The sequence below is a fragment of the Mytilus trossulus genome, chromosome 10, assembly GCF_036588685.1.
Source record: "Mytilus trossulus isolate FHL-02 chromosome 10, PNRI_Mtr1.1.1.hap1, whole genome shotgun sequence".
Classification (NCBI taxonomy): domain Eukaryota; kingdom Metazoa; phylum Mollusca; class Bivalvia; order Mytilida; family Mytilidae; genus Mytilus; species Mytilus trossulus.
The window spans coordinates 31553430-31614377 of NC_086382.1; the positions used below are offsets into that span (position 1 = coordinate 31553430).

The following is a 60948-nucleotide window of genomic DNA, read 5'->3' on the forward strand; positions in this document are numbered from 1 at the left end:
TGTACATATCATGAGCAGAAGATTATATAATTTAGTCAAATATAAACTTATAACCCCATCAAAGTATTATACTTTACATAAATTTCAAGAAAACCAACCCAAAAACTGTCAAAAAAGACTCATTTTTGCAAGAGTCATCTCTCCTTCCAATATTAATTTCCATAAGAAATTAAAAATGCTGATTTTGAGTTTTCCTCAAGTTAGATTTTATTGGACTTTTTTCTGTGTATATAAAGGGCATAATGCTATAGATTAGATCCAACACATTTTCTGTTGCAATTAGTTTGAGGTTAAATCTTAGTTTGACTGGACTTTAGCACTAGTCTATAAAGCAGCTGTAAGTAAGTGAGTAAGTAAATCTTTTATTTAAGAAGACTATTAACATACCTTCAAACATAATCTTTGATGAGTTATTCAAGAAAATAGAACATAGGTGAGAATAAATACAGCAAGGCAAGTGCAGTTCCCCAAAGGTATCATCACTTCAAAAGTTCAGGTTTATGTACTGACATTATTTATAAAATATTCTTATAACTATTTAACGTTGCAAAGACTTTACGTATCCCCAAACTTCAGAATTTAGCTTTGTGGGTTAAAGGCATACCCAGACGACAATTGGTTATTTATGTATACAATCCGAAAATCAATAAGAAAGATACACAACATGGTGACAATCAGAAACTGAAGGAGTCGCATGAACTCCAAAAATGAACAAGATATGTGCGTTGATAGGACAAGCGCGTCCGACGTATACAAATTATAAAGTCAGCTTTTATTTCACATACTGTAATAATAAATTGTGCATTCAAGTTTTTATCTACATTTCTAATACAGAATACAAAAGTGCTTGTATCAACGAAACAGAAGGCAGAGTCCAACAAGAACTAGATAAGGCTATGATTTGTAGATACAATGAAACAACGGACAGTCCGGCTTGTTCTTCGGCATCCTGCCCTGGTATGTTAGTATGACTGACACAAATGATAAGCGTTTGCAGAGTTCCTTTGATAATTTGTTGAAATATTTCGTCCGTTTTGTACGTAGCATATACTTCGACATAGATGAATATCGAAGACACAGCGACTATACTATATCTAGGTGCTATGATATTTAGCGGAGTACTAATGATCGTTGGAAGTTAAAATAATTCAATCGCACCATTTCCAACTGTCGGTCGCAATCCTTTTTTTTTTTATACATAGTGTATTTACCCCATCTCTCGTTGTATAGATCTTTCTCATTTACAATTAAGTGTTTCAAAAGTTTAAGTTAAGAAACATGTTGTCTTAGTTAAGATTGAGTTTTAGAATAGTTGTGCCATTACCACACTTACTTAGTAAATGTATATTCGTTAATATTCGATTCAATGGCGAAGGAACTTTTTTGTTCTTTTTCTTTAATTTATGAATACACTCATCACAATTACCAGGATGGAAATTTTGTGATTGCACCATACGTGTGTTCCGTCATAAAAGACTCGTCAGTGTGACTAAATTAAAAAATGTGAAAAGGCCAAAAAAAGTACCAAGTCAAAGAACATTCAGTTTAAAAGACTTCATTCTTTATCATTTCCACATGACCCCTTACGGGGTTGACATTACATTTTATGCAAGGAAAAAAAGATATAATCATTTTGGATAACGAAAACGATTGGATTTTTTTCAAACTTTGATTGAAAAGATCATATTTTGGCATTCCTTCACGATATTTTGATAATAGCCATTGTCAAAAGAGAAATTAAACTAAACTGGAAATTTATAATGAATCTTTTGTCTTCGATATGTACAAATAACCAAATGTGTCATTTGATCTACATGACATTGTAGTCTTCATATTATGTTAACTAGAACACACCCGCCGAATCGCGGGGAAATAGAGCGCATGTAAACCGTAAAAACAATTATAACTGGAGAATTCCAGGAGAGGTATCAAAAGTCAAAGGGACTTGGGGACTGGGCATAATTTTATTTTGCCCTCCCCTTTTTTCCAAATACCAATTTTTATTCCTTCCGTTTTTCTGTATACTATGAACATACATATATATACTATAATTACTATTTAAAACGGTATAATACAAAATTGCGGGTATCCAGAGTGTGGTTGAAAGTGTTAAAGTGCTGTACAGTAGGAATAATTTTTGTAAATTATGTCTGGAGAATTTCAAGAAAGGTAATTAAAGTTATAGGTACTTGGGGACACGACAATTGTTATTCAACCCCTCTTCTTTTTTTCCAAAATTTCCATTTGTTTTTGTTTTCTATTTATTTCAATATGAACATATATTACTATAAATAAAGTGTGTTTGCTTTTTACTATCAGTTCTCAGTTAATTTATAAATCCACGGCGGTCATTGATATACTATATAGACCCTTTCTATTTTATATACGTAGTGACCCGATGAATTTTTTTAAAAGATTTTATGACTGAAGAATTTCAGAAAAGGTATCAAAAGTTATAGGCACTTTGGGACATGACGATTGTTTTTCTAGCCCGGCTCCTATTTTTTTCCTCCAAAACTTATTTTGTCTTTCTTTTGATTTCAATAATGTTAGTTTATCTGTATTATTAGGTATATATATACATTACTATAAACGAAGTGTTTCAGTGCTTTTTAATATCAACTCTCAATTTACTATATAATCGATCCACGGCGGTCATTGACATATTATATAGACGCTCTATATTTAATAAACTCAGTGACTGCCGTGGCTAGTAAACTGGAAAATAATAGAAGATAGCAAATACACGTTATTCATAGTCTTTGGTATGTACAAAGTACAGAAAACACGCAAACCGGATGTTTAGCTTGACTTAAAATTTCGTACAATGACGGAAAAATATCCAGACGCAGTTTTTTCGTTTTTCTCCCAAAATAACACAAACTAAATAATCATAAGAATGGATGACAAATGCGACAATAAAATTAAGAAGGGAAATGGGGAATCTGTCAAAGAGACAACAACCCGACCATATAAAAAACATTAATATCAGCAGAAGGTCACCAACAGGTCTTCAATGTAGCGAGAAATTCCCGCAACCGGAGGCGTCCTTCAGCTGACCCCTAAACAAATATATACTAGTTCGGTGATAATGAACGTCATACTAATTTCCAAATTGTACACAAGAAACTAAAACTAAAAAAATACAAGACTAGCAAAGGCCAGAGGCCCCTGACTTGGAACAGGCGCAAAAATGCGGCGGGGTTAAACATGTAATACATGGTACCAATAGGGCACAAAGGCATGATGATTAATTGATTGTGGAAGGAAGAGAAGCGACATACAAAATGAGGTCTTCTCGTTAAATAGTATAGATGTCAGTAACATTTGGATAAGGGACAACATGCAAACGATTACAATGAAGTAATCATTTTCATATGCGACAATGGTAGGATTTTTAGATAATGCATTTTCATAACAAAAATCCGTTGAAACATACAGAATTGTTAACGCTTCTGAGTGATAAAATGCAAAAAAAATATAGTGCCGTAACGTCTGTAAGGGTACTTTGTGGTGTTCGAACAGGGGCGGTGAGCAAAGTTTTAAAGAGGGAATTCCTTACCAAGGTGAAAGAAGGGGTTCTAACTATATGTCGCCATTGAATGCATTAGTCGTCCAAAATCGAGGGGGTTGCAACCCCTTGAACCCTTCCCTTGATCCGTCACTATGGACGTTATATAGTTATATAGATATAGTTTGAATAAAGTACACCCTTGATAAATTTTGCAAAGAAAATTGCTATAAAAAACAGTTTCCTCCAACTTTCTTTCAATTTTTGCCATTATAGCAGACATTTACATTCTCGGACTATTTCTCTTTTTCTATAAAACGAGGCTACTGAAAACATCTAAGTTTTATCTTGGATGTAAACACTAGGTGCCGCCGCTTTCTTTTTTTTAAATGAGACTTAGTTCCCTATTTTTTTCTTCAATATCAGCTTCGGAAACGTATTTTTGTATGCGACCATTAAGCAACGATGTTTATCTATGTCAGAAGGTACATCGTGTTAAAAAGGTTAATGTCACAAGTTTGTGAGTTTATTGCCTAGGCAGAGCATGTTTAGTTTTTGTTTAGTTTCCATGGATATCAACATTAAGCGCGTGTTTAAATTTGAATTTTCATTTCTGTGACACTATGGGGTTATCCTGTCCTTTTGTGTTAGTCTCCGCCTATTCTGTTCAGCCTATTAGAATCTCGCAAATAACTAAGGGACTCCAACAAATTTTAGGACCAAAAAACCCTTATTGGAAAACATAGGGTGATTATTTGCGTTTTCATTTTAATTTTAAAACAAGATTATTTAAATATTTGAAAAAATAATGTATCATTTAAGGGCAATAATTACGAGAACTAAATGTTAAATAAAAAGTATCATTCAAAAGGCAATAACTACGAGATATACAAAAAGGGGTTGACTGACTCATTCGATCCTCAAAAAATCATGCTTATACAGGTATAAACAATGATTAACAAATCTTTTTTTTATCTCTAATATGGAATTGAACAGACCTAAATAAAAAAATCGAATTGCACGAGTTTTACATTCTATTTATATCTATATAAATGTTTATATCGCTTATATGACCATTGGCAGTGTCCGGATGTCAACTCGAAGTCGGTTTCAAGATTGAAATACACACACAACGAAGCTACCCATTATCGAGTGTATGTCATGTAAATTGTGTATTTCAGACTTTTATAATTTGGATAAATATTTTTCATGGTTAAGGATTTAATATGAGAATTAAGTCAAATCGGGGAATTCGAATTTGACAGCTAGTACCTCCTTTAAACCAACTGAATTGGCTTTTTTAATGTTAAAAACAACAAAAGTTACGTGGTCTTTTGATCTTCACAGATTTTGCAATGAAATAACATCACTTATATATGTTAAACGAATTTTGTGTTTTAGGGAGGCCTCTAACTGCAATTTTGATATATTATATAAAGATAGGCTTGAGAAATGTTTATGAGATCTAAACCTTCACCTATACCTCTAGCCAATGTAGAAAAGTAAACGCATAACAATAGGCACATTAAAATTATGTTCAAGAGAAGTCCGAGTCCGATGTCAGAAGATGTAACAAAAGAAAATAAATAAAATGACAGTAAAACATAAATAACAACAGACTACTAGCAATCAACTGACATGCCAACTCTTTATCGCTTTTGAAAAGTTGTTTTACTGTTCGGTTAGCTTTTGACGTGAACGCCGACTTTTTGTGCTTTGTATTGAATATTTTCAAAAAAGGATTGCATGTGAAATACCTGAACGTTCTTATATAATTATAAGATGTCTGCATGTTGATAGATATTTACAAATGATGTCATTGTACTGATGATAATAAAGTAAATGTTTTAACCTGTTTCTAATATCAAGAACCCTACTCTACAATATTTTCTATTTTTCTAAATCACGGGTAGTGAGGTCGTCATATCGAGGAGCGGTTAGTACAGTGATTTTGTCATAATTTGGATAAGTTTGGCATGGTTAATTTATGTTGCTTCCCCAAACTATTGCCTCAGTTCTATTCACACGAGTAGATAAAAAGCAAATAAGATGCTCGAATCTATATTGGAGGTCAAACGCTCTATATTGGAATTGTTGTTTCACAAAATTTACGCAGAATAAGCAAGATATCGGAATTGCTATGGTTTGGTTAAGAGAATGACATGGTTCAGTTAAGAGTCTGGAAATTTGTCATGGTTTTGGTCAAGATTGTCATGGTTTAGATCGAAATAAATACATATGTGTTTCACTTTAATACTGAAAATTTGATTGATAGCGCCTGCTCTTGAACGAAGATACACTATATATTAACTGCATGAGAGGAAAAAATGTCTGTTTATCCAAATTTAGTGGGTGAGATCGTCAAAGCGTAAATTTAACATGTCATGTTACTTTTCGTAAGTTTTCTACAATATAAATTTACAAGTCACTTCTCTTTTAAACTAGCTTTCGATATAATTTTACCAAAACAAAAGACAAAGCGTTGCTTCTGTTTCACATATAATCTTTTCTTCATATGTCCATGCTTGACTCTGCCGGAGATATCATTAGCGGCATCACTAGTCAAATACTAAAATAGCTAAAGACTTCTACTCAAAAGTGGCAGCCAGTCAAAAAGTGATTCTTAATTTTCATTTTCTTTTCTAGAAATATTTGTTTTTTTATTTCAAATATTAAACAAGTTTATATTGAATAAAAGGAGATGTGGGGTTATAGGTCCATGATACAGTAACCCAACTACAAAACTAACCAAAATATATTAAGAGGACATCATAAGTCTTCAACCATTTACGAAACCGAATAGTTACGAGTGACATGGACAACAGTTTTAAAACTTATTAGTTTTAAAACTATGATAGGTGAAATGACATTAAAAAGTACTTTCAAAGTTCGAATTTAAAACATGAAAGATCAAGACAAGAAATCATTGTTTGTAATAGGACAAAACGCATTATAAGATGGATAAAGATGAAAAAGATGGAAAATTTAATTTGTTGATACATGTATATATCACAAATACACTTCATTTGAACTTCTCAGAACATTCAATATATATTTATGGTATCTACATTTGCCGTTTATGATATTTGCTTTTTTGATTTTCAATTTACTACTAGGTAATATCAAATGTACGATGACGCAGGAAATACACAAATGAGACAGCAAATCAATAACACAAACATGAATTCTTCAACAATAGGATAAATTAAATAGGTCAAACTCTGTATCTGCCTGATTTTATAAAATGGGTAAATAAATTGGACAGAGACTACCAGAGATCTGAAACCATCAAACTATTCTCAGTGTAGCGTAAAACAGTAATATGACATAGGACAACTTGTCGCGTCACTAGGTTCTGGATATTTTTGGTGAGTCGCAACTTCGGAATTCAGTAAATATTGTTTTTGAAATTAAATGTGTAAAACCCTTCCTTTACAATAGTTAGCACTTATGAATGCCTGTTTGATGTCTGTGTTGAATACTTATATTTTCATGATTTTGTAGTTTATAACTTTTTTTCAATTTGTGTAATTAAATATGTTTAGCATGAAAACAACGCAGTCAAATTCATATTTTTTTGTTATTTAATTACATGATAAGGCTCCAAATTTTACACAAATGCTTTGAATTGGACTCATACAATTTTTCAGAGACAATTGCATCTATCGCTCCTTTAGACGGGTCATTTGAAGCTGTTGGTGATACTGATTCTCTTCTAAAATTGAGAAAGGAATAGCATTCATAAAGTTTAAATGATATATTGTCTCATTTTCAAGATAATGACATTTTTAGATATCATAACATGCTCTTTAATGGTACTGACGAATTCCTTGAGCACCATGTGCAAATCCTTCATATGGGTTCACGATTGCACTTTTACGTTAAGCAGTAGATTTTCTGGGTTGGTTCAATATTGCATGGCTGCTGAAATAAATAAACGTAGTAGTGTTTGATTAGTTCTTTTGGATTTAAGTTCATAATATGACTGCGGCAATAAAAGATTAAAAAATTACGATACGAAACGAATATTGAAAAATAGGATCCTCTCAATATTGTTTCATATAATGCTATTCAATGAAACTACAGTGTTAAATATATATCGTTATTTATTGCTAGACATAATCCGAAGATGCTCGCAATATTGGCAGCAGAATTACATCCTGAAATTTAAAGGAAGCTATCTTAGAATCATGACTTTTTATCATTTGTTATTTATTTGAAACTAGGTCCCACTAAGTATCAGTGCTTTATTTGTGATTTAAGTGTTTCTGTTACTTGATTTTCTTGTTTTAACATGATACTGAGTTTTACATGTGTGGCATGGTTAAGGCGAAGAAGAGGTTGGGGAGCCCGCAAACATGTTTTACTCTGCAATATTTTGTTTATACTGTTTCAAGTAAATTGTCTGTAATGCCGTGAATATCGTATGTAACTGTGAATCATATTTTGTTATTTATTTTGGACAGAAATTAGGCTGATGCTTTTTTGATTGGAATTCCTATACATTGAATTTTGTCACAGCCTTTTATATCTTGCTAAGAAATATTGTTTTGCTCATTGTTAAATGTTGAAGGCCTCTTGAAGACAAAAAGTTGCTCAAATCTACATAATTCGATCTCAGGTGGATAGTTATATCATTCAATTTTGCAATCATAATGCATCTACTTATAACATGTTACTACATTGTATGTGCGTTTTTATGTCCTTTCATGTTTCAAATGGAACGATTTTTGTTAATTTTGATAGTAATTCTTCATTATACACGACAAGAATTACATAACTGAACCATGTCAAACATGAAATTAACCATGACACGAATGAACCAAACCATGACACAGATATTTCAGTAATTTTGAATTGATTGCAAAAGTAGGTATTTTTCAGAATAATTGACCGCAGTGTTATATAACGAAGATATATGTGATGTAACAGACTGTAAGAAAATAACTTTTTTTATGCACGATAAACCAATTAGCAAGTTTTAAATTTTGACATACGCAAGCTTTGTTCTGTGTTAAATCATTAACTATATTATACAACTTGTGATGTACTAACATATTTACTTTATACAAAGGTACTTACCAGCTTGAATTAATTATCAGAAGTTCCGTTTACAAAATATCCCAATGTTTACATTTTTGCATTGATCAGGTCGATCAGTTTTATCCATACAGAGGTAAGATAATACCAGATCGAAATATTAAACCTTTGATAACACTTCATTCGAAAACATTCGCATTAAGTTTTGTTAATTTTTGCAAGGCGTTATAAAAACCGAGCATTTTGAAAATATAGATAGTTTACTAAAAAAAACCATTTATTTTGAGGTGTGATACATGTGCCCCCGAAATATATTACGTCACATCTGGTTGTTACGTAATAGGTGGAACAAATTTCCCTTGAAATTGACAGTAATAGGTAACTAATCCTACATCTCACAGCAGTAAAACATTTGTTGGTCAAAAACATATATCGTTTGTATTTAAAAGCACCATATATGCATTATTTTATGTGTGGCGTTTCTAGAAAATATTTTGGAAGTTTGAGGTGAAATGGTTACTAAAGCTTGAACAATGGTTAATAAAGGGGATTAAATGAAATGTTAAGTGAATTGTTTTCTAAAGTACTTGAACAGAAACACGTAACTCATGCTGAATATTTCTTTATTTGAAACAAGGATGAATTCTGCACATTTTTTCGAAAAGTGCACGTTTTACTTATAAGGGGAAAATCAATGGTTGTTTAACACCTTGACAAAACTGCTGGACTTGCATTATACTTACTATTGGTATTCATATGTATTAAACCAAACCCAGAGCTTTAGGATTAAATAAACAACTGTAGTATTTATAATGAAATAAACTCTTTTAAAACCCTTGCAAAAGTATAAATAGTTATCAAAAGTACCAGGATTATAATTTTATACGCCAGACGCGCGTTTCGTCTACATAAGACTCATCAGTGACGCTCAGATCAAAATAGTTAAAAAATCCAAATAAATACAAAGTTGAAGAGCATTGAGGACCCAAAATTCCAAAAAGTTGTGCCAAATACGGCTAAGGTAATCTACTCCTGGGGTAAGAACATCCTTAGTTTTTCGAAAAATTCTAAATTTTATAAACAGAAAATTTATAAAAATGACCATATAGTTGATATTCATGTCAACACCGAAGTGCTGACTACTGATCTGGTGATACCCTCGGGGACGAAACGTCCACCAGCAGTGGCATATAAAAATATTCTTGAAAAAAGAATAAATAGTTATGATAAAAATGGGTAAACTGTTACTTTATAAAACAAAATAAAACAATGACCATAGCCCATACTGCAAAGTAAGCTTAAAAAGATCACATAATGACAAAAGAGGGACGAAAGATACCAAAGGGACAGTCAAACTCATAATTCCAAAACAAACTGACAACGCCATGGCTAAAAATGAAAAAGACAAACATAAAAACAATAGTACACATGACACAACATAGAAAACTAAAGAATAAACAACACGAACCCCACCAAAAACTAGGGGTGATCTCAGGTGTTCCGGAAGGGTCAAATGTGGAACGTTTCAAACTAGAATATTTATCTACAAGAAAAATAACGAAACACAATATGTTACACAGCAACAAACGACAACCACTGAATTACAGGCTTCTAACTAGTAACAGTAACAAACAGACAGATTATGACGGGGTTAAACATGTTACAAAGATCCCAACCTCCCCTAAACTTTGACAGTACAACATAATGTTCTTTTGTCTTTGTTTTATATGACAATAAAGATGTATAATTAATTATTTAAGCAATACAAAAATAATTAAATGCAGTTATATATTTAACATTGATTCAATTTCAGGTAATGGTGATTATTTAAGACTGCGCTTCAGTCGAAAAGAATTGTACTATTCATACTACATGTCAGATGATGAAACAACCTTAAGTAATTTTAAAACAGTTGAAACCTCAAAGAGTGTCTCAGCACGATTATCGACTTACAGGGGGACGATTTCTGACACATGTTTAGGTGACGATGATTTGATTTATTATGAAGTAAACTATACATATTCCATTCGCTCTAAATCTACCTATTTTTTAACAAAGAATATATTGGAAGTTGGCATTGCTGAACGCTCAAATGTTGATAAATATAGCGATGCTGGTGCTTCAGCAAGTGGATGGTCATTCAACATGTTTTATAGAGGAGAATGGTTTTCTAATACCAGAAAATTTGTCTACATAAATGCAAGGCATAACGGAAGTAGTACAACAAGTCAAAGACTGTTAACAACTTATGTAGGTGAACAATTACACGGGCAATTAAAAATTTTCATTAATACCCGTAGACATGAGTTTACTGTAATGCATGATGATTTGAAAGTTTATGTTTTTGAAGATGTAAAATCAAACGAAATGCTTTGTCCTGTTTTTGGAGTATACAATCCTGACCATGTTAAAGTTCAACTAAAGATACTAAATTCTTTTAATTTTTCTATGTATCCCTGGTGATCATGGGTATCATCTTTCAAATTTTGTGATCTTTTGTTCGCGTCGAAACTGACAGTTTCATAGAATAGATCAATAACAACAAACAAAGTAACACTTGATTTGTTTGTAAGTGTGTTTTTGTTTAATGTGTAATAATTTAAATTTGCTTGGAAGTTTCCAAACTGCTTTATGCAATGTTTGGGCTATTCAATCTTTATCTAATCACCATGGTTAAGATTCATAAGGAAAGCAGTATTTATTCTTGGGGTTCATATTTATTTCTCACCCACTGTGACATTTTCAGGCTGATGGTGGAAAACGTCATTGTTAAGTCACGTAACGTAATCTGTGCACATGTTAAGGAATGGCCTGTCATACTATGCGGTAAATTGAAGTTCATTTTTTTCAGGATCTTGAGGAAATTTAAATTTTATATTATGATACAAAAAAAAACAAATAAATCTTCTACATTAAATTATTTATTAAGATGAACATCCTGTTAAAAATCGTGTTGTAAATTCAGTTTCTCCTGAATCGTTAATATTGTTTTGATTATACAAAATAGTAATATTTATACCACCATTTAAAAAACATTATTTAAAAAATCGAAGTACCGAAAAATCATATCTTTCCCGAAAAGATTGCACCATAAACACCATGCTTATAAACAAAGTAGTCGTTGATTAAGATATCAATAAACTGTTGTAGATTTTTTCATATTTTATCATTTTATCTTTATAATGAACCAAATAAGGAGTAGAACAGAAAGACAATCTGAGTTCTAACTTATCTATAATTTTAATAAATGATATTCCTGTTTATTTTGTATGATCCAGTAGTTGTTAACTCTCGACCAGTTCAATGTTTATTATGTGATGATAATATTGACATTGATGTCTACCGCAGCTAAACGACGAGTAAATTTGATTGATTGAGTACTTACTAGTATTTTTAATATTGTCTTTTGACAATTAATCACATTAAATCAAACATTCGTCTATGTAACAAGACAGGCAAGTATATCAAAAATAATTTTTAGCTGAACGACATTCTTATTTATTTCGATTTTTCTGTTTTGATCTGAGCATTACTGATGAGTTTTATGTAGACGACACGCGCGTCTGGCGATTTAAATCATAATCCTGGTACCTTTGATAATGATTGCTAAAAATTGTTAATATTTAGGAATCACTTCAAGTGCATTTGATTCTATTTTTGTTTTTCTTTCAAAGATAATTGTATAGCAAGGCAATTACACCCCAAAACATGGTCTCGTGCTTCCAAATTTAAAAAAACATCAATCATGTAATACTATTTGATTAATTATTATATTAAACCTATTAATTTTTATATATCATAAATTTGTGAATATTGAAAACCCTTTTGAAGAAAGAAAATCTTAGACTTCAACTGTAGATCAGGCAAATCCTTAATAAAGGGAACAGTAGTATATAGATATTTAAAAATCATAAATCATTTGAGAAAAAGTACTGAACTCAATCCAAAACGGAAAGTCCAAAAAAAAACCAATTGGCAAAATTAATAGCTCAAACACACCAATAGAATAGATAACAAATGTTATACTCCTTGGTACGAGCATTTTCTTATGTAGAAAGAAAAGTGGATTGAACCTAGTTTATAGCTAGCTAAACCTCTCACTTGTATGCCAGTCGCATCAAATTCTAGTTCAGTCGAAAGCTTTAGTTTATTTACTTTATCTTTCAATTTAAAGTAGCGAGTAGCAGTTTTATATTACTTTGGTACATAAGCTATCCACAGATGACACTACTTAGAAAAACATCAATGTCTACACGCTAGCCATTTTGAGTTTTATTTTTCACGGTTAAAGACAGATTTTTGAGTGTCACATGATAACCACATGCTAATTTGAGAATGTTATTTTTGTAAACGAAAGTTCATATTGTGAACATACTAGCAACACCACGCAATATAGCAAATTAAAATATAAAAGAGTAAAAAAGGTCTGTTTATGAAAAGTTGAAATTTGAGTATCATTTTTTCATTATTTTGAAAAAACAGCATTAACCTACACGGGTATATTAAAAAGAAACTATTGTGTTCTGTCATGGTAATTTCATGGTAAGATATAATTCATTCGCCATTTTTAATTGGTTGTAATGACCCAACCTATTTCTTCCAAGGTTCACGGGTAGTGAGGTCGTCATATCGAGGAGCGGTTAGTACAGTGATTTTGTCATAATTTGGATAAGTTTGGCATGGTTAATTTATGTTGCTTCCCCAAACTATTGCCTCAGTTCTATTCACACGAGTAGATAAAAAGCAAATAAGATGCTCGAATCTATATTGGAGGTCAAACGCTCTATATTGGAATTGTTGTTTCACAAAATTTACGCAGAATAAGCAAGATATCGGAATTGCTATGGTTTGGTTAAGAGAATGACATGGTTCAGTTAAGAGTCTGGAAATTTGTCATGGTTTTGGTCAAGATTGTCATGGTTTAGATCGAAATAAATACATATGTGTTTCACTTTAATACTGAAAATTTGATTGATAGCGCCTGCTCTTGAACGAAGATACACTATATATTAACTGCATGAGAGGAAAAAATGTCTGTTTATCCAAATTTAGTGGGTGAGATCGTCAAAGCGTAAATTTAACATGTCATGTTACTTTTCGTAAGTTTTCTACAATATAAATTTACAAGTCACTTCTCTTTTAAACTAGCTTTCGATATAATTTTACCAAAACAAAAGACAAAGCGTTGCTTCTGTTTCACATATAATCTTTTCTTCATATGTCCATGCTTGACTCTGCCGGAGATATCATTAGCGGCATCACTAGTCAAATACTAAAATAGCTAAAGACTTCTACTCAAAAGTGGCAGCCAGTCAAAAAGTGATTCTTAATTTTCATTTTCTTTTCTAGAAATATTTGTTTTTTTATTTCAAATATTAAACAAGTTTATATTGAATAAAAGGAGATGTGGGGTTATAGGTCCATGATACAGTAACCCAACTACAAAACTAACCAAAATATATTAAGAGGACATCATAAGTCTTCAACCATTTACGAAACCGAATAGTTACGAGTGACATGGACAACAGTTTTAAAACTTATTAGTTTTAAAACTATGATAGGTGAAATTACATTAAAAAATCCTTTCAAAGTTCGAATTTAAAACATGAAAGATCAAGACAAGAAATCATTGTTTGTAATAGGACAAAACGCATTATAAGATGGATAAAGATGAAAAAGATGGAAAATTTAATTTGTTGATACATGTATATATCACAAATACACTTCATTTGAACTTCTCAGAACATTCAATATATATTTATGGTATCTACATTTGCCGTTTATGATATTTGCTTTTTTGATTTTCAATTTACTACTAGGTAATATCAAATGTAAGATGACGCAGGAAATACACAAATGAGACAGCAAATCAATAACACAAACATGAATTCTTCAACAATAGGATAAATTAAATAGGTCAAACTCTGTATCTGCCTGATTTTATAAAATGGGTAAATAAATTGGACAGAGACTACCAGAGATCTGAAACCATCAAACTATTCTCAGTGTAGCGTAAAACAGTAATATGACATAGGACAACTTGTCGCGTCACTAGGTTCTGGATATTTTTGGTGAGTCGCAACTTCGGAATTCAGTAAATATTTTTTTGAAATTAAATGTGTAAAACCCTTCCTTTACAATAGTTAGCACTTATGAATGCCTGTTTGATGTCTGTGTTGAATACTTATATTTTCATGATTTTGTAGTTTATAACTTCTTTTCAATTTGTGTAACTAAATATGTTTAGCATGAAAACAACGCAGTCAAATTCATATTTTTTTGTTATTTAATTACATGATAAGGCTCCAAATTTTACACAAATGCATTGAATTGGACTCATACAATTTTTCAGAGACAATTGCATCTATCGCTCCTTTAGACGGGTCATTTGAAGCTGTTGGTGATACTGATTCTCTTCTAAAATTGAGAAAGGAATAGCATTCATAAAGTTTAAATGATATATTGTCTCATTTTCAAGATAATGACATTTTTAGATATCATAACATGCTCTTTAATGGTACTGACGAATTCCTTGAGCACCATGTGCAAATCCTTCATATGGGTTCACGATTGCACTTTTACGTTAAGCAGTAGATTTTCTGGGTTGGTTCAATATTGCATGGCTGCTGAAATAAATAAACGTAGTAGTGTTTGATTAGTTCTTTTGGATTTAAGTTCATAATATGACTGCGGCAATAAAAGATTAAAAAATTACGATACGAAACGAATATTGAAAAATAGGATCCTCTCAATATTGTTTCATATAATGCTATTCAATGAAACTACAGTGTTAAATATATATCGTTATTTATTGCTAGACATAATCCGAAGATGCTCGCAATATTGGCAGCAGAATTACATCCTGAAATTTAAAGGAAGCTATCTTAGAATCATGACTTTTTATCATTTGTTATTTATTTGAAACTAGGTCCCACTAAGTATCAGTGCTTTATTTGTGATTTAAGTGTTTCTGTTACTTGATTTTCTTGTTTTAACATGATACTGAGTTTTACATGTGTGGCATGGTTAAGGCGAAGAAGAGGTTGGGGAGCCCGCAAACATGTTTTACTCTGCAATATTTTGTTTATACTGTTTCAAGTAAAGTGTCTGTAATGCCGTGAATATCGTATGTAACTGTGAATCATATTTTGTTATTTATTTTGGACAGAAATTAGGCTGATGCTTTTTTAATTGGAATTCCTATACATTGAATTTTGTCACAGCCTTTTATATCTTGCTAAGAAATATTGTTTTGCTCATTGTTAAATGTTGAAGGCCTCTTGAAGACAAAAAGTTGCTCAAATCTACATAATTCGATCTCAGGTGGATAGTTATATCATTCAATTTTGCAATCATAATGCATCTACTTATAACATGTTACTACATTGTATGTGCGTTTTTATGTCCTTTCATGTTTCAAATGGAACGATTTTTGTTAATTTTGATAGTAATTCTTCATTATACACGACAAGAATTACATAACTGAACCATGTCAAACATGAAATTAACCATGACACGAATGAACCAAACCATGACACAGATATTTCAGTAATTTTGAATTGATTGCAAAAGTAGGTATTTTTCAGAATAATTGACCGCAGTGTTATATCACGAAGATATATGTGATGTAACAGACTGTAAGAAAATAACTTTTTTTATGCACGATAAACCAATTAGCAAGTTTTAAATTTTGACATACGCAAGCTTTGTTCTGTGTTAAATCATTAACTATATTATACAACTTGTGATGTACTAACATATTTACTTTATACAAAGGTACTTACCAGCTTGAATTAATTATCAGAAGTTCCGTTTACAAAATATCCCAATGTTTACATTTTTGCATTGATTGTCATCAAAAAGACTTAACACTGTCATGTCAAACTTATCCAAACTATGACAAAATCACTGTACTAAACGCTCTTCGATATGACTACCTTACTACCCGTGAGGTTAGTCTTTTGACGTTGAAGAAAATGTCAACAGAAATACCGGCAAAACAGAACAACTACATGCCTAAATACTGACCAAAAAAGTTAATTGACTACGTTTCCTTCTGGATGTGTTTTTATTTTTGTTTTTGTACGGGTCAAATGAAAGCTTGCGTAATACACAGTTTATCACAAATACATTTGTACATTTGTTTATTAGTATAAAGTAAATCCTTTACCGATTGTTAGGTGAGAATGTTTCATTGTTCTATGCATATACTCCGTGTTTCAGACTGTACCTTGACCTATATTAGTTTACTTTTATAAAATTATGACTTGGATGGATAGTTGTCTCATTGTCACAAATACCACATTTTTCTATATCTAACATCAATATTGATGACTTCAATTTACGATCGCACATTAAAAAAAATGTTATTGTTATAGAATAAGCATTAGCTGATAACTCTTCAAAATGTTCTCCCATAATAAAGGAAATTACGAATTGAATAAAAAAAGAAAACAAAACTTGTACCTTAGCCTAGCATTGATATTTTCATCACGAGAAACAGTTAATAATCATAGTTCATAATTTAATTCAAATAAAATGTCTATTAGCAAGGACATATCAAAGGAATGGTAATACATGTACGTATACAATTTTTGTTAAATTTCATAGATTTTCATTTAATCATTTTGTTTACATGAAACAATATATGAAATACGTTTTACTTATATTTATAATTATACAAACAGCAGAGCGAGCATGCATTGTTATTAATAAAACGAACACCTTTTATTTCGTTGAGGAATCTTTGTACATATATCATTGATAGCAAATGTACTGAACCATTGTAAACACTTTTACTGAACGATTGAAATATTTCTGCTTGAATTTCATTAGAGAAATAAATTACATTATAAAAAAAAGTCTCTTGTTACATTTTCCTAAGCAATTTAACACTCTTGAACTGAGACTGACATTATCAAGATGCTCGATTTCATGATTCACAACATATTTGTTATCAAAAGGTCAGGGTCGTATCAATACACTTTTAAACATTGCAAATGACATGGTCTATATTAAAGTACTCTTTTATAAGATATGTAAATTTATTTGAAATAACATCAATTGAAACAACTACTATATATGGGAGTAAAAATGGTTAAAATATATGCAGCACATTTATCATTTACTCACCGAAAACCAAAAATATGTTTTACAAATGCTGCACCCATATCATTTAATTACTCACCGAAAACCAGAAAATGTTTTATATATGCTGCGTCCATATCATTTACTGACCGAAAACCAAAAAAATGTTTTATATATGCTGCACCAATATCATTTATTCACCGAAAACCAGAAAATATTTTATATATGCTGCACCCATATCATTTACTCACCAAAAAACAAAAAATGTTTTATATATGCTGTACCCATATCATTTACTCACCGAAAACCAAAAGATGTTTTATATATGCTGTACCCATATCATTTACTCACCATAGACCAAAAATGTTTTATATATGATGTACCCATATCATTTACTCACCATAAACCAAAAAATGTTTTATATATGCTACACCTATATCATTTACTCACCGAAAAAAAAAAATGTTTTATATATGCTGCACCAATATCATTTACTCACCGAAAACTATAATTATGGAATATCTGTTTTATAGATGACACCGAATATGTTACAATTGACGTTACTATAATCCCGTCATCTTTTTTCCCGAATATGATCTTTCAAATGAATTAGTCAGCAGGTTTGTACTGTAATGAACACCACGACGGTTTCTAAATGTTGGGCCGTAAATGTTCATCCTTTTAGGCAACCCCTCATTTTTGTTGATGTTCTTGTTGCGTAGTTTTTAAACCTCTATGAATCGTCTTGTATACTGTTGTATTTTTGTTTATTCACCTTTTTTTGCCATGGTGTTGTTGATTAATTTTTGTCTTAAAAGTACAAGAACAACTGTTCTCGACATCTAATACAGGGTGGGTATTGTTTTCTCTTCGTGACGTGTGAAAACATTGGGCCACTAACAGATACTAACAATCAGTATTGATTTACATTTATTAAGATGGATATAATCTGTTAATATTGAAAGCTGTATATAAAATGTGCATATGGACTCTTCGTCCGAAAAATGTATGTGAACTTTAACCCGTAAAGATATTCTGTTAAAAAGTGTATTTTCACAAACGGAGAGTTTATTTGTATCTTAAAAGATAAACATAGTTTATACATTTTAAAAGATATATAGTCAGGTTATACGCATTTCAACAGATCTGTAGTACTTAATTTGGATTTGTAACAATGAGTAAAGAGCCATATGGAATGCAGTAAATAATCATCTGTTCTGTGCACCTGGGATAACCTCCCATTTGTGTCTGTGTTCACGTTGCATAGATTTTAATCCTCTATGTTGCGTCTTGTATACTGTTTGCCTTTTTTTGGTCTTTTTTGCCATAGTGTTATTGATTCATTTCTGAGTTATGAGTTTGAATATCCCTTTGGAATCTTTCGCCTCTCTTTTCAGTAAAATAATAACTGGTCTCGATAATTGATACAGTTGGGGATAATTTCCTCGTAACGTGTAAAAACATTGGGCTACTGATACTTTTTTTCTGACAGCATTTTATACTATCGTATATAGCTATAGACAGCTACTAACAATCAATGTTGATTTACATTTATTAAGATGTATATAATTTGTAAATTTTGAAAGCTGTATATAACAATATGCATATAGAGTCTTCATTTGAAAAATGTATGCGAACTTTATAACCGTAAAGATGTTTATATTCAGTAAAAAATGTATATCTTTATTTGTATCTTAAAACATATACCTAATAAACTCATCGTAGATACCTGGATTGAAATGTCATATTAACGCAAAACGTCGAATAAACAAAAGTTAAAAAGATCCCAAAAAGTACAAAGTTGAAGAGCATTGAGGACCAAAAATACCTTTTGACAACTACAGCTACGGTAATATGTTTCCTATTACAGATGCATAGTCAGTTTATACGCATTTCAACTGATCTTCAGTACAAACTTTTGATTACAACATTGTTGTGACGTCATTCTATTGTGATACTGTTGTTTATTTCAGTGATTGGACTATCATTTACCTGTGATAAACCATTATGTTACCTTTAGCTGTCCAATATTTTTAAAAATAGCCCTCTTCCTTCTTAAAAATATTGGACAGCTAAAGATAGCATAACTGATTATTACAGGTTAATGATAGTCCAATCACTGAAATAAAAAAAAGTATTAATTACTCCAATTGTTTTCATCATGTTAACTTTTTTAAATACATCTAAAGAACAAATGACATTTAAAAAAAAAACATTTTTTATTAAAGTCACCTTCCAATACACCAATTTTGTCACTCATCAAAACGGTTTCTTGAGAAAAAAATCACTTTCAAATTGATTTATAATACCACCAATACTTGTTTAGTTGCCTTTATGAATTTTGTTTTGCAAAAGATTTATCCTCGTCTGTTTTCAGGTAATCAAACTTGACCTCTGATCTTGCTTTCATTCTTCCTAACATAATGTTTAACTAAAATTTAAATTTACAATTCATTGTTTTTCAAGTTATTGCTTAAATATGAATATGATGGAACACTTCGCTAATATACGACGATGAATATGGGAAACAGATTAAAAGAAGACATTACCGCATTTTGTCTGTCTAACAAACCAATCGTATATCCGATTCGCACTTTGTTTGCAGTGATAGTTTTATAAAAAAAAGGGCTATACACAAATTAACAAAAAAAGAGCGACACGACCTTGCAGAAATAAAATAAACAGAAACAGGGGGTTTGTAGGTGATACCGTTTGGGAAAACAATAGCAGTCTCTTGAAAGTTTCAACAAAAAAATATAACTGATTGCATGTTGGTATCTCTTCGTTTTTTCATATAAATTATACATTTGAAATAAAACCGACTGTGGTGCACTCTACATGGTTAAAAAAAAACGTCTTCATATGCTATTAGTTTTTCTCTAATTCACGTAGTAAAAAATATAACCCGAGAAGAAACTAGAAAAAAAAGAGGGACGAAAGATACCAAAGGGACAGTCAAACTCGTAAATCCAAAACAAACTGACAACGCCATGGCTAAAAATGAAAAAGACAAACAGAAAACAATAGTACACATGACACAACATAGAAAACTAAAGAATAAACAACACGAACCCCACCAAAAACTAGGGGTGATCTCAGGTGCTCCGGAAGGGTAAGCAGATCTTGCTCCACATGCGGCACCTGTCGTGTTGCTTATGTGATTACAAATCCGGTAAATAGTCTAATTCGGTAGGTCAAATTCATGAAAGGGAAGGGGATTGTAGTTACGACGTACGGAACATATCCGATATCATTTGTGAAACGGTTATTCCATAACGGTCAACCAACTCGTGATGGCGTCCGTAAAATTTACGAAGGGATGATTTCAACTTCACCATTTGGAACTCTTGGTTTAATAGCTTCCTTGTGAGCAGTAACCCTCTATCAAGAAAATCACGATAGGAAATGCAAGCACGGGAATATCGTATCAATTGGGAGCTATATACCCCGTATGCAGGTGCTGCTGGAATGTTGCTACTTAGAAATGGAAAGTTCACAATTAAAAAGCTGAAATTATCTCTTTTGTCGTAAAGTTTTGTCTTCAACCGACCCTCATTGTCAATTTCTAGATGTAAATAAAGATATGAAGCCGACTTAACTGTATCTGTTGTATCCTTTATCTCCAATTCGATGGGAAAGATGCGATCCACATAGTCACCAAATTTTGAATTGTTTAGTGAAAGAACGTCATCTATATAGGGGAAAGTAGAGTTAAAGGACATTGTTAACTTCTTATCTTTCTTCCTAAGAAGTTCATGCATGAAGTCAGCCTCATAATAATAAAGAAACAAGTCAGCAAGTAGAGGGGCACCGTTTGTTCCCATTGGGATGCCGACAGTCTGTTGAAAAACACGTCCTCCGAACGTAACAAATATGTTGTCAATCAAGAAATCAAGCATCTTGATAATATCGGTTTCAGAGAATTTTTTGTTTGAATCAGAATGATTCTTTACAAAGTATGATTTATCCCTCCCTAAGACAAGATACTTGTATCTACGTTGGCCATTCTTTTTAATGAAGCAAAGTAATACCAACTCTTTTAATTTGTCTTTTAGTTTGGAATGTGGAATACTTGTGTAAAGAGTAGAAAAGTCAAATGTTTTAATACTGTTACAAGATGAAAAAGAGTTAGATTGTATGTACTCTAAAAGATCTTTGGAATTTTTAAGTATCCAATCTGATTCACGCCACCTCTAGAATAGGCAGTTTCACAATAACTTTGAAGCCCGTCTTTGATTGCTGATAAAATATATGTTAATAATTTAGAAAGGGGTTTCGTGGAGCACTTGGAAGACCCAGCAATATACCGTTGTTTGTAAGGACACTTATGAGGTTTAGGTATCCAATACAGTGATGGAAGATCCCGTTCTTCATCTTTGGTTGAAATACCAAAGGAACAAAGAACAGACCTATGATTATCCAGGATTTCCTCTTTGGTAAGTGTCGTGAGGGTATATGTTGGGTTTCCAAGTGAATTGTCTATACATAATTTGTTTATCAAGCAATTAATGTAATGACTTTTACAGACAAAACCGATGTTATTTGGGGCTTTGTCTGCGGGAACAACAACATATTTATCATGGAGGTCAGATAGGTGTTTAGCAACATTTGGATCTTTGAAGATTGACGTAGCATGGGCATTGATGGACCCATTCAGTTTCTTAATTCTGATTTGTATTAACGACCTCACTGCCTTAATCCATTCGGATAGAGTGTCTACGTCTTCCTTCTCGCGCTTAGCCCATTGCATGGCATAATCCTCGACTGAATCCATCAAAATTTTAAAGTTGTATTTCCAATTGATGGATTTAGGCTCACGATATTTCGGACCTTTCGATAACACGTTTCGTAGAGAAGTGTTATTAACAATGTTAAGGTCACCGGTAATAACGTGGCCAGCAGGATTATATGTGAATTAGGAACTAGCACAAGTGCAATCAGGAGGTTTAGACTTGAAGTCGTCAATATCGAGATCCTGCAAAACGCGTTTGTAATTGAAAATTTTAGTTGCAATAGGTTTGGTATAGGTATAAGAAATTATTGGTACAGACTGGTCTTTGAAATAAGGAGGTATTTTCGATTGAACTAATTTATGATGAAGAATATTGCCTAAGTTGACGCCATCGAGACCTTTGTTGGCAAAGGAAAGATTTAGAAAAGATCTTTTCTCTTTTTCATCTCTTCCAATGCGAACTGGCTTGTAAAGTCTGTGACTAGCAATATCCGAAATTATAGCTTGTAGTTTGTATTGGTTTGAATGAGGGTTTGTAACAGTGGATTCCAAACATAAATTGAACAGAGAATGAAGTTTTGAAAGGGGTAATGAATAAAGTTTCGTGCGAATGTGATGAATACCTAACGGTTTTTGTATGCATGGCAGCAAGTCATTTATAGAGACATCATGCAGAGAGGGTGATGTATAATGACGATGTCCATGACTACGTCTACGTCGAGGAGTCGAGTTGAAAATATTCATCACATTCACTGAGTTACACGAAGGACTAGAAACTTAGAGGCGAGGACTACATTTTGAAATATAATACATATATATAAAACTTGCCATTATGAGCTGCTTTGACTACATCATAATTGTAATATTAATCCTCACTGAAATCATGTATCTGAATAGATGTTGAATACACATTTGATTGTAATTCAAAATTTGAACCAACACAATCATGGATAACGACATCTCTTGCTTCGTTTTTGCATTAAGAATATACGTTAATCATTTATCCATTTTGAAACACAAAAAGCATGTTAAGGTATTCACGGAAACTATGACCGGAAACTATGAGTTGTCATTGCGCACGCATACACTGGGTCTTAGTTTTCATGTAGCAAATTCATGTTGTTTACCTTAAGTTGTACGTTCAGTTTGTCTTTTTACTTTAAGTTGAGCTACAGTTTAAAGGGCCACTATTTAGAATATGTTTTAATGTAAAGAAAGTTTATTCACAAAACAATTTTCAATCTTGATGAAAATAAATCTTTGCTTGCTTTTCTTTAATTTTACCCTTTTCGACGTGTTAAACAATGTTTTAAGTAGATATAAGCCTCTAACAGTTCATTCTGTTATCGACTTATATCATTTACCTAGTAAGTATCATTTTCTATTTCTTGATGTAACATACTTTTGGTTTTTATGTGTAATAGGGCTATTGTTCGTTAAATGATTTTTAGTTGTATTTCTATATTTCTATGATTGAGCATGTTAAAATGTGGATTTGGGGTGGATATAACAGTCGTTATGGCTTATGCTAAATAGTTACCAATTCAACGCTGTAATTAAATCTTTTAGTATTGTTTTATTGAAGTGATAATTGATTTTTTTATCAGTAAATTAAAACCAATAAATATTTCTCATCTGTACTCTTACGATACTACAATCTGCCGATACCTATATTTTGGCATTGCATAAGGCAATCTTTTCCCAGACTGTTTATAACGTCTTAACATAAAGTCAATCAGATTTTGTGTTTGTACTTAACTATATTTAAGTCTAAGATACAAGCATTTTTTGTTTATTGTTATTGGCATTACAACTAGATGCCAGTAACGTCGAGTACTTTCTGGTCTGTACTGAGTGTATGTTTTGTTGAAAGGGATGAGGGATAGGTATATACAATGTGTACCAACTCGGTTTGAAATTAATAACCAAACACTTGTTATGTTTCTACAGTTCTCGCTCCAAAAAAGAAAATGAATAGTACGCATTTAGCGCATTGTCGGCCGATGCTTAATTGACGTCAAACCCTCCGCATCATAACCTTTTGTTACACAATTAGTCTTTGGCATAATCAACCATAAGTAATCGCTCAATCACTTCATGTTTTAACTTAGTAAACAATAATTTAATCAACCATTAAATGAACATCTTTAGATAATTAGCAATGATAACTTGCAGCTTACTCGATTGATGAACCCAGACCCGCTCATGAGGATGATAGAGTTGTAACTAATTTTCCTTAATCATGCTTTTGAAGTCTTTGTCGTACATCTCAGTAGATTGAAAGTGTGATACAGACCTTAAGACATGTTAGATGCAATGATGAAAAATTTCCATGAAATTTTCAATGTAGATTGGAGGACAAGTTGATGAATGATAATTTCTGGTAAGGGTGTGATATATCTAATTAAAAAAATTATTTCCGAACCCTTGACATTCGTCCGTGATGATTCTATGGACAATTTCAAATATATTTTATATTTTCTCCTTGTAAGAAGTATATATTTATCCTTCCCTTTCAAGTGTCTTGCTAAGGCATGTTTGTCAGTGGAATTTGTCTGCCATGTCCTTGTTGTCATACCTTTTGATTCAGTCTGGAACAGTTTACTGAGACTTGGAAAGTCATCTTGTGACTCATACCCAGTCTCATACTTCACTTGGTCGGATACTCGGTGTAAAATGCCCTTCTGAAATCATATACAGATTTTTTTTCAACCTTTTTCACCTGGACCAAATCACTACTTTCCTTTAAAATTCTGGACCCAAATTTTTTTACAGTGTAATTACACCCCCCCCCCTCCCAATTGTAATTTCACGCCCCTACTTGCTTGAAATTTGAGGCATTAAACATAGAGAAATGAATTTGGAAGGAGTATAAATATATATGGCAAGTAACCCACTGTTAACACTAGGGACTATATTTGTGAACATCGAAAATCAAGGGACGACCATATATTCAGGTTAAAAGTATTCGTTTCATCGAAGTAAAATCGTAACTGACATTTGTATTTTGATCAAGTGTCGAAAAAACATCATCCTTTTGAAATTATTTTCTACGAGACTAATAACTATGTGTTAGAAACTTTGCAAACTCAGACATTTACTGCAGTGTTGGGTTTATATGATATGCCTGTTTGTTATTGATTGAAAAATACTTCAAACCGTCATATCAAGAGAAAATGATTTTGTACTTTTTAAACGTTATAACAATCCGAAAATTGATTTATTTGCGTTATTTTGTTATCAAGATGATTTTAATTCGCCGTTTCAGAATCTAATGCATCCTGGGTAATATTTTCAAAAGTGTACACCAAAACGTCCTGATTGGATGAAACAATCATAGATTATGGACATGTAACTAATGACGTGACGTTAGTTTCATTCTCGGTTACGAACAATAAAATTACCCATGATGCTTTAGATTCTAAAACGGCCAATTATCTTTAACCAAGGCATTACACTTCAGTTCATTAATAATGGTTTGATTTTATTCATTATTTAGAAGGAAAAAAATAATATAAAAGGCATATGATGTTTATAAACGAATACTTTCTTTAAAAAGTAGTGTAGAGAATGCATTTACTTGGAAGCTTTATGATTTCTTTTATATTTTGCGGTTGGTATTTATAGTGATAGTCATTTTCACTGTAATGTTGAAATACATTCGGCATTTTTAAGGAGGCGTCGAAATACATTTATCTTTGTCTATTACATGATTATAATATGATTATATATATTGTAACTGTGCATTTCAAACTGTTGTTTTTTTTTATTGTTCATATGATTATCATCTATTCAAATGAGAATAAATTTGGAAATACTTCTAATTTTAGTAATGAATTGTTATGTCTTTGTTAAATTTCACTCAACTATTTATCAAGTTAAATATTTCACATTATTGTTAGTTCATATTTATTTTTTTGTTATCTCCAATATGTATAACTTAAATATGTTCAGCAATTTGTCAAAACTAAAAATGTGTAGTAGTAACAATCTTCTTGAATGATTATTTTACAGGTCTATATGGTGCATTTCGGAATAGTAAGTACTAAGGACCACTGCTCAAATAAGTATCATATGTTACAAATAATCAAATAAAATTGAATATGATTCTAATTATAGCAATGAGTTTTTATGTCTTTGTTTATATTTATTTAACTATTTATCAAGTTAATCGTGTATCATATTATTGTTAGTTCAATACTAAAAACAAAATCATGAATATGAAAAGCTACATTATGTTCAACACTCAACACTCAGGACAGTTACATTGGAGTGAGGAGAAAGGTGATACCGCGTTTTTACAAATAAACTTATGATATGTTAACACTTAAAGAGGCGCGAAAAATACCAGAGGGACAGTCAAACTCATAACTCGAACATAAACTGACAACGCCTTGGCTAAAAATGAAAAAGACAAACAGACAAACAAAAGTACACATGACACAACATATCAGACTAAAGAATAAGCAACACGTACCCCAACAACTAGGGTTATATCATTATAACTAATTCTATCTTAAATTAACAGTCTTCTAATATTTATTTTACAGCTCTATATGGTGGACGATATAATAATATATGTTACCGTGTGAGAGCCACTTTTCATCAGTGTCAAACTAATGCAGTGGGCTATGAGGATAAATGTAGTTCATTTATAGTGAATAACGTACTAAGAAGTATTTGTTTTAGCGAATGGTGTGAAATAAGGTAGGGTTTTTCCTTTCTGTATAGGATAACCTTTGAATATCAGTTATTTTGAGCATTCGAAATTAAATCTTTTCCTTGTAACCATCAAAAATGTTTGTAATGTACTCGAGGATTCAATATAGTTCTAATTTAATATTTGTTGACAACTTTCTTTTTCTCAGAGAAATGACCGAACTTTTAGAATGTTACAGGAATGTCACAGACAATTGTCCAGATTGGCGGGATCAAATAAGCAAACCTTGGAGCATAGATAATTATTACAAATTTATAATTGGCACGTGTGTAAACAGAAATGGTAAGCTGAAGACCTTACTTACTATTTTTGAATGCTGATACATAAGCATTCTTTTTTTTAATATTTGTTTTTATAGATTTTACAATTTCTGAGTCAATGAATCAATCACATATTTCACAAATATAGATGCATTAACATCATTTTGCTGTCAATAGCTTCTTCGTTTGTTTTACTTTTTTGTGTGCCCTTTAACATTGTATTGATCAAAATTGTTTGGGAACATCTCATAATTATTTGTAACATTAATACATATGTCTTTCCAAGTTTTCGATAAGGTATATCAGGATACATGTCGAAATATTTATGATTTTTTGTTAGATCTACGTTAAAGATTGATTATCCTTACTGTGCATATGTGTTCTTCAATGTAACAAGATCGACATTAAAGAATTTCTCTAAAGGGGGGTTAAAGGGCTGTTAAATTCATGTTCACCGATTTTAATCAAATTCTCATATTTGATTTATAACAATGTTCAACATTTATTCAAGTTAATGAAAATCCACAACAAACATGAAATACGTAGCTTCGCTTCGCGTGTATTTTAGTATGGAAGCCATCTAACTAACTATCGAGTTGATCTCTAAAGTCATTTGATGACCATATAAGCGAAGTAAACATAAATATAGATATAAATAGAATTTTCAAACTCGTGCTGTTAGATTTGTCTATGTATATCTAATTTCCTATTATAAATGGAAAAATACATGTTTATCATCGATTTTAACTGTATCAGAATCATTTTTGTGGATCGAATCAGCTACTCAAATGATTTACTTTACCTCAGTTTCAATGTTGACATTTTTTCCTTTAAATACATTAACACATACAATTCATCTCAAGATAAGGGGTAAAGTTGAAGATCACATAAATACGGATTCGATGAGGTCGAATTATTCACTTGAAAGTTAATAATTCATAGTTAATGTTTTTCAGCATAATTTGACAAAACTGAACCATACTGACTTCTTTAAGCGAATTGTTATTTCACTTTTTGCATATTATAAATGATAGACCAAAAATATAAATATACTAATTTTTTTATATATCTCGTAGCTAGTGTCCTAGTAAAAAAAATGCAAGTGACCGCCTTAAACTTGTTTAAAAAAAATCGTTTATTACAAGATAAAGACCGTCTTGTGACTATTTAATGAAGGACATTAATTCAAATCTGTTCCTTTTCTTCAATTTATTTTTTCAAAAGTGGGAAGTATTTATTACTCATTAATAAATACACCAGATCATTCTTTTAATATTTTGTACTAATGAATTAATAAATATTCTATAGTTTTCGACTTCGATATAGACTAAAAAAAAGCGACCGTCATTTTTAGTATTGTGTTTGCATTTGTCATTGTTAACTACAGGAATATTTAAGATATAAAAAAATTCTATATTTCAGTGTTAGATGATGGATTAAAGTGTCTTGGTTCAAATTTGCAGTATGTAAATGATTATTTTGAAATGAACTGCATAAATATTGTAGAATGGACAAACACTACAACGCATAGAATGACAATTCAACAGTATTGCATGTATGTACTTTTTACCGCTTATAATCAAAGTAAAATTTTCAAAACCAATTAAAATATCAAAAAAACAAAAGGTAAATGAAAAATGAAAAATAAAACCTAGTTATGTTTACCTTTCTAGAACATAAATTAATTGAATTTCAAATCGCATCATGGCATTTATAGTTAAAAAATATGTATATTTTCATATCATGCAAAACCGATGCTATTTATGATTTTGTTTTCTTCAGTCGTATGATTAATGGAATCCAATGTGCTGTCAACAAAACACAAGAGTTTCGATGTTCCGATGACTTTTATGATTTCTTGTTGCATTCTACCTACGTCCGATTGCCAGTAGAGTGTTTTGAACCTAATTCGACTGAGATGAAATGGCATTATATGTATACAGAAATACCAACAGAGCTCCCAGAAAGACAGAACAGAGAAGATACAGAGGATCCGAAAACTGTCAGTTCTGCAGCTTGTAATTACGTGTCACATGTTCCAATACTAACACTGAATTTGATTGTTCACTTTTTACAGGCAGTTAACAGTTACCATTGGAAGATAACTTTCTGATGTAAAGATCGCGAAAACCAAAAGTGTTGTATTTTTTTTATATGCAGTGTTTGATTTTATTGCTATAACAAGGACTCATTTCGGCCAAATAACTTTTTAGTTTGTTTACCATGGGTTCCTGTTTAGTTTAATTTACTTCAATAATGAGCAAAGAATACTGGTAAGTCTGTCAACGATTGATTTCCCTGGTTTAAATCTCTTTTCAATAGGAAATTCAAAAGAGCTTTTGTTTATGTGTTGTTGTTTTGTTGTATTGCAATTTTATATTTGTTGTAAAATAAAATCAATGAAGGTTGTTTGTTGTTTGTATTTTTTTATTTAAATAACTAGAAGCTCTAAAGAGCCTGTGTCGCTCACCTTGGATTATGTGAATATAAAACAAAGGACGCAGATGGATTCATGACAAAATTGTGTTTTGGTGATGGTGATGTGTTTGTTCATCTTAATTTACTGAACATTCTATCTGCTTACAATTATCTCTATCTATAATTAACTTGGCACAGTAGTTTCAGAAGAGAAGATTTTTTCTAAAAGATTACTAAGATTTACGAAAAAATGGTTAAAACTTGACTATAAATGGCAATAACTCCTACAGGGGTCAACTGACAATTTCGGTCATGTTGACTTATTTGTAGATCTTACTTTGCCAACATTTATTGTTTTTTACAGTTTATCTCTTATCTATATAATATTCTAGATAATAACCAAAAACAGCAAAATTTCCTTAAAATTGCCAATTCAGGGGCAGCAATCCAACAACGGGTTGTATGATTCATCTGAAAATTTCAGGGCAGATAGATTTTGACCTGATGAACAAACTTACACATTGTTAGATTTCCCCTAAATGCTTTGGTTTTGGAGTTGGTTGGACGGGTCACGCCACACATTTTTTAAATTATATAACCCAATGATAGTTGTGGCCAAGTTTGGTTTAATTTGGCCCAGTTGTTTCAGAGGAGAAGATTTTTGTAAAAGATAACTAAGATTTACGAAAAATTGTTAAAAAATGACTTCAAAGGGCAATATCTCCTTAAGGGGTCAACTGACCATTTCGGTCATGTTGACTTATTTGTAAATCTTTATTTTCGAATAATGTGTTTGACTGTACCTCTAGTATCTTTTGTCCCTCTTTCAGATAAATTATGTCCAAAATATTACCTTGCCACCATTCTATATAAATACTATTTAGAAATAACACAAGGCTTTATTCATTAAAATAAGGAAAACTTTATATTTAACAAATCATGATTTTCCTTAGTTCACGGGTTCACGATGTTTTCAGTTTCATGCTGTTACTGGATAACCTCAAAAACATATACTATTTTGAACGGAACATTTTCAAAATGAATAAATCAAATTGTTTCTAGTTAAACATCAACAATTAATCTATACATAAAAAGTCTTGCAAGAATTGTATACGTGAGAGGGCTAACACGAACGAGCGGAAAAACGGACGGATGGAAGGACAGCTTTTTATATTATGGCATTCTTCTCAGTTCTATTTATACATGTGAATTTAACAAAAACATGTCACGTAAATTTTTTCATTACACGCGAAATGTTTTCTTTTAAAATTGAACCACGATGATGACTGCTCTACCCATATTTTGACTATTTTATTTATTATGTCTGTTTTATGCATCATTGTAAATTTAACGGAATGTGATGAGACTGTCGTACAAAGTGAGAAGTTTAGCCCTATAAACCAGGTTTAATCCACCATTTCGCGTCTGGCGTATATACAAATTTAAGTCCTGGTATTTATGATGAGTTTATTAACAACCATTGGGTCGATGCCACTACTGGTGATGATTTATTTCCCTGATGGTATCACAAGCCCAGTAGTCAGCACTTTTTGTGCTGACATGAATCGTCATCGATATGGTTTATAGTTATAAATTTACTGTTTACAAAATTTAGAATTTTTTGAAATACTAAGGCTTTTCTACCTCAGGCATAGACTACCTTAGCTGTATTTGGCAACACTTTCAGGAATTTTGGTCCTCAAAGCTCTTCAATTTCGTAATTTTTTGGCCTTTTTAACTTTTTTGGATTCGAGCGTCGCTGATGAGTCTTTTGTAGACAAAACGCGCGTCTGGCGTATATACAAATTTTAGTCCTGGTATCTATGACTTTATTTTTTCTACATTTGAAAATGCCTGTACCAAGTCAGGAATATGACAGCTGTTGTCCATTTTTTTTATGTGTTTTGTCATTTGATTTTGCCATGTGATTAGGGACTTTCCGATTTGATTTTCCTCTGAGTTAAGTATTTTTGCGATTTTACTTTTTTCATATTATCTACGATATTAAGGTACACATATTTTTTTATAGCCTAAAACAAAACATATTGATCGACCAAAAACCTGTAAAATGTAACAGTATCAAATAGTTATCAAAGGTACCAGGCTTATGATTGAATACGTCAGACGTGCGTTTCTTCTACATAAGACTTATCAGTAACGCTCAGATCAAAATAGTTATAAAGCCAAATCAGATTTTCAAGGGATATTAAAATGGAAAGTCCCTTATCAAACGGCAAAATCAAAAGTTCAAAAACATCAAACGAGAAGAAAACAAAATTAAGGGCATACTCTGATCTTAATACTAAATGATAAATAGTGTGCTAGTGACCTAATACGGTATATAAGGGGTCAGTAAATTCCATATGAGTGACGCTCGAATCCCAAAATGGAATTTACTGACCCCATTTATACCGTATTACGTCGGGGCACACTATGTAACAAATTTATCTCCCTTGACTATCTAACATGTGAAATTTAGCCTAGTGACCTTTCAAAATGACCAAGTCTTAGATAATGTTAGCATTCAGAAACAAACTACTTCTCTTGATTCTACAAAGACAGATGCCAACAATAACAACTTGTTAGGTTTAAATGCGTTTTATGAATTTATTTACATTTAAATCATTAATTTCTTCGTCTGTTGAAACCTTTAAGATTTTTTTCTCAGTACCGTTTTATTTTTATAAAGGGATGTAACACCAATAATAACCAGGCATGAAATAAGGCCCGCCTCCCTATGTATAGGAGGTAAGATAAAGGTATATCCTCGATTTAGAAATTGTTGGATTAAACGTATTGTTGTTTTGCTAGCGTAATCTTTCACTTGTATGACAGAAGATACAATTATTTTCTGCATTTCGTTTGGTGAATATGCCTTTAATTGTTTCACTGTTGTAATTTGTGACTTAGTTGGAGACTTGTCTCATTAGCACTCACAACCCATCTTCTTATATCGATTTGTAATTGTCATAAACAAATATTTTCAATTAAATGTTCCTTGTTTTTTAAAAGAAATTCTAGTGGCAGGATCTGCCCACCATTCATAAGCACATGGGTTGACCCCCACCCCACCCCCAATTTTTGTTGAGGTTCGTGTTGCTTAGTCTATAGTTTTATATGTTGTGTCTTGTGCTGAATTTTGCACTTTTGATTAAAGTCTCTTAAATCACGGTTCCGTTGACATTTAGGATTTAAAAGTTTTATTCGTTCTCATTTTATTTGCACTTCATTTATCTAGCTATCTTTGAAGTCATCTTCAAATTAACTATTGACTGTTTGACAATTTCATTTATTTAAATTGTATATATGATGTCGCCACTGTAGTTAATCAAATGCGTCAGGTAACAAGTGTTTAAAACTGTAAAACCAGATATTTTTGTAGCATAAAGAGGTGTCAACGTCTCTTAGATCGGAGCACATTTGCTAATGCCAAGGGATGTCCTTATTGCTCTGTATTGTAGTCTGTCATATGAGCCATTGCGATTGATACCCCATAATTCAGACGCATAATTGATAACCGACCGTGTTGTTATATATCTGTTTGTATATTTTTTAGTCCGTATTTCACATATGCATGAGTTTGGATGTTAACGATCCCAATGGTCTGTCAGCTATTGTTCATAACAGATACATTTGATAAATGATTTTGTGTTTTTGATTTTCTATTATATTAATGTTTCCCATATCGATTGTGTTAGGATATATTTGACTTTTCGAAATTTGATATTGTAGTAATTTAACGCAATGTTCACCTAACTGAGGTATATGGTATAAAATTTGTATACACCTATCCTAAGTCAGGAGCCTATTGTTCGATGCTTGTAGGTTAGTATCGAGGTGCATCATTATTTATCGTTTCTCTTATTTTACATAGATGAGCCATTGAAATGTCCCTGTGTTTAGCTTTAGTCAAGGCTCCGTGTTGAAGGCCGAACCTTGAACCATTATTTTTTTTTACTTTTTATGCATTGTGAAGAATTGTCGCATTGGCATTCACACCTCACTTATTTATTCATATTTGTTATAAGTAAACTCATTTTTAAGGTACGTTCTTATATCTTGTACTGTCCAAGGTTAGGGGAGGGTAAGTGCGCCACAAATTAGTGTCACCCCGCCTTTATGAGCCTATCCAAAGCCAGGAGCCTCTAATTCGGTGGTTGTCGTGTGTTGCTGTATATCATATTTGTTTTGTTGATCCAGCCAAAAACAATAAAGACGAAAACACAAAAAAAATTATTGTTATTATAAGCTGAGCGCTTGGTGTTATCCCACAATACCTCCTCCTGATGCTGGAAATCTGTAAAAAGTAAACAAAAAAGATATATACATATTTGGTCCTTAAAGAACACATGAGATCCACCCTGTTTTTGGTGGAGGGGTGTTCCGCAGCCTTTCGTTTTCTGTGTTGTGTTTTGTGTACTGGTGTGTCTCTTGTCGTTGTTTCTCGTTAGGTGTTTTTTTTTTGCAATTGTTTTTGTATTCGACTTCCAAATTGAGTAGTATCTTTTGCCTCTCTTTGAAATTTATCGTGTAAGGTCAAACTTTTGTGATAAAAGTTATTTTGATTGCATTTAACAAACCATATACTACCTTTTCTTTATATAGTATATTTGTGTAGTCATATAGTTATACGTCATTCTTTGCACTATAATCTACAATCTTGTATTGACAGTTGTTCTTTTCTTTTAACTATTTTTTAACTATATAACTATTAAGTGATATTCCGTTTCAATCCAAGGACTTTGATTTTTTTTTCATGTTTACATGCTTGTATGGCAATTTTGAAAATGATGGCCGACGAATATATTTTGACTCTAGGAAATAATTCAAGTTGTAATAATCTTTGGAAATTTTGCTAAAATCATTATCAATTGTTTATTTATTTTCTATTGTTCGAAAAGGGATTTTGTAGACTATGTGATAAAAAAAACCACGTCGATTAGAACGTGTTAAATTGACATGTTGATGTTTAACTCACAGTACAGGACAACATTCCTTCTAAATTAGTATTTTCGCATGATGCAACAGCTTTGCAATATTAAGAATACAAGATAACACCTTCATATTATTTCAACTTTCTCTGGATATATACCAATGTATGTAGCTCAAAACTCAATATTCAAATTTCAATACCTACTCAGAGTGTTTATTTGGACAAGTGATTTAAAAATAAATCTAATGCAAAGTAAGTATAAAAGACTTTTAAAATTATAATAAACTGTATTTATGACCCACGAACGTGATAATCTATACTTCCGTATAATAATAATGTCTCTTAAATAATCTATAAGCGGTCTATTGCTACAAAAATAATTACACATCTTATTTTATACCGGGAACTCGTATTCGTTTACAAGTTAACTATTATTGATTATATTTTGAAGATACGACCATCGTAAATCAATCTTAAAACACATTATTAGGTGTAATAAAAGTAATGGTGATTACCATAACTTTTTCTTCGTTAAGACGCGTTTGATTAACATATACAAGACATGGATGTGTTCAGAGATGATAATATGACATGCCCTATAGTTCTAAGAGCCCTGTGATAAACAGGTCCAAGCAACCAAGTAGGGGTTGTATATCGAAGGTGTCATAAGGTTTCAAACTCCGATACAGCGGTTACGTCCTCTTTACTACGCTACGTTGACTCTAATGATAGTTTAGCGAAGTAACGTCACCACTGTTTCGGAGTTTAATAAGGTTTGTCATACGACATGTCTGGGCATGCTCATCGGTGCTCTCTTATGATTATTTAACCTTATACCATTGTCACACTATACCATGATCGCATCACGGTCTCTCAAAAACAAAGAAAATTTTTACGACCGTAGTGCGATCGCAGTATCGACGTGCTACGGTTGCGGTAAAGTCTCCATGATTGTGACGAGCTTGGCTAACTCTGAACATGTTCAAAGCAATCTTGATGCGTCCATGACAAACTAAGGTCGTAAAAAAAATGAAGAAATGAATCGTGAGCTCAGTAAGTTCGTGGTTAGATCGAAAATGTCACTATACTATCGTAGCGAGAGCGTAGCAATATCGTAGCGAAAGCGCAATTCTTGTCACAGCGACGTAACTACGACGTAACTACGACCTCAATACGGTCATCACGTCCCCCCCCCCCCCAACCAAACAACACTTCTTCTATGACCATACCATATTTATAATACGCTGTTCAAGATCATGGTACGATTCTAGCACGTTTATGTCGTCCTCATCACTATCGTCTTACGACCTGACTACGTTTATACTACGACCATCTTGAGTTCTAGCAATGTTCGTTGTCATTGTCACATACAATATTTGAAAGCTCTCCAGATTTTGTTTTGTCTGTATGTCTTGGACCTCATGTCCATAATTTCCAACACATCAATCAAGCTTGACATATCTGTATCATTCCCACTATAAAATACCGTAATTTCATTTTAAAGAATCAGCAATACGTTATGATTCAGGTTGGATGGTAGATCCGACATCTCTACTGGATCAGGATTCGTACCAGAGGCCCCTCTGACTCAACCTCTACCCCTATCATCACGTCTACGAGTTATGATATATTTTGGTGCTACGAGTGTTGTTTTTGAGGATTTTTCGTATTAAAGACAATAAGAAGGCATGGAACAGTATTCATATGGAACATGATATTGACGTTATTGTTGAGAGCGTAGTTAGATCGCGATATGAACGTAGTAAGATAGTAAAATGATCATGATAAGAGCATGCTATAATCGCAGAGGAAGCGTGATAAGATAGTAATACAATCGGATAATCGTGGAATGATCGTAGTGAGAACTTGATGAGCGTAGTAAGATCGTGATAATCGTAGTAAGGTCGCAGATTAAGAGTTGTAAGAGAGTTGTATAATCGTAATAGAATCGCGGTAGAAGCATAATGAGGAGGTAGTAGCTACGTAAAAACAACCAAAAGCTACATTTTCATGCCGTTTATAATGCAACCTTTCAGATCGCGGTGAGCGGTGTAGAAATGGCAAAATTTGCGACCATGCATAGATTTTTTTTCCTACTGATTAAATAAACAAATGTTTCTAAATACTTATGCCTGATATTAGGGAGGCAAATTTCAACTTCTGGTATAAAAATGTCACTTATGGTATCACATGATAGCTTTATTTACACTGAATCCAAAAATATAGGCTTCTATATACTCGTGCCTGCAAAAAGGAGGTAATTTGGTACTTCCGGTTTAGTGAAGGTCACTTCTATTTGATATTGTTTATGGTTATATGTCAACCAACAGTTTGCAAAAAACACTATAATTGCTTTATCATGTACCGAGTTGAATTAATAATAAATTAACCTTCAATTCAATCATTTCAGGGGGGGAAACCTTCTATCTAAGGTGTCAGTTTATTATTACAGACAAATTGTATCATATCTTTATAAAATAAGGCAAACTTTGTGCAGTAGTAACATAAGTGTCAATATCTAATAGTATTGGTTCTTTCATATGCCCAACAAAAACTCTAATTTATTATAATCAGTTCTATTAGAAATGAAAGACGAGCTTTAAAGATGCATTCACAAAAAAAACAGCGTTCGGGGAGACAACTCCTACAAAGAAAAGTATTCTAAGGCGCATAAACTGTTGGATAACATATACCAAACATATAAGCGACATCTTGAGAAACAAAATTGATTCGCAAGATAAAAAGTGGCAGAAGATGGAAAATAATATCAGTAGAATATCAATAGGTCTTTCCACAGAAAAGTGGAAATTCCTAATGATAATAATCAGAACTGATACAAAAGATCTTTCAACAGGAAAGTTGAAAGATCTTAATATAGATGAGTCTAACTTAACGTGCCACAGATACAGAGTTCAAAGGGGATTTGTATGCATCATTAATGTGAATACAGAACAGCTAAGTTTCCAATGTTGCATCCAAATGTATTTATATATTAAGTATATGAGATAAATATTAAGTATCATTTAAATTATACAAATGTATATTCAAAGTAAGGCCAATCGTTCGTTACACACACACAAATATCCGTGTTTTTTTCTAGGACAATTTCTAAATTGTGACCCGTTTGATTAACCAACTTAGGAGAATAATATGCCATACGATATTCTGAAGACATGTCCTTGGCCTTCATAAATATAAGAACATGTAGAATGAGTGTCAATGAGACAACTCTTTACCCAAGTCACAATTTGTAAAAGTATAGGTCAAAACACGGAGCCATGGGTAAAACCGGACAGCAACCTATAAAAAGAAAAAAATATATACTAGTGTGAAACCTTTCAAACGCGAGAACCAAAACGGTTTTATTGATATAAGAATTGAGAAACGACAAACACCTTCGAACCCCATCAACAACGACAACTACGGAACAAAAGATTTCTGACTTAGGACAGATGCTAACAAATGGAGCAGGTAAAACGTTTTAATCGGTACCAAACTTCACCCTCATCTGAAAAAATAGTGATACATCGTATCATAGAAAGATACACTATAAGATATCAATTGACTACTTTGACCAACACAGCTTGGAACACCAAACAGTGAGATTGAGTAAAATTAACTTAACAAAATCGGCTGAGCTGATGATTTTTATGGTTCATTTAATGTATTAAGTTTTCTACCATTAGCTGTACATACTCCATTTCACAAATAAAGTGCGATTCGTCCAAACAGTTATCATCATGCCATTTGCCCACTCTGCCTGTCCACTGGACAATCTCGAGACAGTTTGCACCGTCTGGGTTCTCATGTACTGAATTCTCCGGTGGGTGTATAAAATTACTGTAGGTTATGGCTTTTCCACTGGCTGCCCAGACCCATACACCCTCAATTACTGCATCTGTTCCACCTATCCAAAAGTCAGCTAAAACAAATGCAGAAATATCATGTTTATTTTTATATAGGTTGATTTTCTTTATAAATCAGTTTGAAGCTTAATAGATATTTGATTAAAGATGTGTTCTTTTTTAAAATGTCTTATAGATGTTAATTTTTATTAAAAAACGCAGTGCAAAAATTACATTTTAAGATTATTATCATTAGATTTGTTTCCAAGTCTGGAAAATGACAGTTATTGACCATTCGTTTGATGTGTTTTATCATTTGATTTTGCCATTTGATTAGGGATTTTGTTTTGAATTTTGCTCGGAGGTCAGTAACTTTGGGATTTTACTTTTTTCATGTTAGAAGGTTCATCAAGTTTCAAGCACTGATATTTGTTTCGCATTTTTAATGTTGTGGTTACGGTTAACATTTTTTGAAAAAGCAAACGACAGATTCTTTATTGGCAATTGACAAATAGCATATATACTGGATTTGATTTTATATGATGTAGCAAAATGCTATATTTATTTGTTTTTTAAATGGGAACAATGTTAAATTATATGCAATTTCCAGGGAAATTATTAAGTGGGTCTCATTGGGGTCTAAGCGTGACGCGGGATTGCCGATTTTTCGTAAGCGTGAAACGTGAAAATCAAAGTATGGTGTCGTGAAAACGGGAAATGAGGTCTTGCGGGACCCGGGAAATGACAAAAAATGAGAATTGCTTACGTACATAGTGTAAGCGGATACGGGAATCTGACAAAACACTAAGCGGGATCCGGGATCCGGGATCGGAACCCCCCAATGAGACCCCCTATTAACTGCACACCTTTAGATGCTGGTCCTTGTTATATCAAACAAATAAATCCCTGGAAAATCGATTCTCCAAATAAAATGAAATTGAAAAATAACAATGATGGGATAAAACAAAACAGACGAATTTCCTTTTAGCCCATGTGGTAAATTTTGGATTATTGTCATTATTCCCCTGCGGAAAGTTGACAATACGTAAACTAAAAGCCTATTTTCACATTGCATATATTTCCCCCAATATGAATTTCAATATAAGTTTACATCTTATTGATATCATATATTGCACATATTTTTTTATATGAAATGATCAATTCCTGGAATGATAAAATAATCTGTTGTTCGGCTTGGGTTGCATAAACAAATGGCGTACTCAAATGCAAAAGTATGACGTGAATATCTTACAACGTCTAAAAATTGTCACCTAGCAAATTTCATATTCACAAATCGGTTTATAAAAATATTTTTTGGATGAATTTTGAACCAAAAAATCAGTCTTTCAGGGGTACTCAAATGAATAACTTTCAAATTTCTCCTTGATATCATGCTGATATTATATGTCGATATTTGATTATCGGAAGGTTTGCTGAAATATAAAATATGTGCCTGTTATGAGGTAACAAAATATAATATTTACGATCAGTGTTTCGCTTTTTGGACAATCCATTTTTTATACGATTTATATTGTCTGCTATGAAGTCATTTTCTGCTCCAGTCTCTACTGATGCTAATTCCGAATGGTATGCTCTACAGAAATTCTGAAAATATTTTTTTTCTTTAAATGGACAAAGTGGATCAAATTTCATCGTTCATAGTGTGTTAATTTACGTTTTTTGATTGATTTAAGCCTTTTAATTGATATTTCATAGTGTTTTTTTATGTGGTGATGTAATACTTTTGTTTCAGAAAAAGGGGGAAGGTTTGGTACCATTAAAACGTTTAATCCGGCTGCAAATGTTTGCACCTCTCCTAAGTCAGCAATCTTATTTACAGTAGTTGTCGTTTATTTATGTATTTATACGTGTTTCTCGTTTCTCGTTTTTTATATAGATTATATGATTGCCAATGAGACAACTATCCACAAAAGACCAAAATGACACAGACATTAACAACTATAGGTCACCGTACGTATTCCCGTTGGTATTCCCGTTTGAATGGTTTTACACAAAAAGTCTCGGGGCCCTTTATAGCTTGTTGTTCGGTGTGAGCCAAAGCTCCGTGTAGCAGGCTGTACCTTGACCTATAAAGGTTAACTTTAATAAATTGTTATTTGGATGGAGATTTGTCTCATTTGCACTCATACCACATCTTCCTTTATCTATCTTTTTCAGAAAGTTCAGAAATTACTACGTCTATTTCATGTTTTCACCCTTTTACAACTAACACATCTTATAATCGTTTTGCGTTTTTGTACCAAGTCTGATGGTAGAAATAAAAAGTCATGGCCACTGTTGATAATTGAAGACATTTTTTTTTAATCAGCACTAACAAAAATTACCAAATTTTGATATAATTGTGCATTGAAAAGGAATTAGGTTTTATCATCAAGAGGAGTATGTTAGGCGGCATTATAGCATCATAATCTTTTTTTTGTAAACACATTGTATCAACATGTCTATTTTTTTTTAGTTATATCTCGACGTTGTTCATAAGAGTCTTTGTGTTTACTTTCACTGAAAAATAAAACCGGTTTTTAAGGTGTAGGAAAAATGAAAACAACACAATCTAAATTTAATGCGTCTGATGCGCTTTCCTGAATTTGCCTTCATAAAAACACGTCAAACCGAATATTTCTAAGCCAAGCATAATTATTCCTCAAATAAGATATGGTTCAAACTCAGATTATTTCATTAAAAAAAGTAATTGGATTTTAATGTGTTTATATCTGATTCCTTGTCTGGGTTGGACAATTATTTTGGTCTCGTTCGATTACATCATGTTTCAACGTTTAAATTAGTTGAATGTTAGTTGAATGTTGAATGCAACTTACTGCAGCATCCAACCATGATTTATGTCTAGAACTGAAAAAGTAGCAAGAATTTCCAAAATGCAACCAGCCTCTTTGACATTCCGACTTTGCAGCAGATATTATAACTGTAAAAGAAATACAACAATGAATTTACTGGCGAATGTGAAGACTCATTCCATGATTATTATAAATTTGATATCAGATGTAAAGAGAAATAATTTTAACAACTGAATCAGCTCATATGTGAATAAAATAATGATATTATTTATGTCATATTACTTTGATTATTTATGGCGAGACAAAAGTTAAGATAGATGCCAAAAGAAAGTGACAAAAGTCAAATATAAACATCCAAACAATTACTTAAATAACATTCAAACGGAAGGTCATATAACAAATTGCCATATAAGAAGCAAGTTAAAAACAACTGTCATATGCAAGACCTGTAACATACATTTCTTAAAGTAGAGAATGATGAACTAAACATGGTAAGTAAACCATAATGCTCATGTGTACGACATTCGCTTCAAATTCCCTTTTAATTACAATAACATGCTAGTGAAACAAACAGACATACTAGGTACAAATCCTCTTATACAATGTCGCTTAGAGTTTTGGTTTATATCGAATTTCTTGTCAATCAGTGTCAACAAAACATCAATGTCCAATCTATAAACACTTATCATAGTCTTATTAAATTGTCCGGCCACTACATTAGTGAGAGGGGTTTCAGTTTCTTAAAATTCAACTCAGGTTGACTTACAGATAAAGATTATGTGGAAATAGTTTAAAAAAATATCAGAATGATTTCTAGTCATATTTCACGATAGAGATAGAGAGAAAGTTTGAATGCAGAAGTTAATGAAAACAAATGGAAAACAATATTTATTCACTAACTTTTAAATGAACTATGGAATCTAAACTTCAAGCTTTCCAAAATAAATGTTTATGTAGAGAACATCATTAATATATATGAATGTGAAATTGAATTATCTGGCTTCCTTGGCTTTTCTGTTTGAACAAGTGTCAGAATTAAAACAACTTATGTGAAATCAAAATATTAAACGACTAGGTGAGACGCATAATTTGTTCCCATCGGTATGCTGACAATTAGTTGAAAAATTCTACCTCTAAATGCAATAAACATGATTTCAATAAGAAAGTCCAGCATTCAGATCACTCGTTTTTCGGTGTAGTATGTTCAACGATTATATAAACAAACTGTAAACGACGAAACAAAACTCTTAGATTGGAATTAAAGGTATATGAACAAATACTAAATATATTTTTATTTTATACAAATGCCAATAGCACTTGAAAACAAAACCTCAGTATTAGTTATTTTGTATAAAGTTCATTGAAAGGTCGAAAATTATATGCAATTATTAAACTTTGACAAACGATTCATGTATTTTTCTTCGCACGATATTATGCGTTAATCATTAATAATTGGTGATAATTGGACAAAGTATGTGATCCATTATTTGTCTTTAAAACGTAGAAAAATATATGCAATACATACCAAATAAAATAACTACCACATAATGCAGAAACGACATGATTGTACTTATGGTCTATGCAATGAAACAAATAGCCATAGATAAGATAAACACTTTACTAGATCATGTAGAAAATGTACATGTGTGAGTTGAACTTAAATAGAGGAATGAGACGGAACATTTGAGAAAAATTCAGATATGACTTCTTGTTACTTTAAATAACGTCCAATAGAATAATCTCTAATTTTCTTATTTCCTTGATGCTTATCTTATATATTTGAATAAGTATTTCCTTGTTAAGTGTGTTTCGGTGACATCTTCTTATTCTTTGAAGGTTAGTCTGGTGGTTCAGTCATCACATATTATCAGAACTATGCCATATAAGTTTCTGACAAACATTCTTATTGTTCAAATGTGTAGATTCGATGTTTTGGATTAAAAATGAATATAAGTGAATATAAATTTTGATTTGTAACGTGTACTTTTATAATTCTTGTTTTTATTTTCATTCCTTCATCTTTTTTATGGTAATGCTATCATATTATGAATATTCTTAATAAAATAAATGTGTCTTTTATCTATTGTAGTCATGGGGCTGTCAGTTAGTTTTCGTTCTATGAGTTTGGATGTACTTTTGGTATATTTCACCACTCTTTTAATAGTAGTTTACCATTTTTTATAATTGATTCTGACGAACCATTCATTCTGTTTATTTAACGCAACAATGTAAATATAACGGAATTTGATGAAACAGTCATTGAAGTGAGTGGGCTAGCGCTAAAGAACCAGGTTTAATCCACCATTTTCTACATTTGAAAATGCCTGTACCAAGTCAGGAATATGACAGTTCTTGTCCATTCGTTTTTGATACGTTTTGGTGTTTGATTTTGCCATGTGATTATGGATTTTCCACTAAGTTCAGTATTTTTGTGATTTTACTTTTTTTTCTCAATTCACATGTGAAAAGTTTTAAAATCTGAAAATGATCAAACAAGTAACAAGTTTCATGTATAGAAAAAATATTGAATTAGGGACAGAAAACTATAGAATAATACATACTACTTAATACTTAGTTTTGAAGAATACACAAATCTGTGCATTGGGCATAGGTTGTTGCTTTGTTTTCGGACTTTCATCCACTGAATTATTTTGAATTAATATAGTGTCGCAACCAAAATTATTGATTAACTACTCTGTTATTGGCTAAATATAATGAGAACTGCCTATTCAAAATTAAGTGTCAACTCGGTCAATGCAAAATAACTCGGCCATTAATTATTTTTTTCCGAAATAGAAGATTCAGGACGTCTCTCGTCGTTTTTGTCGAGTATGCGAATTTTGCCGCAAGACGCTTGACAAAGGGATAGTGATCCGGCGTCGGCGTCTGATACGATGGCGGTGGCGTTAGCTAGCTTCGTAAAAGCTTTATATTTTAGAAGGGTGGAAGACCTGGATGTCTTATAATTAAGCAGTTGAACACTTACTATATGCGAAGTGAAACGCAATCTAAATGGTTGTTTTTGTAATTAAGGTAACCAGTACATAGTCGGGACTTTCAAATGCCAAGAAAACTGCGTAATGGAAGTGATATGCTTCTTAACAATTTGACTCTTTGCTGCGCTAACTCGCAAAACGATTCTTATTGTGGCTTGCAGATGTAATTTTACGATATAAATGTGTAAAAAAATGGCAATCTATACTTATTTGTCAGATCTTCAACTCTAATATCAGAATTATTGAAATAACCTCTTGATACTTTGGATTCGATAAAGCCTTGGGGAGTACATTTGATTACTAGTACTAGTACCCGGCACACACGGGGGTCACCTTTCTAAGAAGTATGCTATTGAAACAAATAAGTTTCATATATGTTTCAATCTAAAGTTCCAACTGATTTACGTTGATTAATGTTCAACTCACTGAAGTATGATATTAAAAGCAGTGCTTATCTTATCTATAGTGATTTGTTTCATTGCAAAGATCATTGGGACAAAAATGGCGTTTCTACATTGTGTTGTGTTTATTTTGTTTGGTATGTATTTGATTAATATTTTTTCTCTCCTATAAAAGAACAATGTTGGACAAATATAATCTGTTCCATTGTCACCAATGGCAATGGTTAAAGTATAAAGTCGTACGATATATCCAGCTATATCGGTCATCACGTGACTTTTAAACTTAAGCTGTATATTAATAAAGGCCGATTGGTTATCAATAAAAGTGAACGGAGTACATATATTAAACGGTCATAACTTTTGTTGTGTTATATTGTCTATTTTACCTCCCAGGTTTTTACAGTATACACATTTTTACAATGTTTAAAGTTTCAGTTCAAATATATGATTTCGTGCTTTGAAATAAGTTTGAAATTTGAGGTGACATAACTACACAGTCTTCGTTGACTTTTTCGTTAAAACTTATTTATTGTTACTTATATCCGCCCAACCTCTAAAAAATATCGACAACATATTCATATAAATGAAATAGAAAATCATATCAGTTTAGTGTTTTCGAACATTTTGCTTCAAAATTTGAACGAAAAGTTCATATTTTGGCATTCGTTAGCAATATTTTCAAAATGTCGGCCATTCATTTAAGTATAAATCAGAAAGTATAATTTCAAATATTTTTCGGAGTGTGGCTTTTTGAATTTAAGAAATTTCTTTTTTCACATGTTCGTTAATAAATTCATTAGAAACATTCTCTCAAACTAAAAATAAAGATTTCTATGCATAAACCAACTAGTATAGAATTAAACATTGTTTCTCTCTGTTGAAGGGTGGGCCTGCTTTTTGATTTGATAAAATAATTTTCAAACATAGACGATGTTCGACACTTATTTTGCCAATGCAAATAATTCAATATGATTTAAATGTTTATATTGCAATTACATATGACACGCTAATGTTACTTGTATGATAATCAAACATATAGCTAGATTCTGGAGATACTAATTAAGTCATCAACGTGACCAAAGTTAACAAGCATGGCGACATGGTCCAATCACGATGTTTTGACGAGACCTATATATATATATTTGTATTAATTGTACGATTGTTTATGAAATCATATTACAATAATTTTTATATTAACAAAACAAAACCTCGAATGGATGGTAACAAAGATGAAATATCTATATTTTTTTAAAATCATTACACGGGTAGACAGTACATTTTACATAATCCTAATTAAACCAGTCCATTGCAGAGTTATTGAACGAACGTTATTATGACTGGGATAGTTGCATATGGGAAAGGACACGCAAATTGTTTATCAAAGTTACAAAATGGCAAACAACGTTCAAATTTTCAAAAAAAATATAATTAGTATGAAAAAAAAAGTAAAAATCACAAAAATTCTGAACTCCGAGGAAACTTCAAAACGAAAGTTCTCTGATCAAATGGCAAAATCAAATGATAAAACACATCAAACGAATAGACAACAACTGTAATATTCCTACTAAGGATTTTCTTATACTTGGCACAGATCACTTGAGCTGTTTTTGGCACAACTTTTTGGAATTTTGGGTCCTCAATGCTCTTCGAATTTGCATTTGTTTGGCTTTCTAATTTTGTTTTCCTGAGCGTCAGTGATGAGTCTTATGTAGACGAAACGCACGTCTGGTGTATTAAATAATACGCCTGGTACCTTTGATACCTATTTGACATAGGTTGGCGGTTTTGAAGCGGAGAACTAACAATTCTCATAAAAGAAATTCAGCTACTTGAACTGATTTTGGCCGATTTTTCTCCGCTTCATATCCGCCACTCTGTATCAAACCCGCATGTTGTGTTCTACACAGACATATATTTTAATTAAAGTTTCAAACAAAATAAGCCAAATCTAATAAAAAAAACTAATAATTGAAGTTAATTTAATCCTTGTATTTACACATTAATTGATTGAATTGTTAATCTTTAATTCAATAACGCGAATTGCGGGTAATCTTAAAGTGTACAAAACATTTGTTATGTTGATTCCAATAGACGAACAAAAAATTCAATCATTCCTAATAATTTCATTTTATATTTTCAAGGAGCAATAATGAAAAAAATATTGATGACGTCACTGTCACATGGCAAAATTTTTGTATAGAACCTAATACTAAAAATTATTTCAGCCAACCAGATGATGTGTTAAATTCAAAATAAAATTATATATACTCAATTCATGGTATTCCTTGAATAAGTATTTATATTTGTCATAACGTTGTTTTAATTTTGTTTTTTGTAATCATTGAACAGTTTTGATATCTGACGCACAGTTAGAATGTCAAAGAGGCTGGTTTCACTTTGGAAATTCCTGCTACTTTATAAGTAATAGCCATAAGTCATGGGCGAATGCAGCTGTAAGTTGAACCCATTTTTAAGATGCAATGATAGTTTTTGATGTGGTTCGTGTTGCTCATTATCTTGTTTTCTGTTGTACGTGTTTTGGACTTTTTTACATGGCATATACAGTATACATGTAGTATCGACTTATGAGTTATAATCTTTTTTTGTCATTCTTTCTCTCTATTTTATACTCAAAATACATTGAAAAACTAAAATATTGAAGCACTGTAGAAAATGATAAACGATGTCGAACGAATGTAGGGATTTACATGAAAACGCACGAAAGTCGTCAAAACATGAATTCATAAACAAACGATGGTAAGAATTTGTATAATATCTATATCTTTATAAATGAAATGTAAATAATCAATCAAATTCATCCAAAACTGTCTATATCTCAGTGAGACATCCCTCCACAAGAGACCAAATGACACAAACATTAACAACTATAGATCACCGTATGGCATTTGGGCCTCAGCAATAAGCAGAGACCATACCGCACAGTTAGCCATAAAAGCCTGAAATGACAAAGTTTAAACGATTCGAACGATTATTTCTGGTACAAAAAAAAAATGAACGAAAAACGAATATGTAACTCATCAACAAACGACAAACACTAAATTACAGGCTTAGTATGATATTGAATATCGTTTAAAATGTCACCTATTCAATTGTCATTTTTGACGTCAATATGAATTGTGTTTTCAATTAGAAGAACAGCAAACATTTCTCTTTATATAGAAAAAACGACATCATATATTTTTATAACAGAAGAAAGAAGACGTGGCATTCACATGATATAAGCTGAAACTAAAAGCATTTTACACATGTCTATTCAAAGAATCATTATATTTTCAGAGTTTCTGTAGAGCGTATCATTCGGAACTCGCATCAGTAGAGACTGGAGCAGAAAACGACTTCATAACCGATACCATAACACGTATAAAGAATGGATTCACAAAACAGCGAAGACTTGAACGTACATTTTAAACATAATTTTTATTTTTCGTAATATATAAAATTATGTTTTACTACAATGACACACAATGTCTAGACAAATAAACACCATTGGTTTATGTATTTACCGATGGATTTATATTTGACTGTAAGCGAAATAATATCAATAAGTGATGTCACAAAACATTCGGGGCCCTTTATAGCTTGTTGTTTGGTGTGAGCCAAGGCTCCGTGTTGAAGGCCGTACTTTAACCTATAATGGTTTATTTTTTATAAATTCTTATTTGGATGTAGATTTGTCTCATTTTCCCTCACACCACATCTTCCTATTTCTTTGAACTTAAATGAAAATTGGAACTAACCTTCTTGTACAGTTAGCTAAACCTCTCACTTTTATGACAGTCACATCAAATTCCATAATACAAAGGAATTAAATATGATTATTAGACAAACAAATAGGTAAAAATGGCACATATGGATACACCAGTAGACTTTGTGTTTTAATCTTAAACACTATCAATTTTTATTGTAAGCGAAATGATGCAAAATCAAAAACAGACTAATAGTAGAACTATTTCATATGCCAAGAGATAAATGCCAATGTGTATCTTTCACATAATACGTATTTCAGAATGTGGTGATAAACGAGATAACTGTTTCGACTACGGCGACAATCAATGTGTAGGCAAATATGCAGCTTGGGCAAAGATAAATTGTGCTTACAGATGTGGTTATTGTCCAGGTAACCAATAATTATTGCCGATCAGTATAACTAAATAATAGGTTTATATATGCTTGTTTGATATTCATTATTAGATTCAATGACTTAATTCTATTTTCTTCTTAAAGGTATTGAATTGTGAAAAATAAATAAACATTTTTACAGTTTCCAAGAAAATAATCATTATCAAACACAAAGATTTAGTTCATGCAATCATCTACTGTTTTAGCTGTTAGTTTATGTCATGATTTACTTGACCCCCATCTTTTATACATATTTTAAATGTAGCACATTGTATTGTTCTTTTATCTTATACGTCTTTATTATATATAATATCATTTAAGTCTACACCAGCGAGTTAATATTGCATTCTTTCTTTTTATTGAGGTTGTTGTTTGATTTTGATGTCTAAGTATAATAAATTGTACAATATATATCTATAGTAATAAAATAACGTGGTCGAATTTGTTAGCCGAAATTGGGAAAAAATGACAAATCAAAGAATTCAACTTGATTTATAGCTAATAAAGGACAATTATACCATTCCATACCCATTTGTTATCCACAAAATTATTATTGTCAATAATTAACCAGTTCCTGGTCGAATCCGATACCAATACCAATGGTATATACACCTGTTACCTATTACCTTATCTGAACGTTCCTCATCTAAAAGACACACCACCAAACGATGAATATTGGATTTGCAATGACATGTATAAACATGATATAAACGGGTCATAATCAAATAGATGACACTGCTAAATTCAATCACTGTTACATTGTTTCCTATTGTAGTATTTTAATCAGCTCTATAAGATGACAATACGACTACTAAAAATCTGGACTTAAGATCAGGCGTATATGTTCAATTTCCAATTTGTAAGCCGGCATGACGTAAAAACGGCGAATCAAAGAATTCAACTTTATGTTGACTACTGTGGATTCATTATTATTCGTTAGATATCAATTTTCGTGGTTTTCATGGGTACAGGTGAACCACGAATTCAAATGTCCAACGAATTACACATTTTCTATAGGTTGTCTTTGCAGCGATTATTAAAACCACGAAATCTAATACCCAAGAAAATGCAAGTTTTCCTCATTCAACGAAAATTGAAACCCAGGGAAACAAATGAATCTACAGTAATATAGGACAATGCTGTTGATTAAACAATCCTCCATTCCAGGCTCTTTTGTTTTCCAAATAATTAATATTATTGCATAGCAATATAATATTTCCCACAGAAAGTAACCAAAAGTTGGTGTGCAATAAATTCTAACATTGCACTAGTACAATAAATCTTAAAAATTCATGACGTTATCAAAGACAAAATCTTAGTTTAAATCAAGTTTTACTTTCAAATGTTATATTAATATACCAAAAAAGGGTACTTGCATGAATATTGGGTAATATTGTCCCTCGTAGAACATATATTGCACTCGCAAGCTCGTTCAATAGAAAATTCTACTCGGGAAAATATTCCTTAATATTAATGTAATAACCCTATATTACTTATAATTGATAAGATTCAGGTTGACGGGTGCAAACAGGGAGATTTTGAAAGCAGAGACAACTGTCCATCATATAATACCAAGACTTTATCAGGCGATTTGGTGTCACGATATTTCAGTAGCATGAATTTCGAAACCCGGCGATGGAAAAACAAACAAGATGCAAAAAGCAAATTTACAGATCTAACATTGTTGGGCTGATATTTTGAAGAATTGTATAAATATATATATTTAAAGGATGTAAAAATAGTTGACCGTGCATGGATTTTTTGTTTTGTCTTTGATGTCGAACGTTATATTTTGTTTGTGTTGCAGGAAATTTTCCACCTTGTGAGGACAAAATAGATTACTGTAAACTACTTGGTAGTGATGCGTGTTCCGACAATCAATATAGTGGATTTGTTCGTTTGAATTGTAGAAAAACTTGCAATAAATGCACAGGTGTGTTAGAGAATGAAGAATATATTCTTCCCTATTTTTATACCATCTAACAGACAAACTAAAACACATTTGAGTTTTAAAAGAAACTGATTGCATTGGGAGGACATGTTAAATAATTGTTGTTCATGTAATACATACATTCAGTCATCTGCTAGTTTCAAATATATATTAAATTTATTTATTTGTGAAAGCGGGTATAATCAAAGTACCCAAAAGTTTTGAGTTTGATATACATATATACGATATAAAAAAATTGCACTTATGTACTTTTGAGATAACTCTTACTTAATTATGTATGCCTACCATATGCTTTTTGATAAACAATCTTATTATACTGAATTAGAATATTTTTCAGTTCCAGCCTTAAGTTTTGTTAAGAACAACAGCACACTAGTACCGTCAACAGGTATGTAATTTTGCAATCCATAATTATAACAGTATTCAGTTGTTGTAAATTTATAAAAAAAAAATGTAAAGGTTAACGTAATAGTAACAGAGAAAATGATAGGTGAAAGTCTTAAGAAGATTATTTCAATCCTTGAAAATTAAATTTACGATTAACATATTCAGCGTTTTTGCCATGCCTTATAATAACTACAAACAAACAATGTTTATTCATGAACAATTATGTACTAACATAAAGATATAATATGACGAAACAAAGACAACAATAAAAATATGATCCAAATTAATAGTTGTTTGGTTGTTTGTTTGTTTGGTTGTTCCGATTGAAATTTCTCTCGGTTGTGCTTGAAATGTTTTTGTTGTTATTTTTTGTTTAATCGTTCTCGATTTTGTCGGCAATTGTTTACTCTGTTTTACTTTCATTTTTGTTTGTTTGAAAGCCTCTTTGTATTTTGTCTTGATTTGTAGCTGATGGATTAAAACGATTGAATATAGATTATTAATTACAGTCTCTTTCTAAATATGCAAAATTGTAAACAATTATATTCAAATTATAAAAAACTTCATGTAAAAACAAATGGTTTTACCTTATACTTGGTAATATCTATCATGTCTATATTCATATTGTCACCTATGAAATGACCTGGAGACTATGCTGAAGTGGGGATGAAAAAAACATCCCAACAAAATGAATTTAATATGGCGAATTTTATTTATATGCTACCATAACAAGAAATGGTGAGTGAAAGATTTTCAAGAAAGAAAGAAAAATCCTAAAAATATGTTTTAACTTATTGACTGTAATGTTCGTTTTTTAACTCACTCTTCAACTTTCAAATGTTTCACTGATGAATGATTTGTTACAAAATCGGCTCTAGAATTAAATCTGACCTGTATGCTTTATTGTGAAAATGTACTTGGCAATATTTTTTGAAATTTTAGTTTTCAATGCTCTTCAACGTCGTACTTTATTTGACATTTTTCACTTTTTTTAATCGAGCGTCACTGATGAGTCTTTTGTAGACAACACGCGCGTTTGGCATAAATACAAAACTTGATCCTGGTATATATGATGAGTTTATCTATCCTTCCAGAATTGAGCCCAACAAAGACAAATGCACAAAATACAGCAGAACAGACTAATGTTACAGGTATTGTATGTAACAAATTAGTTAAAAGTGTCAGTGCATACATTTAACAAAGCGCCGAAGATATCTATAATACTTTTTCTAAAATCAAAAAGGAAATAAAAGGGTTAAAATCTGCTCAGTTAATGTAGGTTGTATATATCAACAGACCATTTCTGTAATGCATTTACTTTTAATAAAATGGAATGCAAATAACTAAATAGCGTTGATAATTTATCAAACCATGCGATATTTTATGAGAAGAATATATAAAATTTGATAAATCGTCAATCAAAACAACAGTTTCTTAGTATTGTTCGTAATACGAACAAGGTATATATTCAGCCATATTTCAGGATGTGTGGATACAAAGGACAACTGCTGGAACTATGATGACAGCAAATGTTTAGGAATCTATTCACCATGGGCAAAACTAAACTGCCCTTATAGATGTGGCTTTTGTCCTGGTAAGTACATATTTACAATCTGCATCATGAAGTCCGACCAACTCATAACATTATATTTCTGTCGTTATATATGAAATACCATTAAAAAAATTCACAAATGTTGTTATTGTCTAGCACTTGTTGAAGGAATGCACTGCTAAACTAGACAATGCAGCAAACACACACACTTGTCTTTCTTTATAATGTTCACTTATTCAATTATGTAGACTGTTTTTCAGAACTTTATATCAATTTATAAATTATATATCAGTATGTATCATACATATGATATATGACGATGAGACACCTATTTACCTTTGACACATAATGCTGACTTTACAAAGTTTATTATAATATCTAATCAGATCTTATTTTCAGTTTGTTTGTTTTTTCAAATGAAAAACAATTTGCCCTAAATTTTGTCATGAGTGCTTCCTTGCTTGTCAATTAACTGTCTTCATTTTTTTTTTATTAAACTTGTTATTTTTCTATTAACTTATAACATTATATTATCTTTGTCCCCTTATGTGTTTTAACTAAAAAGACTGTTTGCACTGTAGTTAACAGAGATACTGATTTCAACATATCTAGTATTTTAAATACACCAGTGGTTTAAATCATTAAAGCTCTATATTTAGATAGTTGAAACAACCTATGGTTTCCTTTAAAATATAGACGGTAGAAATTTCATTTTTAATCAATAATGTTTTATCAACTAGAGATATTTGCATTATATTTACATATGCCAGAACATATTTGTAACCAAATTGTTAAAGCGCCATTAAGGACTTGAAGGAATGGTGTTAGGTCATTTAAGATGCTCTGTCATCCTTATTTTCAAAATAATCTTCAAGGCAGTCATTTGAAATTTTTTGAACGAATTTCTGAATATCGAATAATTATTTTGTTGTTTAATTATTTCGTTCCTATTATGAGACTTGTTCTTATGTTTTGGCAATTTCCTAACCTGTTGATTATATTTATCTAATCAACGTATGGTTCGTTTGATCTCAGCTTTTCATTGGTGGAATTTCGATTATGATGTCAAATTGTCTTGCTTTTTACTGAATTTACTATTGTGACGTCATGAAAAAAGACGACCATGCCTGATGACGTCACATATATAAAGAACACATATTTTAGAAGAAAGAAAAGGTTTGCCTGCATACTGTATAAAAATGATTGGAGAAACTGACTCCATGACCACAAATCGTGTAATACGATATTTATCCACTCTTGACAAGCATTGCATTTTAAATTTGAAAATTTAGGTGGATAAATATCGTATCACATTCGTTACACTCGATAAGGTGTAAGAAAACATATGTTTATAGACCAAGATATGAAAATGACTTATAATATAAGTGTCTCGAGACAACTATAATATACAAGATGTAAGCACTCTTGACAGAGTGGGTTACTGATGGACGAGGCATCATAGTTATAACTGAACCGAGACATAATGACAGCCAGTGGATTTTACAACTATTCAAATTGATAAATTACAAATTACCTGAATTTCAACATCACAACAGTCTGATTTTTATTATTTTGTAATTCATAGAAAATGTTTTGTTCCTTGCAAATCTTCGTTTCTCTCCAGATAAACCCCCGTGTGTAGACCAAATACCTAATTGTGGTGAATATGAAGCTAATGCTTGTAGCGACACGTTATATGCTGCTTGGATCAGGATAAACTGTAGAAAATTCTGTAATAAATGTGATGGTATGTATTACATATATCAAGAGATGAAAAATACATCTGGTTTACATGAAAGTATATGTAAAATTAGGAGAAACGAAGAAAACATCTGATAAATGTGAGGTTACGTTTATAATGGAAAGAGGCGAGGAATACATGCATCATGTTAATATGAGGTAATATTGAAAATGTAAATGGGGAATGTGTCAAAGAGGCAACAACCATACAAGAGTTGATAACAGCCGAAGGCCAGCAATGGGTTTTCAATGCGTCGAGAAAATACCGCACTCGGCGGCGTGCTTCATAGTATGTATAACATCTAAAAAGATTGCAACAAACGACAAGACGATAGAGAAGTCCCTTATGGTTGCAGTCTTGTAATTGACTGCTCCATGGGCTTACATGCAAAACATGTACCAGCTCAAGCGAGAAAATCAATCTCGTTGAGATAATCAACGATAATCTATAAGTACACTTCCAACATCCAAGAGGTTTGTTTTAAAGACGTCCTTAACCGTCAAGGAAAGAAATATGACCAATTGCAATACAAAAAGCATATAGGTGGCGAAAGATTGTACGATCGTGAATGGACATATGAATGACAAAAATTAGTGGATGTTATTGAAGTTATCACATAAAACATTTATAATGATTCTATTTGTTTCGAATACTCATATTTAATAAATGCATGCCGCTCAATTAACATGACTATGATTATACCACATTTAATACATTTAATTCTACACACTGGGGTTGTTCTACCTGTTTAACTCATTGATAATTCATATTTTTGGGACCTTTGTAATAATGATTTTTATTTTAAGTTTTCTTCATTTCATATATGAATAACAGATAGGTCATTTAAACTTGAAATTGTGTTTTCTTAGTTAAAACAACATTTACTATATTCGTTAATTTTAATAAACGGGGTATACGGAAAGTTGGCCTTGTTGAATCGTCTAATAATATAATCCCTTTTTATTTAGTGCCTTACCATGCTAATATAACAGAGTCACATTTAACAACAACGACACGAACTGTTACACAGAACACAGGAACGTCGCTTCCCATATTATCTCATGGTGATGGTAGGCATATAGTCTTATTCAAACTTTTATTGATATAAGTCACATAAGCAACACGACGGGTGCCGCATGGGGAGCATGATCTGCTTACCCTTCCGGAGCACCTGAGATCACCCCTAGTGGGGTTCGTGTTGTTTATTCTTTACTTTTCTATGTTGTGTCATGTGTAGTATTGTTTTTCTGTTTGTCTTTTTCATTTTTAGCCATGGTGTTGTCAGTTTGTTTTAGATTTATAAGTTTGACTGTCCCTTTGGTATCTTTCGTCCCTCTTTCATAAATGATATGTACAATTTTACATTAGAGTGTATACATTTGAATGCTGGAGCTATGACTTGCTTGAAGAAAGAAGATGGCAATTTGAACAAACAATGTTGTGAAGATGGATTGAACACCACTTTTAAAAGTTCTCAGCACCCTACTATACAAGATTTGGCTAATAGTATTGACAAAGGGAAAAATAATTTGTCATAGAGATCACAACTCTGTTTGACCTCAATATTGTTTTCATGTAATTGGGAATCAAAACTTTTGTTTGCGGAAAAAAAACATACCCCACCCCACTTTGTTTTAAGTTTAGGTCGTTCCCTAACGAAAGTATTCACTTTGTCGTTACCTTTTATGATATATCAACCTTCCTTGTGTGTAACATTATACACGTATTTATTACCAATCAAAACGATCTCCGAACAGTTCAGTAAATCTACCTATTATCATAAACATCCCGTTTATCCCCGACACAAATGGCTGCTGACTTTGACACGTTCGGAGCATAATCAGAGCAATATTTGAGATAGCAACAATTTCAAATACCATTCTAGAACTTAGGTGTGTACATGAATATGCTAGTTTATTCTATCAATTATTAAAAAAAGTTTCAGATTTTGAAGAAAAAAAACGAAAGATAGAAAAGCTAAATGCACAACATCTTTTTTAAATTGATGTTTCAAAAGATACGAGACTAGGTAAACTTGAAATTGAAAACTACTAAATATAGTGATCATGCTTTTATCAGTTGGCAGTCGTGCGTTATTTTATTTTTGCGTATAAATCTACATGTATGAAATATTCAAACAGCCATAAAGTAAAAGATGAGTAATATCACAGAGATAATATTGACGTAAAATATCCGGTAAAAAGTATTGAATTTTCCTTGAAATGATAAATTCTGCGCAGTCTGAACTCCTTGGTTCACGGTGTGTCCGATTGGTACGATTCATTAGTATCGGGGTTAAAGGGGTGCGAAATATAAATATGAATATACCGGCAGACATGAGCAATTGTAGAATGACAGATTTTTGTTAGATATCTTTGAAGTCATACATTTAACAAATATGTAAATTCTTGTTTTATTTGAATTAAAATAGAAGGTTCAGTCAAACGACAACGACTAACTAATTGGTTTCTTTGTATCTCTTTTCAGTGTTTACATTAAATTTTGTACTTAATTTATATTTTTCATGAATAAATACAAAGTTGATTAGCCCTGCCTATCAAATCCAAGTAAAGAGTTTTAAAATTGAACTCGCATGCCGTATTCATATTAGTTGAATTATTTACTGGCAAGCCAATAATACATCAACCTGTTTTTTAAGCTAACATTTACAAAATTGTAAGTAAAATGACTCTTAGGAGAGAAATATCATTTGCTGATTCCGCTTTTGTTAATTTCCAATCCCTACAAATATCCTGTTTGATTTTATGGTACCGGCATATTAAAGTCAGTCAGTTGAAAACAAAACTACTACAACACAGATGATTTAAGCTTTCCAATTATGAACTTTCCATTTTATGTAGAATTGCCGATATCGCCTGAAATCGTTGTATATTTCTCCAAATTGACATGATATTCCATGGATTGTATTTACTATCATGATTTTTTTTTAAAGAAAATTGCTTATTATATTAAGCAAGCTTTTAAATAAAGAGTTTCAAGTGATGTAATCATACATTCGTAAATTTTAAGAAAGCCATCATGGTTGTGTTAACTGGGTAAAAAATACTTCATATTAAGATGACATGTAAGAAAGTTGCGTCATAAAAATTGAAAGTAAATAATATGAAAACCAAAATGATATTTTTGTCATATAAATGTATAACTCGTGTATGAACTTTCTTCACCGAGCAGAGATCCATTTTAGTTTATTATAAAAAAAAATGAACGAAAATTTTAGTTCATCCTTGTCTTTTATTTCCTACGCTATATATTATTGTTGCATTCAACATATGGTTTTTTTAACTGACCATGAAAATTAACATAATATTACCCTTTTATTGAAGGTTTCTGGATAGGCGGAACAGATGAAGTAATTGAGGGTGTATGGGTTTGGGCAGCTGGTGGAAAACCCTTAACATACAGTAATTTTTACAAATCTGCCCAAAACATAGACAAAACTGCAAACCCTAATGATGAAAACTGTCTTGAGATTGTCCAGTGGACAGGAAACCTTGGAAAATGGAACGATAACAACTGTTCAGAAGAATCACACTTTATTTGTGAAATGAAGTATGTATAGCAAACTTTAAAAAAAAAACATTGTTGTAAATCAAGGTTCAACCCACCACTTTTATTCCCCTTTAAAAGTGTCCTGTACCAAGTCAGGAAGATGGCCATTGTTATATTATTGTTCGTTTCTGTGTGTGTTGCATTTTAACGTTGAGTCGTTTGTGTTTTCTCTTATTTTTGAGATATTGCAATAAGACGGGGCACGGTACTTGTCTATCCCAAATTCATGTATTTGGTTTTGATGTTATATTTGTTATTCTCGTGGTGTTTTGTCTGATGCTTGGTCCGTTTCTGTGTGTGTTGCGTTTCGGTGTTGTGTCGTTGTTCTCCTCTTACATTTAATGAGTTTCGCTCAGTTTTACTTTGTTACACCGATTTAGTTTTTTGTCCATTGATTTATGAGTTTTGAACAGCGGTATACTACTGTTGCCTTTATTAAACAAATATTTAGAATTTCAAAATTGCCTATTGTTCACATTTCACAAAATATAATTTTAAGATGATATAATACCTGCTGAATGTCTGATTGAATAACTAAAAATTGATCATCATAGATTGGTTGACCACATTAAACCGTTATGAAATTTAACACGACTGCTTATCGTGGTATTTATTTAAATCATAAAAGTTCATTCAAAATACAATATAATTTAATTTCTTCTTTCGTCCTTGACAGATTACAACTAAATCACTTTCTGACTTCTGATTGGTTATTAATCCATGACCCTTTCTTCAAGCATATGTTTGCCAAAGGCAGATATAAATAATTTAGACTTAATGAACGTAGTTGTAGTGAAATCACTGACCCATTTCTAGGCAGAAACGTTTGTCACTATTGTTACCCGACAAAACCATTACTGTATTCTTTTTATGTATTTTTACGGCGCCTGTTTTGTACTCCCTTTGACAACCGCTTGACAAATTCAGGTTCTAGTAGGTCATCTAATAATAACTTTATACTTACTAGGCTTACCTTGTATTCCATTCGATGACAAATTGATGGTGAAGTTAGAATATCTTCATTATCAGATAGAAATAAGAGTATATGGTGTCCTCGATACTGAGACAAGTCGTCATCAGAGACCAAATGATGTTGAATTTAACCTGCAAGCCACCGAACGGAATATTCCTCCAAAGATTGAAATAAAAAAAAACATCCACTGAGTTTTGACAGTTTGGACAAAGTCTCTACAAAACGGGATAAAAATGAAACGATTAAGCAACAATAAGGCGATTCAGATACATATCACACGTGAAAGGGAAGTCACTTTTAAAATGAATGAAGTTCTTACGTTTAATAGATTTTTGATCAGTTTTCTGATTTATGGTTAACTATGCCACACATGTCACATGTGACGGCTCGTGTTGCTAAGTCATTAGTTTTCAATGTTGTGTCATGTGTACTACTATTTGTATGTTTGTCTTTTTCATATTTAGTCATGCCGTTGTCAGGTTTTTTTTCGATTCATGACTTTGACTGTCCCTTTGGTATCTTTCGCCCCTCTTTTGTGAAGTAGTAACTTTAAATATAATGAAGAATTTGTCAATAACGGTTTCCTGTGTGCATAAACTTTTAATTGGTCATTTACACCTTTGCCTCGTGTATGCTAAATAAAGCTTTGCTAGATGAAATCTTTCAAACTTCAAACATAAAGTTAAGAATATTAAGATTGATTGATAGTTGATCGCTAACACCACATCAGCATAAAAAAGCTACAGCGCGGAAGTGGAAATTAAAGATACAGTAAAATTTCGAAACAACGGTTTAGGCATTTATGATTCAAGAGTTATTTTCCCCTTAGTTTTCTAATTTCGTGAGTTTCCAGATAATAATACATATAAACTGCGATAAGTTGTTGAACACCTTTACAATATTTCATGAAATTACAAGCAAAGGTTTATTTAAATAGTTCTGCCCCTTAGCATTCAAAAATGTATCACATTTTTTACGTTCCTTTGAAACTTTAACAGTCAACGTGCAGAACATTTAATCATGTTAATCTCCATTATTCCTCGGTTTGTAATGCAATATGACGTAAAATTTTCTTGCTTTCATCTGAGTTTAATATCATGCTTTCATGAGAAAGGTAAATCGGTCTGTTGACGTCAGGAGTAATAAGAAAATCCAATTGCATGCAGCGGTTAGATATAAGTAATACGTCATGAACATAGCAACCTTCCATACGTAGAAAAAACAAAGAGCACATATAATGAAGCAGAACTGTGGAGGGTATTAGATTAAAATCCATGATATACAGTATAATGCCTCTTTTGTATTATTCAATTAAAATCTGTAAACAAACATTGGAACGATATTAAGATCTATCCAAAACCCACCTTTGAATCAACAAGCAAAAAATTATGTAACGAACGCTAAATGATATACATTAAAAAACAAAGCAGAATATAATATTTTGAATGTTCTTTTACAGATATCCAGCGTCAGTAGCAGGTATATTTGGATAACCTTCAGCCGATAGAATCGCAATAAAATATTTCCCATATTATTGTTTGAAAATGATTCGACGGAAAAGTTAGAGTTTTTGTTTAACTTTTAGTTGAACAAATCACAAGCATATCTTGACGAGAACATGTTGTAATGGTATAAGTATGGACCTTGGTTTATATAAGATCAGAATGCTATTTGTTATGTGCTTTTACCAATAGTAACATTACCTTTAAAAAAAGACAACAGTAGTATGCCGTTGTTTAAAAGTGATCCATCGATTGAGAAAAAAAAAAACAAATCCGGATAATAAACAAAAACCGATGGAACCACATCAGCTATATGAGGAAAACAACGAAACAACAGAAACCCTGAAGTGCAACAGAAACATACGCGATGCAACAA

The 60948-nt window shown here is 31.8% G+C and overlaps 3 protein-coding genes across 3 annotated transcripts in view; 2 read left to right on the plus strand and 1 right to left on the minus strand.

Moving 5' to 3' along the window:
* Nucleotides 1-11215, plus strand: part of LOC134686167 (uncharacterized) — a 13669-nt gene extending 2454 nt beyond the window's left edge. The window contains exons 3-4 of the mRNA XM_063545841.1: nucleotides 835-957; nucleotides 10365-11215. Coding sequence (XP_063401911.1) covers nucleotides 835-957; nucleotides 10365-11014 — 773 coding nt within the window. The 3' untranslated portion in view covers nucleotides 11015-11215. The remainder of the gene's footprint in view (nucleotides 1-834; nucleotides 958-10364) is intronic.
* A 22775-nt stretch (nucleotides 11216-33990) lies between these two features.
* Nucleotides 33991-43034, minus strand: LOC134686168 (perlucin-like). Its single transcript, XM_063545842.1, has 5 exons — nucleotides 42885-43034; nucleotides 41384-41487; nucleotides 40031-40151; nucleotides 38398-38623; nucleotides 33991-34065 (listed from the first exon to the last, which is right to left on the minus strand). Exons 1-5 carry the CDS (start codon nucleotides 42919-42921, stop codon nucleotides 34032-34034), a joined length of 522 nt encoding a protein of 173 aa, XP_063401912.1. The 5' UTR covers nucleotides 42922-43034; the 3' UTR covers nucleotides 33991-34031.
* A 1806-nt stretch (nucleotides 43035-44840) lies between these two features.
* Nucleotides 44841-60593, plus strand: LOC134687824 (putative tyrosinase-like protein tyr-3). Its single transcript, XM_063548282.1, has 12 exons — nucleotides 44841-44893; nucleotides 47106-47209; nucleotides 48054-48174; nucleotides 48784-48894; nucleotides 50704-50829; nucleotides 51185-51235; nucleotides 52329-52385; nucleotides 52718-52828; nucleotides 54411-54533; nucleotides 55496-55597; nucleotides 57872-58097; nucleotides 60530-60593. The coding sequence occupies exons 1-12, from the start codon at nucleotides 44857-44859 to the stop codon at nucleotides 60561-60563; spliced, it is 1203 nt and encodes a 400-aa protein (XP_063404352.1). The 5' UTR covers nucleotides 44841-44856; the 3' UTR covers nucleotides 60564-60593.
* Nucleotides 60594-60948: the final 355 nt, after the last annotated feature.

Coding starts and splice junctions, on each gene's coding strand:
- LOC134686168 (XM_063545842.1), bottom strand. CDS start 42,921: ATGTCGTTTCTGCATTATGTGGTAGTTATTTTATTTG. Junction 40,152..41,383: donor AATCATGGTTGGATGCTGCA/GTAAGTTGCATT, acceptor AAATATTTTCAG/AATTTCTGTAGAGCATACCA. Junction 38,624..40,030: donor CAAAAAGCGAAACACTGATC/GTAAATATTATA, acceptor CATTTGTTTTAG/CTGACTTTTGGATAGGTGGA.
- LOC134687824 (XM_063548282.1), top strand. CDS start 44,857: ATGGCGTTTCTACATTGTGTTGTGTTTATTTTGTTTG. Junction 51,236..52,328: donor CACACTAGTACCGTCAACAG/GTATGTAATTTT, acceptor CTATCCTTCCAG/AATTGAGCCCAACAAAGACA. Junction 54,534..55,495: donor ATTCTGTAATAAATGTGATG/GTATGTATTACA, acceptor CTTTTTATTTAG/TGCCTTACCATGCTAATATA.